Source organism: Salvelinus namaycush, chromosome 26, assembly GCF_016432855.1.
Source record: "Salvelinus namaycush isolate Seneca chromosome 26, SaNama_1.0, whole genome shotgun sequence".
NCBI classification, from domain to species: Eukaryota; Metazoa; Chordata; class Actinopteri; order Salmoniformes; family Salmonidae; genus Salvelinus; species Salvelinus namaycush.
Window position 1 is genome coordinate 24,702,919 of NC_052332.1, and position 72,089 is coordinate 24,775,007.

Here is a 72,089-nt window from a genome sequence, read left to right on the forward strand (position 1 = left end):
TAAAGATTATTATAACCGTTAATGTTCTTTGTGATGGTAGTGATCGTTGTGTGTTTCCTGTGAAGCAAACAGGGAGCCAACGTCAAAAAAGCTACCGCATGATAAAGGAAGTCATACCTGAGAGTCAGTAAGCTGGAAAACATCCTTATAAGCCAGATAGACAAGGAAAGAGTTGACACCTAAGAAAAGAGAGGGCGTGTCAGAGGAAGGTACAGGGAGTGGGAAAGAGAAACAAAGAGAGAGACGAAGACACCAATAACGGTTGTAGAAGAAACAGACTGAGAGACCCAACTAGGCTGAACAAACATACATGTTTAAACCAATCTTTGGGAAATGTAACAACCATACATAAAGAGAAAACACAACTAATCTTAACCTACTATAGGATGTCATATGTACTGGGTGTGGCAATACCGTGGTCCTTGACGAGGGCCTCCATCTCCTCCTGAACTCCCTTGTGCCACTCAGTGATGTCCACATGCAGGGAGTAGTCACAACAGGACTTGCTGTCCGCCCACTCACGCCACTGCTCAAAGGCTGACAGCAGGCTGGCCCCGGGTTCCGGAACCACGTGGTCAACTAGTGGACACAGACACATACAATTACTTAGCGAATTGGTCCTAAAATATTCCTTCGTAATGTTAGGGGTGCTTTCAACTATAATATAAAGTAGCTCAGATTAAACGGCTATATCTGAGTCTTGCATCATTTTTTTTTCTCCATCAGGATGTACTGTACAGCAACTGTAGGGCTGTGAGATGTGTGAACCATTTACATAGCTGGTTCTGACTCTGCAGTGCTGTCAGCAGGAGTCAGCATTCTGCATGATAGGACATAGCTATCTAACTCTCCAGGAGTCTGTGTGACTGCTGAGGAGGGGAGGGGACCTGAACAGATGGCATAGTGCTGAGGCATCTAAACTCTAGGAATGCTTCAGGCAGGACACGCTATTACTGAGTAATTACGAGGAGAGTGGATAAACGACTTGCAAAAGGTTTTGAATGTCTCTCTAGTCTACTTTTCACCGCACTCAGCAGCACCTGGTGGCACGCAAGCCTAACACTGTAAGAATGGGTCTTTATGGGTTCAGGACTTGGCGCTGCCATAGATCAAGCGTGCACTGCACTCTCCAAATGTCTCTCAAGAGGGGGAGGAGAGAGGGTGTAGGTGGTAGTGTACATACTGATCATGGTGGTGCCCCCTGCCAGGGCAGCGCGGGTGCCCTGGTAGAAGTCGTCCACTGAGGTCATGCCCCGGTCAGGCATCTGGAAGCGTGTGTGCACATCGATACCCCCTGGCATAACCATGCGCCCGTGGGCATCGATGATCTTCACCCCACCGGGCACTATCAAGTTCTCGCCAATTTGTCTGAAATCAGAGGATGAGAGATAGAGAGAGAAGGAACAGAAAGAGAGATATAGATAGTTGTAATAGAGTTATCATTGTGACTGCACTTACTCTGTAAACGATTCTGTAAAAGCGAACAACGACCATTGTTAGGTGTAACGCATAATAAAGATGGTTCAGAGATAGTTAACCTCTCGGAGGCATTGGAACCTCAGGAGGTGTTGTTGTGAAACTCACTTGATCTGGCCATCCTCCATGTAGATGTCAGCACAGAAGGACTGGTCATCGTTCACGATCTTCGCCCCTTTGATCAGGAGACGATCGCTCTAGACGATAATAAAAAATATATCACTATTAGTTAGTAAACACATCCATTTCCTCTTCATTCTCACAGAATTAACACAGTGAAGTAAGTGTTCTTTCAGGAAAAGGCTTTAATGCCAGACACCAGAATGTAACACACAAAGAATGGCCTGAGATTTTATATGACCATTTAAAATGAGCTTATGAGGGTGAGTATTGTATTTGGCACCACCGCAGTACAAGCCACTTTCTTTACAGGAAGCGTCGGCTAACACTGTGCTATTAACATATTACATAAAAATATAGGATCTTCATTTGTTTATCCTGTTGCAGGAGAACGTTCCAATGCAATGCAGGAAATGTAAAACTTGTAGTGTATTTGAGGTTTAAAAAAAGCTTCTGAGGTTTGTAATTTCCACATTGAAATTTCAGACATGATTTTCCCTTACAAAAGATGTATCACGACCCTCTATTAGAATCCACATAATAATTTACATTTACTGTAACTGCAGGATGTTTTCAAACGTAAGATCCTACATATGTACAGATCCGTAAAATACCAAAGAAAATATAAAATATTTCACCCCCTCCACATCCCTGCTATCCTATCACCCACACCATGGCCAAAAGATGCAGATGACTGCCTCTCTGCTATATAGTCACTGTCACAGCATTATCTGACGTTTTGCCTTGTTTTGCTCTGTTGCGTCACACTTATATTAGGCTTTGTCCAAGTGAGTTCTGTGTTGATAAGGAACCACGTGTCCTCCCACAATGTTCATGGTTGCACCAACTGGTTGTGTTGAGATGTCACAATTTATGATCTAGGCTTTTGTTGTAAGTCTCAGACAGACAGACAGACAGACAGACAGACAGACAGACAGACAGACAGACAGACAGACAGACAGACAGAGAGACAGAGAGACAGACAGAGAGAGAGACAGAGACACAGAGACACAGAGACACAGAGACAGAGAGAGGGTGAACAGAAAGCAGAGCTGTAAGAATTAATATTTTAGTTCACAGATAGTTTGGAATGAATCAGCACCAAGTCTTGGGTGAAGCTCATTCAACCATTACAGTGTGTGTGTGAGACAGAGTAAGGGACAGAAAGTATGTGTTTGGGATTGTAAGAATAAAGGAGAGCGATAGATAAGAGAGTTAAATAGGAACAAAAGACAGATACACAGCGGGGGGTGGATCGGAGCTCAGCAGCAGCTTTTACAGAGTCTAAAAGAGAAGCAATGCTTCATGCACATCCAGCAAGGGACAAAGTGAATGCAGAAGCAGAACTACAGTGTGCTTATTACAGACAGCTGGATACAGCATGTCGTGACCAGGAACAAAATCCGGAATATACATCTTCTAATGGATAATTTACTAGCTAGGCTGATACCAACATGGCTCCAAATTAGGGTGAGGAATGCACTGATGATACATTGGCAAGCAGCAAAGCCCGCCTGAGGACACGCCCCTCCGGCATCCTCACCCTGACTGGCTGACAGAATAATGGACATAATAAGGGAGCAATCAGGATGCAGACCTGGTAATCAATCATCCACGCCTCTGTCACCAGGCCACTTGTCTCTGTGTGAGACTTAGAGAGGGGGGACCTGACCCCCTGGCACCCCCCTGCGTTGCCCCAGTAGTGATGGGCTCTTCTCCAAAAGGGGAGTGGCACCATTCTGGTCACGAGGCCTTTAGCATCCTCCACAAACAAAGGCTGCTCTGTTTGAGTTTCAGCAGCTAGCTTGTTTCCCTGCTAGAAACCCTGGCCCCAATCAGAACTGCTTTCCAAAGGGGCTCACAATACCTCACCCAAAATGCATTTGGGCTAAAGAATAGAAAACCCCTCTCTGTGACATTAACATCCTTTGGTATATTTTCCCCAATAAAAGTGGTTACTTGTTCCCTGACAGCTAAAAAACATTCTATAAAACACAGACACATACACAGAAACACACTCTCTTTCAAACAAACCCCCAATGAATGTCTTGTTAGAGATGACTATGTCAGGTCTTGGCACATGCATATAAGCAGTTGTCATTTTTGATGACTCATGTGACAGGAGTGATGAACCCAGTCTATTCTCACATCTATTTGGAGCAGAATGCTGTGCTGGAGGGCCTGGCAAGACTCCATCCTGTTTTGGCAACTATTCACTGAACAACTGAGTCATGTGTATGACTATCATTACATCATTTTCTGTCGTGCCATTAGATATGTAAACTGGAAGCCTTTACTGAAATCCATTCATACACACTCTTACAAATATGTGTAAGACAGCCATCATGATATAACAACAATAAATTCAGTTTTAGATACTCATACTTTACCAAAAATGGTAAGAAAAGTTACAGGACAAATGTGGTCCCAAGTAACAACAGTCAAGTGCTTTCAAATTCAATCTGTTGTGGAGTATTTCAGTATATAAATGTGCATGCCTATTCCATGTTTCTTCTTATTTCATCCTACTTAGCGGTTTCTTGTGTTTAACCCCTGTAGGTCTAAGCCCTTAGATCGTAATATCTACTAAGCTAACATATGGAATTGTTTTAAGATGGTCATAAAATGTATTATTTAGCCATTCGATTTTGAATTGTAGGATCTCTGTAGGTATAAAAAATATATACAGTACCAGTCAAAAGTTTGGAAACACCTACTCATTCAAGGGTTTTTCTTTATTTTTACTATTTTCAATTTTTTTTTACTAATATTGAAGACATCAAAACAATGAAATAACACGAACGGAATCAAGTAGTAACCAAAAAACTGTAACAAAATCAAAATATATTTTCTATTTCATCATGTCTTAAAGTAATGATGGACTGTTGTTTCTCTTTGCTTACTTGAGCTGTTATTGCCATAATATGCACTTGGTATTTTACCGAATAGGGCTATCTTCTGTATACCGCCCCTACCTTGTCACAACACAACTGATTGGCTCAAACGTATTAAGGAAAGAAATTCCACAAATGAACTGTTAACAAGGCACACCTGTTAATTGAAATGCATTCCAGGTGACAACCTCATGAAGCTGGTTGAGAGAATGCCAAGAGTGTGCAAAGCTGTCATCAAGGCAAAGGGTGGCTACTTTGAAGAATCTCAAATATAAAATATATTTTGATTTGTTTAACACTTTGTTGGTTACTACATGACTCCATATGTGTTATTTCATAGTTTTGATGTCTTCACTATTAACCTACTATATAGAAAATAGTAAAAATAAAGAAAAACCCTGGAATGAGTAGGTGTGTCCAAATTGTTTCACTGGTACTGTATATTTGAAGATGCATTTGCAGGTCAGAGAAAGTCCCCATTTGCTTGGCCTGTGACAGCCATCAGCATCATGTTGTGGGAGAGCATCTTTTTGATTTTACTGGACCTGAGCCAAACATGACAGTGACATTCCCTGGATAAGAACCAGTTCCAGCCACACACAAAAGAGGATGTGGATAGGGTTTCAACAACAAAAAATTTGCAATTAAACTTAGACAAATAATATGCCTATGGTTGTTGGTCAATGTTCATTAATCATCTCTGACCAACTAATACAGCCCATAAATCTTTGTTAACAAAAATACCCAAATAATAACTGATTCAATTGAGATTTAAGTATAGAATCAGTTTTCAAAATGTCCCTATGCTCAAAATCAGATCTGAACCAATAACAAGCCCAGCAGCAGACTAGAGCCTGGATAGGTTAGACTTACTGTACATCAGAGAGATAGACTGAGTGAGGTAGCATTGATCAGTCCTCTTTCCACAATGTGTGGAAGATCAATCCAGTGTATGATGTGATAGAGGGCTTGGATTAAAACTATACTGATGCCTAAATAAAGCTGTATCAGCAAATCTGAAAATCTAAACCATTAGGCAAAGATGTTCATCTACTGGGCCTGAGCAGCCTTCCTAGATCGAAAACTAATGCTGTCAAATGAGGTAACCAGGCAACAGCATGTGTTGTTCTCTCCCAGCGGAAAACTCCCAGGGAACATGTGCTAGAGCTGGGGTGGAGAAGCATCAAGCATGCCGACTCATCTAAATCACAGATACTGATCCAATTGTTTGTTTCCAGTGGAGGGGAGACCTGGACACCGCCCTCAGACCCCTCCAGGTCTATGTCTCTTGGACCTGGAATTGCCAGTCACCCTGGTCGAAGACTGCAGGAGCTGATGGGTGGCTGTCTGGTTTAAGACACGTAGACTACGACTGTTACTGTACTCTTAATCTCACCGCACAGACGCTCCGATTTAGAAGCATGGATTTTGTTGAGCCAACAATCTGACTAAAGATGTACTGTGTAGCCTGACTAAAGATGTACTGTGTAGCCGGATTCTCTTAAAGAAAAAGGAAACATTGCTTGTCAGGAAGCAATCCCAGGTTGCACTGGAGCACCATAAGGCTGAGGTATGCGTGCATCCCAGTTGCTTTTCTTCCCCTATCTTCCTGTGCCCAGCTGGTGAAGTGGACTTAAATACATGCTACCTCACACTGGAGGGTTTATGAATGGGGATATCCTGGATTATATCTTCCAGCATACAGTGGGGCAAAAAAGTATTTAGTCAGCCACCAATTGTGCAAGTTCTCCCACTTAAAAAGATGAGAGAGGCCTGTAATTTTCATCATAGGTACACTTCAACTATGACAGACAAAATGAGAAAAGAAAATCCAGAAAATCACATTGTAGGATTTTTAATGAATTTATTTGCAAATTATGGTGGAAAATAAGTATTTGGTCACCTACAAACAAGCAAGATTTCTGGCTCTCACAGACCTGTAACTTCTTCTTTAAGAGGCTCCTCTGTCCTCCACTCGTTACCTATATTAATGGCACCTGTTTGAACTTGTTATCAGTATAAAAGACACCTGTCCACAACCTCAAACAGTCACACTCCAAACTCCACCATGGCCAAGACCAAAGAGCTGTCAAAGGACACCAGAAACAAAATTGTAGACCTGCACCAGGCTGGGAAGACTTAATCTGCAATAGGTAAGCAGCTTGGTTTGAAGAAATCAACTGTGGGAGCAATTATTAGGAAATGGAAGACATACAAGACCACTGATAATCTCCCTCGATCTGGGGCTCCACGCAAGATCTCACCCCGTGGGGTCAAAATGATCACAAGAACGGTGAGCAAAAATCCCAGAACCACACGGGGGGACCTAGTGAATGACCTGCAGAGAGCTGGGACCAAAGTAACAAAGCCTACCATCAGTAACACACTACACCGCCAGGGACTCAAATCCTGCAGTGCCAGACGTGTCCCCCTGCTTAAGCCAGTACATGTCCAGGCCCGTCTGAAGTTTGCTAGAGAGCATTTGGATGATCCAGAAGAAGATTGGGAGAATGTCATATGGTCAGATGAAACCAAAATATAACTTTTTGGTAAAAACTCAACTCATTGTGTTTGGAGGACAAAGAATGCTGAGTTGCATCCAAAGAACACCATACCTACTGTGAAGCATGGGGGTGGAAACATCATGCTTTGGGGCTGTTTTTCTGCAAAGGGACCAGGACGACTGATCCGTGTAAAGGAAAGAATGAATGGGGCCATGTATCGTGAGATTTTGAGTGAAAACCTCCTTCCATCAGCAAGGGCATTGAAGATGAAACGTGGCTGGGTCTTTCAGCATGACAATGATCCCAAACACACCGCCCGGGCAACAAAGGAGTGGCTTTGTAAGAAGCATTTCAAGGTCCTGGAGTGGCCTAGCTAGTCTCCAGATCTCAACCCCATAGAAAATCTTTGGAGGGAGTTGAAAGTCTGTGTTGCCCAGCAACAGCCCCAAAACATCACTGCTCTAGAGGAGATCTGCATGGAGGAATGGGCCAAAATACCAGCAACAGTGTGTGAAAACCTTGTGAAGACTTACAGAAAACGTTTGACCTCTGTCATTGCCAACAAAGGGTATATAACAAAGTATTGAGATAAACTTTTGTTATTGACCAAATACTTATTTTCCACCATAATTTGCAAATAAATTCATAAAAAATCCTACATTGTGATTTTCTGGATTTTTTTTTCTCATTTTGTCTGTCATAGTTGAAGTGTACCTATGATGAAAATTACAGGCCTCTCTCATCTTTTTAAGTGGGAGAACTTGCACAATTGGTGGCTGACTAAATACTTTTTTGCCCCACTGTATATGGCAGGTGGCAGGTGGCCCTTAGAACCAAGAGTGTGCTTTGTGTAATGTGTGAACATGGAATGCCCCAGGCCACAGTGCATTGCGGGATTACTGTAGGAAAATGGCGGGCTGGAGATGAGCAGTGCCAGGCTGGACTGTCTTTAGTAAGAGAGACTGATATAACAGGAAGAGACAGGGTCTTCCGGGTAAAAAAGGCATCCACGGCGGCCTGCACTGACTCCTGAACTCTTGACCCCAGAGCCTGGGAACCACAAGAAGACCTCTCTCAGTAAAAGTATTCATGACATGTCAATCCTGCAATAAAGTCCATCATCTTTATACAGGAGCCCTTTCAGTCCTACTCTTGAATAAAAATACATCTAAAAATCTATTTATGTTTCCTTCTTTTTCAACTGTAACTTTGAGTGTGTGTCTGACTGTAAATTAAAATAATCTTATTCATGAGAGAATTGGATGAGTCATCTTTTGAAGGCAGTCCCAGGTGGTGATTTTAGGATGAGATTCATATTTTATGAGGCCCTGAGGTGTGCTGCTCCCCAGTCTGCCTCTCTCTGCAGTCTGCAGCTGACCACTCCAGCTGGTGACGACAGCCTCATACTGCAGCCTGCCTGCTGTCCTTTGTTAGGCCTTTGACTTTCCAATCTCTTCAACTTTGTGTGTGTGTGTGTGTGTGTGTGTGTGCGTCTAAAAACAACGACACAATTGGATTAACTTGCTATACAGAAAGTAGCATTCATCCTTTGTGTGTATCTGTGTGTTTGGTTTTACAGTGAATTGTTTAGTACGTTAGATTTACCCTACTTTGTTCTTACTCTGTCTCTTTCCCTGGTCCAGAGTACACATTCTATATCCGTTTAGAGTTAGCTTGATCACTGTTTGGGCTACTATGGCTCCTAATCCTCTGATTTAACACTTTAACAGTTAGGCTCATCATGGAGTCTACTCCAGAACTGGATGAAGGCAGAGCCCGGAGCAAGAAGATGAGAATGAATGAAAGAGCTTCTCTTTGACTGTGCACACAGCTGATATACAAACGCAAACACATTCATACACATGGTCATCAATCTACCTTGAAACAGTTGATATGACAGTCAATTAGACCCAGTGACACGCCCTGGCCACTGGTCCTGATGGCTATGTTATGGGTAAATTAATGAAATAAACAAGGACAGTGGCGACCTGGATAAACAGGAGATTGTTGGATTATAAGGGGATTGTGTGGTTCCATAAGTGTGTGTGACTGAGGCTGTCTCTAAGACAGACAGACAACACACAGTGTGCTCACTGCTCCCTGCCACAGGGGTGTGGCACATTAACACACACTGCGGCTGTGTGTGTGTGTGTGTGTGTGTGTGTGTGTGTGTGTGTGTGTGTGTGTGTGTGTGTGTGTGTGTGTGTGTGTGTGTGTTTGTGTGTGTGTGTGTGTGTGCGCGTGTGTGTTTAACTATACTTGTGGGGACCAGAAGTCCCCACAAGAATAGTAAACGAACAACAATTTCACCAACTCGGGACATGTTGCTAGTCCCCACAAGATCAAATGCTATTTCTAGGGGGTTTAGGGTTAGGGTGAGGAGTTCGGGTTCGTTTTATGGTTAGGGTTGGGAGCCAGGGTTAGGGTTAAGGTTAGGTTTTCGGGTAACGGTTAGGGTAAGAGTACGGGTTAGGGTTAGGAGTTAGGGAAAATTGGATTTTGAATGGGACTGAATTGTGTCCCCCCACAAGGTTAGTTATACAAGACTGTGTGTGTGTGTGTGTGTGTGTGTGTGTGTGTGTGTGTGTGTGTGTGTGTGTGTGTGTGTGTGTGTGTGTGTGTGTGTGAATAGATCATTAGTGAGTTAGGCCTGGCCTGTTCCCTTCACTGAGTAATGCAGTATCCACATAAGCAGGGTGTAGGATATGGCAGGAGTTTAGGGCAAACCTGCTCCAGTTGTGTCAGACTCATCCAGCCTGACAGCTTGCTGGAGTAACCCACCAGGATGCCAGCCAAAGCCCCTTTCAATGTGCTTTCTTTGTCCACACAAAAGCTCATGCACACACAATGAGGAGAGGTGCACTCTCCCCCAAAAGCTTAGACTGTTAAAGATCTTTCTTTAGGTCATATTTTCGATGAATGGGTAGGTTTTATGACATTTGGGCCTACACATGTTTTATAAGGATGTATTCAGGTATCGAATCATTGCAGTGGAGGTCAGAGGCATGAGGGTCAGTAGTTTATTGTGACCACGAGGAGTTCATAGACCAGTGCGGTTTAGTAGAGACTAAAACCTATGAATGATCCTGTTCGGCGAAATCAATATGGAAAGACAGTAGTCTATAGTTTATGTCTCGTTTTTGCCCCTTTCCCTTCATTACTGTGGACGCTAAGAGACGAGGAAGGAAATTGGAGCTACTGCCGCCCCTCTCCCATTCTTCTTCTCTTTCCATTATCCTATAGGCCTACCGCTATTCTCTCTTCGCCATGATTTCTCCCGGCTCCCGGGGATAATCTGGGGGGAAAGACAGGGATGCTGCCTCACCCAAACCACACAAAATCCGTCAACATTAACGGCCTGCATTCCCTAACCCCGCCTTTGAATAAAACATTTAACCGAATTAACCGAGTTTGCATTGAGCAGAAAAGCGAACCCGACATTGCAGCGGATGGGCGGATGCGAGAAAACTATTGCATTTGCTCCACCCGTTGGCTTGCCGTGATAACCGGCCAGACACCGTTCCCCAACAAAGAACATCGGCGTGGAAATGTAATAACTCGCGACCGCGAAACCTCAGCAGTGCGTTGACTGCCTTTTACGTGTGAAAATGATTCACGGACAACATTGATTTCAATGATAGTTTTACAAGAGCCTTGTGATATAGCTTATTCAAACGTGGACAGTCAACCACAGGCTTACATGTTGTCAAATAAAGACAATTGAAATAATTCCTTGAAATAGATGCTCTGAAAGATCACGTGTGTAGACTCGATTTTATTTATAGGCACCTTATTATTAAAGGCCTATAACCAAGAGCTCGTGCAGAAATGATTTCACAGCTGATGCAAACAGGTCCTTCACCTCTGAGCTGTATGTCTACCCGAGAGAGCATTCAACTACGGACCACAAGCCTAATTTCACATATGCCTGACTGGTGAGTGGCGAATTTTGTAGGTTAATTAGTTACATGCACAATGTTCATTTCGTTCAATGTAATGAATACATGTTTTCCTAACTCACTGTAATGCGGGGAATGTTCTTCTTGCCCTGATAGCCTTGCCCAGACATCTTCGCTGTTATGTTCTTGCTGCACTTAGTGGACCGCTATCAATGGAATGGATGTTCAGAATACTGAGGTTCGCCGGGTGGATAAGGCCGGTGTGGAATCGGCAGAAAAAAATTGCAGCAAAGAGTGGGTACAATTCCAAAAGGAGTCGTGCGTCCTAAAGGGGGAGGCCACCGCTCGCAGAATCTAGGAAAAGAATCGCAGCTCCAGATCACGTCTTCTCTCCTGTTCTCCGCCGATGCACCAAACCTTGCCAGACCGACTCAGACACAGAGGGAGGGAGGGACATATACTCTGGACGAAGCCCAACGTGCATGCGCAGAACCCCGCCCTGATCCATTGAGAAGTCCGGCACTATGCCATTTCCAGTACTAGTAGGCTCCAGCTAGCTACACCACTACTGCCTGCCTTGAATATAAATTCCACGGCATGTGCACGGTCTAGCTGTTGTTGTTTCTCAATGGTATGAGTTCAGATTTCCTTGTGTTATGTTGGTTATGTCATCGTTGAAGAATCTGGCGTAAGAACTTCATCATAACCACACAAAAATCATAGATCAACAATACAAAGAGCTATACTGGGGCGGCAGGTAGCCTAGTGGTTAGGTAGCGTTGGCCAGTAACCGAAAGGATGCTACGTCGAATCCCCGAGCTGACAAGGTAACAATCTGTTGTTCTGCCCCTATACAAGGCAGGTAACCCACTGTTTCTAGGCCGTCATTATAAATAAGAATTTATAATGACGTGCCTGGTTAAATATTTTAAAAAATACTTCTAAAGTATATAAAAAATTATATAAATAATAAAATAAAATGTATGGAAAAGTATCAGATTGTGGGAAATTAGTACATTAGACTACTCAAGAAATGGAAGGTAAATCAGAGGATATTTGTAGAGAGTATTATAGTAATAGATGATCTGTCAGAGGTGTGTGTGTGCGTACGTACGTACATTAGCTTTTTTCTCACCGACCTATAGCCTACACCCATTGCAGAGAGCCCTATGGAACATCAATCTCGGCCAGCTCAGTACAGGAACTACTCCTTCTGATGGCTACTCACCCAGCACAGCACAGGAAGTAATGGCCCATCACAGAGCCTCATGGGGAATGTAGGCAAACTTCACCTGATAATGTCCAGTCCGTTGGAAGGTGATTTGAAGGATATCAGCTGTGTGCTAGCCTTGCTCTGAATTTGCTTTCCCTATAGTCAATAATCCATACCTCAATAACATTAAATAGCCTATGAAACCTTATCCTCTAGGCCTGGTAGGTAATGGCTAAATAACCATGTAATTTTATGCAACTGGTAGTTTATGTTGCAACCCAGTATCCTACAAAATACGGGAGAGGGTGCCGATTCTGAAGGTACCAGATTACGTGTGGACCAGGCGAAATGTGGAAGCTATACCATCTGCAGCGACCAGATCTCGTTTGGAACTGGCGAAATGTATAAACTATACCAGTTGACCATGCGCGGTGCTGTTTCACCCATTTCAACCATTTTGTAGACAGGCCCATTGTTCTGTTTTTAAATTATTAGGTTAAAATAATTCCCTGATCGATTGTAATTGATGATGGTAATAATATAAATAATATAATATTTTGGTCATTTTTACTCTGCTGTTGTCTGAATATTTTTATTAGGCTAGAATTTATTTTTAAATGAGCAGTAAACATGTTGAGGCTTATTCACACTGGGCGATGTATTTTTTAAATATATATTTTGTATCTGCAATTTGGTGTAATATAAATGTATTATTAGCCAGGTTTGTGTCAATTTTTCCTAATTTAGAATAATGGTTGTCACGTTTCGAATGTAATTCAAGAGGTCGGCAGAATTAATTGCACTGGCATTGATTGATTGAGTAAAGGCAATAGCTAAATGGTTTGGAAAGCGACTTGACATTTTTTACCGATTGGGAAGTTTCTAGAGATCCCAGTGAACTCCTTTCTGCATGACTGTGTCGATTTATTTCTGCTTTATCTGTGAGAGCCAGACATACATACATATATAGAAGAAAGAAAGAAATACATTTATTTTATTTCATTTCAACCAGGGTGACATAGCACAAAATCTGTAGCTCTTACCCTGTCATCCAGGTTTTGCAGGGCTGATTTTCCTCTGCTCTCCCGTATCTCGACCCTTGGCTGGGAGATGTCCGTCTGCCTGTCAATGACCTGTCCGTCACTCCTTCTACTGCCCCCCGGCAGTGACTGGAAATCCAACGTCTTGCTGTCGCCAGAACCTTCAACTGGACAGAACATGCCACAGAATTTCTGCCGTGGCATGGGGCTACCCGAGCCCATGTTCTTGAAGAAGGCAGGGACTTCCCCGGTAGTCGACATGATTGCACAGCGGGGTTGATGAGTTCTGATCCTTTGTAGCACTGCTTGCGAATTGCGAACTCGAAGCTTGGACAGCCACCGCCTTGCCGGTTGATAGCGCAGGTGGTCGTCCCTGAACGGTATCAGCGCTGGATGAAAATATTGTTTCTGTCCTCAGTGCGAAAGGGAAGAATATCATACATCATAATTTAATAGGAAAGGTGCGACATTATTTTATCTGTAAAATCGAAAATATCTAATTATTTGCTTCTGCAAATCCAAATATTAGCTTAGCTCATCTCAAGCAATTACACAGAGATGCACCAAATTTTCACTACCTCCTATAATTTTCTATACCCATACGATTTTGAGACCAACTGTAATCTCTTGCACTCACATAATTGCTTTCTCATGTTGATAGAAAATACTATATAACACATAGCCTAAATGCAAAACATGAATAAATGATCCAGTAAGATGCCCAGCCTATTAACCTAATTTCTCCCCATCCTAATGCGCAATGAATGAATGAGGTTGAGATATGCTGAGAAGATTTACCTTTAAGATGCGAGCAAACTCCACAGTGTCTGGTAACTGGTGCTCAGATATAGCTGGAGGATATCAGAGCCGTCTGTCCGGAAGTAATGCCCAAAAATGAACAGTGCACTCACTGGCATAGGACAGACAATGCTTTCTTAATCAAATGTAACTCATCTGTTGCCCCAATCGATTAAGAGTAGTCTACTACTTGGAGGGGTATGACGTCAATCAAAAGCCTCATACACTGGTCTGGTCTTAATGTGATTTGCACCGGAGAGGTAGTGAGAAAACTACGTCAATAAATGTAACTATTGGGTTAAATTGTGGCTAACTGAAAACTTCGAATCTTCAGAATGGGGTCAAAAGGCAGTCAGAGCACCTCTGACTTTTCTATGTCACACCCCGCTCAACAATGAAGGGCGCTGTCCCTTCAGCACCATCCGATCCACATGTGTGACTGGGCAAGTATTCTGCACTAGTGGCGCTGAGAGCTCTGGCAGCAGTTGTTCATGTTCTGAATTCTTTCTCGCTTGCTCACGTGAAAAAAACATGACTCAACTATATTCTGAAAAATAATTGCATTTTAACTTTTATATATTCTCCTCAGTATCACAAAATCAGACTTTTTATATCAATGTCCACTGATATTTCTTATAGAAATGAATGCAGATTGTATAGGCCTATGTTTAGTTACATGATGATCATAAGTTCTCATGGGCATTTATGCATACTTGTACATTTGATGACATTAAATTGTATTTTTTCGATTACATAACATGTTATACATGGTTTCTTGTAACAGCATTAAGACAAAAGCTAGATCAGGCAGTATCACACATGATAATAGCGTTCAGCAGAGTCAGAACACAGTTTGCCCATCTTGGAAGGACACAAGGCCATTTTGTTCTCCTGTCAGACAGACAGAGCCAAGGCCCAGTTTCCATAACAACATAGTACAAACTGGCCTGGCTGCTCTCCAGGGGGGACATCGGGGTCAGTGTCTGGGTGAGCATTCGGGTTGTCTAGGAAAGCGCAGTATGGAAGAGAGGAGTGGATGATTGGATGTCAAAGAGGAGTTTCTATGTCCACATGCAAAAACTAAAAGTATGTCAACACAGCCACACCCAACAATCAAGAGTAGTGAGTAGTGAGCAGCCTGTCACTGTGGTGGCCTTTCATACTGTACAACACTCTGTAATAAAGAGGGAAGAGGGAGGGACTTGAGAGAAAAGTGGTCAGTTTGCCAAAAAGCTGAAGGGGCCCCATGTCTGACCTCTGGCTATTCCATCCGCATATGGAGGGTATGGTCCTGGCATTACGAAAACAGATGGTGTTCAAAGAGTCGTAAATCCATATTTTATACACTGTCGCTTCTGTTACACTGCCACAGATAACACATATCTGAACTTGAAGCACTTGCATCCATCCCCCAATGGATAGAGAATGTGTTTCTGTGTCTGGATTAACAGGTAGTGCACAGCAATGATCACTGTTTTCTTTGGTAACAGACACACACACACACAAATAAACATAATGTTGCTCTCCATTCCTCCTCCTACCCCATCCCATCTCCTCCTCCTACACAATCCCCATATGGAACCTCAGAACACCTGCTTCTGGCCAATCCAGAGGCGGCAAGTTCCCCAGCTCCTCCCATTGCAGCTTGTGGTGTTACCATGGGTTACAGGGTGGTGGCCAGCTCTGTGTGTCCTTTTCTAGTGAAAACACAACACTCTCTATCTCAACAGGCTTTACTGATATAATCTAAAGAAAAAAGGGAGATGGAGGAGGATGTACATATACTGAACAAAAATATAAATGTATCATGCAACAATTTCAAGATTTTACTGAGTTACAGTTCATATAAGGAAATCAGTCAATTTAAATGAATTAGGCCCTAATCTAATTAATTAGGCCCTAATCTATAGATTTCACATGACTGGGCAGGGGCGCAGCCATGGGTTGGCCTGGGAAAGCATAAGCCCACCCACTTACATTTACATTTACATTTACATTTAAGTCATTTAGCAGACGCTCTTATCCAGAGCGACTTACAAATTGGTGCATTCACCTTATGATATCCAGTGGAACAACCACTTTACAATAGTGCATCTAACTCTTTAAGGGGGGGGGGGGGGGGGGTTAGAAGGATTACTTTATCCTATCCTAGGTATTCCTTGAAGAGGTGGGGTTTCAGGTGTCTCCGGAAGGTGGTGATTGACTCCGCTGACCTGGCGTCGTGAGGGAGTTTGTTCCACCATTGGGGTGCCAGAGCAGCGAACAGTTTTGACTGGGCTGAGCGGGAACTGTACTTCCTCAGAGGTAGGGAGGCGAGCAGGCCAGAGGTGGATGAACGCAGTGCCCTTGTTTGGGTGTAGGGCCTGATCAGAGCCTGAAGGTACGGAGGTGCCGTTCCCCTCACAACTCCGTAGGCAAGCACCATGGTCTTGTAGCGGATGCGAGCTTCAACTGGAAGCCAGTGGAGAGAGCGGAGGAGCGGGGTGACGTGGGAGAACTTGGGAAGGTTAAACACCAGACGGGCTGCGGCGTTCTGGATGAGTTGTAGGGGTTTAATGGCACAGGCAGGGAGCCCAGCCAACAGCGAGTTGCAGTAATCCAGACGGGAGATGACAAGTGCCTGGATTAGGACCTGCGCCGCTTCCTGTGTGAGGCAGGGTCGTACTCTGCGAATGTTGTAGAGCATGAACCTACAGGAACGGGTCACCGCCTTGATGAGCCAGGCCCACCCACTGGGAGCCAGGTCCAGCAAATCAGAGTTTTCCCCCACAAAATGTCTTTATTACAGACAGAAATACTCCTCAGTTTCTTCAGCTGTCCAGGTGGCTGGTCTCGAATGATCCCGTAGGTGAAAAAGCAGGATGTCTGGCGTGGTTACACGTGGTCTGCGGTTTTTAGTTCGGTTGGACGTACTGCAAAAGTCTCTAAAATTATATTGGAGGCAGTTTATGGTAGATAAATTAACATGAAATTCTCTGGCAACAGCTCTGGTGGAGATCCCTGTAGTCAGCATATCAATTTCACGGTCCTTCAAAACTTGAGACATCTGTGGCATTGTGTTGTGTGACAAAACTGCACATTTTAGAGTGGCCTCTTTATTGTCCCCAGCACAAGGTGCACCTGTGAAATGATCATGCTGTTTAATCAGCTTCTTGATATGTCACACCTGTCAGGAGGGTGGATTATATTTGCAAATGAGAAACAGGGACATAAACTAATTTGTGCACAACATTTGAGAGAAATAAACTTTTTGTGAGTTTGGAAAATTTTGGGGATCTTTTTTTTCAGCTCATGAAACATGGGACCAACACTTTACATGTTGTGTTTATATTTTTGTTCAGTGTATTATGAAGGTGGAATGATGTCTAGGCATGCCATCCCACTTGTATGCATACATTATTACAAAGGAAGTAGAACTAAATTCTAGGATAATTCCTCTTTGTATCCCCCCCTTCATTGATTACCATTAATTACTGTTCTGCCTCATGTCCCACTTGTTAGAGAAGAATTGGAGTGAGGGTGAATTTTTCTTGGATGCTGCTCAACAGCCTACTGACTCAGCCGATTCAGTAAGCCATACTGACTGTTTATCTGAGTCAACCACTTTGCCACATGCCAGGCTGAGTATCAAAAGGTTCAGTGCAATTGTGTTAAGATCAAGTTACACTTCACTTTAGAGTCTGACTCTCAGTATCTGTGTCATTTCTATTGTCAGAGTGTACGAGTATTGCATAACTTCACCATATTGACACACATATCAGTCATTTCTACTGAACATGAATTTCATATAGGCTACAAACATACAGCGACACACAGGTCCTCAGCCCTCCCTAACACACAAAGCAGAGCCTCGCCTCATACTCATTTTCACCACTAGAGGACAGTATTCTTCATTAGGCACTGAACCAGAAAATGCACTGAGTATACCAAACATTAGGAATTCTTGATAGCAGTCAAGGTTGGTGCCGTTTAAGATGATGGAAGATGATAAAAAAAAATGTTTTATGATCATGGCCTTATTTCTATTACAGCATATTGGATGACTGTCATTCATATTCCATTCAACCAAATCAATCTAACATCAATAGGTTTAGGCTACTACATGATACTTTAATTTCCCCTATACCCATCATGAGGTTGCTACAAACTAGCCTATTAATGAAAGGTTACAACGTAGGTGCACAGGTCGAGAGAAATTTGAGTAATCAAGGTGACAGACTGACACATTCAATATTGTCTTGCACGCTCTTGCATGCATCTAGCTGAATTAGGGTGTAATCTTTACTCCAACAGTTGCAAACGAGAGTTTCTATTGGACAAATTCAGGTATGTTTATTCCTGTTTCATTCTGTTTGCTTCCATTTAAGAATAGTTTTTCAACAGAATCAGCGGAATGAATACACCCCTGATCACATGCAAACACTGTTCACTTTCCTAGCAGCCACATAAAAATGCATGATCCCTTTGATCATTGTATTCCTTCTCGCATCTACACGCTCACCTTCGCTCACCTTTTCCCTTCGCTTGTGGACAACATATCAGCTTTCTGTGACCAGGCAAAAAAAACTTTCCAAGCCAAACCTTCATATCATAACTGCTAACCGCTACACACAGCCTACATCGTTGTCACCATGTTAATGTCATAGTGAACATAGCTACTAGAATTAACGCGTTAGTAAACCCACTAGAATCATGCAGTACCGCAAGCAGTTTAGCAGTTACACCGGCAGGCCCGATGGCAATAAATTAATAAAACGAAAAGCTTATCTGTACAAATTGAAGAAGTGGCAGAAACCAAACTATTGGGAGTGCAGCTAGACAACTGCTTATCATGGTCATCTCAAATAACTAATCTATGTAAAAAATAAAAAAATAAAACAGCATGCATAATCAGAAGGATAGCTAAATATTTACCAGGAAAGATTATTCAGCAAATAACACAAGCATTAATTGAGAGTCAGGTGAACTACTGTTCTGTGGTCTGGGGAAATGCATCATCAAGTGAATTTAGGAGGCTGCAGAATGCACAGAACAAAGCAGCAAGGATTGTTTTAAGGTGGAGATATGGTTCTTCTGTTGCAGTCATGCGCAATGTTCTTGGTTGGTCATCAATCGATAAGATAATTGAAAGGAACATGCTTATTTTATTTCATAATTACATCATTTAAAACGGCCAAGTTCTATTCACAACGGTATTCAGTTGGTAAGAGACAGACATTCCGTAAATACTAGGAATAGATTGTCCACCATCTATGCGTTATCCAGACAGAAAAGAGAAATAGGCAAAAGAACATTTCGATTTAGAGCAATAAAGAAATGAAATAAATTAACTGAGCAAACCAGAAACCTTTCAATATATAAATTTAAACATTTATAAACGATTTAAATATAATACATAGAAATGTTGTGGGACTACAGTAGATGAAGAATCAATATTTTTTTAGATTGAGTATTTATTGGGTGTAATGTTCGTCGTCTGAAGATGAGGAATCATCGGACCAAAGCGCAGCGTGGTAAGTGTTCATGTTAATTTATTAAAACAAAACACTAAACAAAATAACAAATAGAATGAACGAAACAGTTCTGTCAGGTGCAGCAACACAAAGACAGAAAACAACTACCCACAAAACACAGGTGGGAAAAGGCTACCTAAGTTTGGTTCTCAATCAGAGACAACGATAAACATAGAATGCCCACCCCAACTCACGCCCTGACCAAACCAAAATAGAGACATAAAAAGGATCTCTAAGGTCAGGGCGTGACATTGGGTCATTATGTTAGTATATTATGTATGTTTGTAATAGTGTGTTATATGTGGAAATGTGTTCATATTATAAATTGTATTTTAATATTTAAAGACACTTGGAGGATTAGTCCAAATGGGGACTAAAAGAGATCCAAATAAAATAAAATAAAAATAAAATCTTGACTTGAAAGAGTTCCAGTGTTGGATAGACATAGCCAGCTACCTAACATACAAGCCCTCTCTGTTTGACCCTGGTTTTTGAGTAGGCTAAACTAGCTAGCTGCATTCACTAGCTAAGTAAGTGAAAGTGAAAGTGAAAAATAATACAACAAAATATCTCTCTCTCACTCTATTTCTCTCTCTTGCTTCTCCTTTATTTTGGAAGAAATGAATTTGTTCAAAGCTGTTCAACTACTGCCTTTCTCTTTGAGTCAACTACTCACCATATTGTATACACTGCAGTGCTAGCTAGCTGTAACTTATGCTTTCAGTGCTAGATTCATTCTCTGATCCTTTGATTGGGTGGACAACATGTCAGTTCATGCTGCAAGACCTCTGATAGGTTGGAGGATGTTCTCTGGAAGTTGTCATAACTATTGTGTAAGTCTATGGAAGGGTGTGAGAACCATGAGCCTCCTAGGTTTTGTATTGAAGTCGATGTACCCAGAGGAGGACATAAACTAGCTGTCTTCTGGCTACACCATGGTGCTACCCTATAGAATTCTGTTGAGGCTACTGTAGACCTTCATTGCAAAACAGTGTGTTTTAATAAATTATTTGGTGACATGAATATGTTTAGTATAGTTTATATAAAATGGATAACTTTTTAAGTGTTTCACTATTTTTATTTTTATGAAATTCACTGAAGAGAATGCTTCACCCCTTCCTCCTCTGAGGAGCCTCCACTGCTTCATACACATGGGAAACTGTTGAGCATGAAAAACCCAACATTGTTGCAGTTCTTGATACTCAAACCGCTGTGCCTGGCACCTACTACCATAACCTTTTCAAAGGCACTTAAATATTTTGTCTTACCCATTCACCCTCTGAATGGCACACATACACATTCCACATACACAATCCAGCTGCAACATCGAGAGCATCCTGACTGGTTGCATCACTGCCTGGTACGGCAATTGCTAGGCCTCCGACCGCAAGGCACTAAAGAGGGTAGTGCGTACGGCCCAGTACATCACTGGGGCTAAGCTGCCTGCCATCCAGGACCTCTACACCATGCGGTGTCAGAGGAAGGCCCTAAAAATGTTCAAAGACCCCAGCCACCCCAGTCATAGACTGTTCTCTCTACTACCGCATGGTAAGCGGTACCGGAGCACCAAGTCTAGGACAAAAAGGCTTCTCAACAGTTTTTATCCCCAAGCCATAAGACTCATGAACAGGTAATTAAATGGCTACCCAGACTATTTGGATTGTGTGCCCCCCCAACCCCCCCCAATCCCTCTTATACGCTACTACTACTCTCTGTTTATCATATATGCACAGTCACTTTAACTATACATTCATGTACATATGTACATACCACCTCAATTGGCCCGACCAACCAGTGCTCCCGCACACTGGCTAACCTGGCTATCTGCATTGTGTCCCGCCACCCGCCACCCACCAACCCCTCTTTACGCTACTGCTACTCTCTGTTCGTCATATATGCATAGTCACTTTAACCATATCTACATGTACATACTACCTCAATCAACCTGACTAACCGGTGTCTGTATGTAGCCTCGCTACTTTTATAGCCTCGCTACTGTATATAGCCTCGCTACTGTTTTTCACTGTCTTCTTACTGTTGTTTTTTTATTTCTTTACTTACCTATTGTTCACCTAATACCTTTTTTGCACTATTGGTTAGAGCCTGTAAGTAAGCATTTCACTGTAAGGTCTACACCTGTTGTATTCAGCATTTCACTGTAAGGTCTACACCTGTTGTATTCGGCGCACGTGACATATAAACTTTGATTTGATGTCTCAATTGTCTCAAGGCGTCAAAATCCTTCTTTAACCTGTCTCCTCCCTTTCATCTGCACTGATTGAAGTGGATTTAACAGGTTACATGAATAAGGGATCTTAGCTTTCACCTGGTCAGTCTATGGGGCGGCAGGTAACCTAGTGGTTAGAGCGTTGGGCCAGTAACAGGAAGGTTGCTGGATTGAATCCCTGAGCTGACAAGGTAAATAATCTGTCATTCTGCCCATGAGCAAGGCAGTTAACCTACTGTTCCCCAGGCGCTGAAGACGTGGATGTCGATTAAGGCAGCCCCCCGCACCTCTCTGATTCAGAGAGGTTGGGTTAAATGCGGAATACACATTTCAGTTGAACACATTCAGTTGGACAACTGACTAGGCATCTCTCTTTCCCTTTCTATGTCATAGAAAGAGCAGGTGTTGTTCACCAGTGGTTGGTGAGACCTCTACAGTATATCTGTGCTGTGCCTACAGAAAGCCAGAGGCCACTAAAAGGGGTTTCACTGATTGATAATTTGAACCTAATCAGTTTAGTAACAGGATGTGCGTGCATGTGAAAGAGAGACAGAGAGGTGGGTGGTTACCTTCCAGTTGAGGAGCTTAAAAATAGATCCAAAATCATGTTAGAAGCAACAACACAGTGTTATGTCAGTGTTGACTCCATGCACTTACATAAAGACAGCGATATGAGAAACAACATGAGAGGGACAATGTCCAGGAAGAGGCAAAGGTGCCAGTCAGCAGAACCAGGCCTGTGGCCTCCCTAGAGACATTCAGGGAGAGACATGACGAGCTCCATTGCATGACAAATGACTGTGCAGGTGCGCACTCTGCTAAACATTTGGTGTTGTGTATGCCTGACCAGTTCCAAATGAAGGCTCTGGAATATGACAACAGACTGAGTGTTATAGGCTGAGGTATGAGGACTGGCTAGCAGCCATATCACCCTGCCTCTACCTGCTGGCTTGTATCTGAAGCAAAGCAGGAATGGGCTCTGGCTGGTACCTGGGTAGGAGACCAGATGCAGCTGAAAGGGGTGTCCCTCCAATGCATTCCCCAAATGTCCTTCTGAGCACAATAGCTGTTTAGGAAAATACCAAAACCATGACAATAGTGAGATGGTGCATTTAAGTTTGTGTGTATTTCTAAACTGAACAAAAAATATAAACGCAACAAGTGTTGATCCGATGTTTCATGAGCTGAAATATAAGATCCCAGACATTTTCCATATGCACACAACGCTTATTTCTCTCAAATGTTGTGCACAAATTGGTTTACATCCCTGTTAGTGAACATTTCTCCTTTGCCAAGATAATCCATCCACCTGACAGGTGTGGCATATCAAAAAGCTGATTAAACAGCATGATCATTACACAGGTGCACCTTGTGCTGGGGACAATAAAATACCACTCAAAAAGGTGCAGTTTTGTCACACAACACAATGCCAAAGATGTCTCAACTTTTGAGGGAGCATGCAATTGGCATGCTGACTGCAGGAATGTCCACCAGAGCTGTTGCCAGATTATTGAGTGGTTCATTTCTCTACCATAAGCCGCCTCCTACATAATTTTAGAGAATTTGGCAGTACGTCCAACCGGCCTCACAACCACAGACCACGTGTAACCACGCCAGCCTAGGACCTCCACATCCAGCTTTTTCACCTGCAGGATCGTCTGAGACCAGCCACCTGGACAGCTGATGAAACTGAGGAGTATTTCTGTCTGAAATAAAGCCCTTTTGTGGGGAAAAACTAATTCTGATTGGTTGGGCCTGGCTCCCAAGTTGGTGGGCCTATGCCCTTCCAGACTCACCCATGGCCACACCCCTGCAGCTTCATGTGAAATCCATAGATTAGGGCCCATTGAATTTATCAATTGACAGATTTTCTTATATGAACTGTAACTCAGTAAAATCGTTGAAATTGTCGCAATGTTGCGTTTATATTTTTGTTCAGTGTAGTTGATCAGGCACAAAAGAATCCTTAGCAACAATTCAGCTTGATTCAGGGAATTTTATTGACAAATAATTTTTACATTTTCCAATGAGGGGAAAAAACATCAAATGAAATCAAAAGGATGTGTATGATAATAACTATTGTTGCCATAGCAGTCTGAGGGGAACCATTTCTACACATTCCTTTTCCTTTTCACTTTGGGCCTTGCAAGGTGTCTATCTAACATCCTCATTTCAGACTGAAAACATAATCTTCATTAAATCCCTGTAGGTTCGTCTCATCATAGCTATACCTCATGCTCTGTCTGTTCAGACTCCAATGTCATAACAATACAGACAATAAAACTCATTGAGAGAAAAAACAACACCCCAAAAACATGCCATAGAGTAGCTTCTCAATGTCTGATCACAGGCAGTGAGACCAACAGAACCACAATGGAGGCTTGGGAACAGAGGTGAGGCACGTGGTTACTCAGAACAGTTGAGTTTCAAGGTGGACCTCAGTTCCTTTTGGCAGTTGTGTAGAGGGAGATAAAAATAAGATACTGTATACAAGAGGTTGATCTCAGCAAGGTCCAATGGTGGAGTTAGTACAAACAGCACATTGTGTCAACTTTGAAATACTGCTGTCCATCTTGGAGCACTGTGACATAGGTCGCCGTGACAGTCAGAGCATGCTTAAGTTTGGACATGGGGTTGTGCCTCTCAAACTATTCTGCATCTGGACTCCATTCCAGCTCCTGCTATCAGTGTGGTGAAACATCAGGGTTTATCTCTCTCCAGCTGGACTAACAACCCACATGAGCTTGTTCTTAAGTGTATGCATGTATGTTGTACAGGTGTGTAAGGTGGGAAGTTGACCTGTCACAGTTGTGCAGGCATATCAGAGGTCTACCCAGTGAACCAGGCCTAAATAACTAGGCCCGTGATATGTTGTAGAGAACTCAAAACAGACAAACAAGAGAATGACACACACCAGAACAAACACACCACCTCAGTGTGGCTACCCAACTTCCACCCACAAAACAACTGTGTCAGTTTACATTTAATAGGAGGAATATATCCATCATTTTCCAGTCATTCATGTCAGTTTTGAAAATAGTTTCAAATGCATTTGAAATGACATACATTTTTATAATGATTAACAACTGGATACATGTGTAATATGATATTTTCCATCAAGGTGTAGATATATTCCTGATACCATAGGTCTTGTAGACATCTCATCTGGCAGGCCAAGCAGATTCCCTCCAGTGCACAGCATCAGGTGGTTGTGGGTTTGAGATGGCCACTATGGTAACACCCTTCATAATCAAAACCCAGGCTTCATTATCAATACACCACTTGTGGTAAAATACATTTATACGAAAATACCATAACAACTATAGTAAATTGTGTTTCTACTTCTGAACAAAATGATTACTTTCAAAGGCATGCTCACATCTTCAGGTTAGCTTCTTTTTTCTGAATTTGGTTGGACCTTTTCAGGGTTTGAGAGTTACACCCAACCACTGTTGTAGGTGGCACGATCTTGGGGTACTTCTATCTTCAAAATCTGTAGGGCAGACAGCTCTCTCTCGTACAACCAGGCAATTACAGAGTGCTGGAGCTAGTGTGTAGAAGAGTTAGGTTTGGTTTTACGCTCTGCCGCTTTCCAAAATACCCACCCAAACAGGAGCAAAAGGGAATATGGCCTTACTCTGGAAGCAGTCAGAAAATGACTGATAGAAAGGGGGGCAGGGGGTAAAATAAGAGAAAGGGCAACGCATCTGTCCTGAGAACAGCACATCTCAGGTCTGCGCAGGATACAGGAAGAGGAAATGCTTTGACAGGTGGGAAAAAGCACAGAGAGAGAGAGAAAGAGGGGTAACGGAGAGAAAGAAAGTTTGAGGAGAGATGGGCATTCTTCGTAAAACAGCAACATTTCCCCCCCCAAAAATTACAGCCATTCGTCAGGCACTTTTTTAGTTTCCCGCTCAGAAAGAGCTTGTAGGGGGCGTAGTCAACCTCTTCCCAATGTACACCCTGAAGGGGGAGAGAGGGAGAGGGCAGTTATACCCTGAGTCATTAACTAGTAGGTTGATAAGTGACAGATGAAGTGTGTCCCTGTCATGAAATGTATAATGTATGCTGTCATAAAGTGTGTGTTAAGGGTGTGGTGCAGGTGTATATCCATGTCAGCAGCAGCTGTTTTACCAGCCAGACACAGACATAAACAGGGCTGGAGCATTGCAGTTTCCCACTGTCTGCTGCCGCCACACACCCTCTGCTGGTCTATACAGAAAACTGCATGGAAGTGTTTGTGTGTGTGTGTGTGTGTGTGTGTGTGTGTGTGTGTGTGTGTGTGTGTGTGTGTGTGTGTGTGTGTGTGTGTGTGTGTGTGTGTGTGTGTGTGTGTGTATGTGAGCAGGTATGAGTCAGAGTTCATAATATATTGTTTCATAATTTTCTGTACATGCAGTTCTGTTCTAGGGGTATCTGATTTCCAGTAAACAAAACAGTCCTCTCAATTTTCCTAACCACATTCTATATTGGATCGGATTGGGGTTTTCTAATTTTATGTTAACTGTAAACAAAAGGAAATTAAAAGCTGTTCATGAGATTCCATTTAGGAATTGCTGTGTGTGTCTACATTCATCTATGAATAGAGTGTTTACTTAGCCAGTTAAAGGCTAAATAATGGAAAATGTTATTCTGAAGGCAGACCCATTGATGGGTTAAAACAAACATTCCATAATGTTTGTTTCAACCCATCAATGGGTTTGCCTGCATAAAAAAAGTGACATCACATTTATCACAGAAATGATTGCAGAGCTGAGGTTGATGGCCAAATAGTGTCCTATGTTTTCTCTTACCCCAGCCCCAGAACCAGGATGTGTGACAGTAACAGCGAGGGGATGAACACTTTGAGGAACTCTGAAGAGAAGACGCCTCCTTTCTTCATCGCCCCTGTATTTCTCATGCTGAGTGTATCTGAACGCCGGGGGTGGCGGAAATGGAACTCCCTACAGGCAAGAACACATTATAGTTACCATACAGTAACGTCAACATTATCATCATCATCATCATCCAGTTTACCATTCACTCTTCAACGAAAAACCAAAGTTGTCAATAACAGTATAATTCATCTTCTCTTCATCATGTCAAAATGTTCAGTCTAAGTAGTATAATGCAAACACACTAGGATTTACCAAGGAGACCAGATACACTAAGACTTGTACGTTTTAGGAGCAATGGGCTGTGTACATCACTCACTTAGGAGGAATGTTCTCGGGCCGACTGGACCAGTCTGCTACCCAGTCGGAGTCCTTCATGAGGATATCCATGTCCCTCTCCTTCTCCAGGGCATCCTCCTCTGACTGCACAGGAACACACGCAGAGCATTAGGACACTGATTTAAGTAAAATCAACAAGCCCATCCAACTCATCCTAGGTCGAGCCACTAAGACTATATGGCCGATCGCCCATACAGTACAGACCTTACAATAAACCCTGTGTGTGAGGCTGCCATGGTTACAGTCACATAGAGTCAAGTCTCCATTCATCAACAGACAAGAGTGTGGCTTTGCCATGTCATCCACCGACAGTGTGTGTGTGTGTGTGTGTGTGTGTGTGTGTGTGTGTGTGTGTGTGTGTGTGTGTGTGTGTGTGTGTGTGTGTGTGTGTGTGTGTGTGTGTGTGTGTGTGTGTGTGTGTAACTACAATGGAACCTGAAGCTATGGCTACTGCCATGCCCATGGATTCAAACCCACTGGGGTTTCCTGCCGCCATCACCATAGTAACAAATGCTATGGTTGTCATTCACAATGATACAGAGAGTGAGGGAAGCAGCAGGTTATATTGCCATGGAAACAGACAAGTGACGTAGGCAGCTCAGGCAGACTGAGCAATAACTCTTACTTGGCTGTCTCTTCTGCTGCTCACGTCCACATCAAATATGATCTGTCCATCATGATCATCCTCCTGGGGACTATGAGGCCGGGGAGGACTGTAGGGAGGATCAAACAACAAAATAACAAACTGTTACAAGTCTTTTCTCCCTTGGTGAATGAGAATGTACTCTTGTAGGCAGAAATCAGGTTGAAGTTTTGGGGCATGTTCAAATTCCCAATATATTAATCAAGCGATTTTATCTCTAATGGCTAAATGTGCATGCAGATCTTGCCTCTATTATGATCTCACTTTGCCTCTCAGCCTGCAACCTCAAAGTGGATGGATGAGTCTGTCTATCTGTGAGCTTCTGCAGATAGTAAGCTGTTGTAGAAACACCCCTGGTAAACATTGTCAGGTGACTCATTGACAGCTGACTGAATCTGGGCGATCAGATAAGCCTGGGTTTATGGCAGGCATCCTCATGGGTCAGAAATGGAACGCACACAGTGTGAGTGAATGTCAGTTTGGTGGGGGACTTCACCCTGCGCACACACAGCTGATGAGGATGTTGTTTCCTATTGTAAATCGATTCTATTTACATCGCCATCACAGCACATTTCATACTATATGAATTCAAATCTACATTAATTGTGGGCTAGTACGTGACCTCACCAGGGAAATCAAAAGATTTTTAACCCTCCTGCTGTGTCGAATTGGACCGATTTACAAGTTCTCTCTGAAAAATGTAGTTAATTTAATCTGATTGTCATAAGGTTCCATGACTTTGTCCACACAGGGCATCTGAACACACAAAATACATTTTGATGACTTTCATAACATTTTGACTGTTTTATTTAACTTTTGTACACCTGTGGTGTTCCCGGTCAAAAATGACCGGTCATTAGAAATGAATGGGTGAGACTACAATTAGTGTATAAAATTGAGTTCAGGCACATGCCCATTCATCAGATGGACACACTTCATCTCCCAGACCCCCACATGCATGTGTGTTTGAGCACACATACACACACACACCTCACTTCCCACTTCCCTTCTTGGCTTCCATGGCAACCCCCACGGGAACCTTTCCCCAATATAATCTTTCCCCCACAGGAACCACATCTGTTGGCATTCTCACAAACAATCGCAACATTGTTTCAACAATATATAGAACTTTTCTTGCAGCTCTGGAATATAAAGCTTTTTTGAGGCCTTGCTCACAATTCATTCTGTGGCAGCACAATGACCAAACGATATACTGTATGTGAGGCTCTTGATCATATCTTTGATCATGACACTGGAGAGGAGGAGAGATTCCTTGTTAAACTTTGACACAAAGTAGTCTGTGATAAATAACACAATATGTTTCATTTTAGTATTTGTTATTGTCAAAATAATCCATACATGATGCTTTTTTTACTCAAAAACGAGTTGTATGAGCTCAGGTCAATGAGGCCTACAGGCCATAAATAGCAAATAGAAGTTCAAAACTTGTAATGTTCACAAGAACTTAAGTTGATAAAAAGATCTAACACAACATTAGGTGATAATATATGTATTATTATGGATTTATTCATTTTGAACCGGGAACACAGAATTAATTAACATGAAAGGAACACAACAGGAGGGTTAATTATCTTTCCCTAGTTTTCCAAGGCCAAGATTCGAACTGTACTCTGCCCCCTACCTGTCACAGGAAGAGTTGCTGTGGCTGGACTCATGCTGAGCATCCAGTAGAATCCTCTCCATGTCTCCATTATGGATGGAGGATGAGGAGGGCACGTGCTCCAGTCCCCCCACCATGGCCTCCACCTCCTCCTCCACCTGAGGCAGGGGGAGCAGCCACAGGGCCTGGCCTACGGCAGAGGCAGACTGGGACAACCCCGCTGCAGTCGTGGCCGCAGCTCTGTTCATCTCCAACTCCACCCAGGACCCTGAGGACAAGCACACATGGGACACATGACGTTGGTTACATTCCAAAGTAAGGGGAGAATAAGCAAATGTATCCCTATTGAGCTCTAGAGAGAAACTTTGGTATCTTTTTGTATCTCATTGTTGATGTTATTACTATGGTTTCTGTTAGAGCAGACCTTGGGACATTGTGCCTGTATGCTGAACTAAAAATTATAAGAAAAACATAGTTTTTTTTCCTGATAAAAAAAAAAACTTTCAAAGGACATGAATGTGAAGGGGTTAACTCTCCCTAAGCCGGTCTTGCATCTATTTACTGCATGGTGAAAGGGCAGTAAATACCTCTATGTGATGTCAGTTTTTACAGTCCCTGCTGTGATATACAAGCCAGCTGATCATGCTCCTACATGAGCACAGGCAGGGACTGGCTACAGGGGAGAGTGCCAATAACAGCTAGGATACAAACTATTCGGAGTCACACTGACACAAGTTTTGATTTGGCAATTTGAAATACATAAAGAAGCCACATCAGGCAACCAATACATGTACCAAAATTGCCGAAGATTATACACACAAAAAGTCAGACTTGTTTTCATTGTGGTCCTCTATTGCAGAGGTTCCCAAACTTTTGCACCCGGGCCCCCCTTCCAGCATTGGGGAACATCCCGCCCCCCCCCCCCCCCCCCGAGCGTATCTATTTCTATGGGCACAGACACTGTCCATGACACAAACTGGTTTTGCAGGTTTAAAGCTTATTTCCTGCAATTCTACACATTTTGTCATGGGGTGCAGAGAAAATTTTGCAGTTTTAAAGATAATTTTCTTGCAATTCTATACATTTTGACATGTCTAATGTGTATTCATGTAATATTTGGATAACTCAAACATTATAACAAAAATCTATGGGCAAAAAAACTTAGCTAAAAAACGTTAGCTGACATGGGCTAGTTGATTTGGACATTTCTGACAAGTTATAAATAGCTCTCTAAGGTATGCATCTGACTAACATGACAAGAGGAACTGATGATGCAATACCCAATTTCAAAATTGCACCTTGTGCATCTACTATTACAACTTTTCAAGAGTAAGTTGAAAGAGAGAGAGAGAATTCCAAGAGTGTACAAAGCTGTCAAAGGCAAAGGGTGGCTAATTTGATTTGTTTAAGACTTTGATTACTACATGATACTATATGTGTTATTTCATAGTTTTGATGTCTTCCCTTGTATTCTACAATGTAGATAATAGTACAAATAAAGAAAAACTCTGGAATGAGTAGGTGTGTCCAAACTTTGGCGGGAAACCACTGCTAAATTGGTAGGCAAGTGGCTGCAGGGCATGAGACATCCAGTATCTCAATTGAATTCAAATGGCTTTATTGGCATGGGAAACATATGTTTACATTGCCAATGCAAGTGAAATAGATAACAAACAAAAGTGAAATAAACAATAAAAAATGAACAGTAAATATTACACACACAAGTTTCAAAGGAAGAGACATTTCAAATCTCTCTCTCATTTTCCATCACACATCCTGCCAGAAACGAGGAAGCTAGAGCTCACAAGCAGAGCACATGATCTCATAGCCGAGAGAGTAAACAATCTGGTCATGTGACAGTTAGCCTAACCGATTTAGCCTCTCAGTCAGTATCACTGGGTTGTCACTAGTTACCACAGCCACAAAGTCATAACCCCACCTATTTCTACAATTTCTCTTCTTAAAATGTTATTATAAACCTAACCTTAACCACACTGCTAACCGTACACCTAATCCTAACCTTAAAACAAAAAAATGATCTTGACATATGATCTAGACATTTTTTTTACTTTGTGGCTATGGTAACTAGCGGAAACTGTTTTTGCTGGCCAGGCATTGGATGATAGCAGTCCCCATCCCCCTGCCCCAAGGCCGACTCAGCACCCAGGTTCATCCCGAGGATGACACAGTGGCATGAGCCGAGCCACTATCTACAGCTATTGTCTATGCTCTATCGCCTAAACAAGGTTTCCATGGTGCCGGTAGTGAGCTGAATGTTCTGGCTGCTCCTCTCTCTGTCGTGTAGCCATTATCAGCTGTTGTAGGAGGTCACAGAGAAGCCCAGGAAGCCTAGTGTTATGACCTGACCACCATCCACAACCCCTTGACAAGCTGGCTTGAACCCCACAGGAACAAAGCCCACCAAAACCCCATGAAGCTCCTGGAGACCTGGCTTACTTGATGTGGGGGATCCATGAAACAGCATAAAAACTTGGTAGACACCCTGAAAAGATTCAAACAAACAGGGTAGAGAAACATAGATCCTGGTTCGTTCTTACCATAAAATATATAGCCTAACCAATGGCTCCAAAGACTCACAAAAGAAGAGTAAAGTCAACTGAATTTCTAGTGTGTGGATGGGAGTGAGATGGGCAATTCCACGCTAACAGAGTGATGCTGAGACTAATTTTTCACCTTAAAATGTGTCAAACAAAAACCAATGATTGCAAAGTTAAACAAACCATACAACTCTATGCACAATGACTACTTTTAACAAACTACTCTTTAAAAAAACACATTTACTTGAAGAACAGTGCAGATGCAGAGTTTGGTACCAAAGTTTTTTATCTGACAATGACACTTCAGTGGACAGGAAGCTTTACTCAATTCTGAGAATTACACAGCAAAAATGAGTGTCCACTTATTTATAGGCAGAGTGAGTAAGCTGTCTCTAGCAATAACAAACCTGTTCCCCCCTGACCCTCACAGCAGCTAGCACGTAACTGACACGAGTTGTACTCTCAAACTTCAGAACGAAAAGCTTCTGATCCCCAGCCTCACCACGCCCCACTTTTGTACTCCACCCCTCCTTGCCCCGGTGTGTCCTAAAAAACATTCTCCACTTTCCACATATCCAGAACGTCTGTCCCCGCTCCACTGTGTCCATAAATAAATCAGCGCGCCAAGTCAACGAGCCCCCCTGGTTAAGGGCTTGGTAATGCTCCACCACATCCAAACCCAGCCCCATAAAGGCAGGTTAACACAGAGCTGACTGTGTAATTACTCCAGAGGCATGGTATGTGTGACACTCTGATAAACATGTCCCTCAGTCCATTCCAGTCTGATCACATAGTCCATCAATATGTGATAACAGGACATATCCATATAGACACACTCATAATGACAAACACAGTTGAGTAGAAGACTCTGACAAAGGAAGATCACAATGCAATATTAAGATTAAATTGTGTTAAATGTATGTTTGGGGTTGATATAGTGAATACACCTGTAATAAAGCATATGATATATGACATAGATCATTATAGACTGATCATATTGTATTATTATTTTCCATTAGGTATCAGGCTGTATACAAATTGACCAGACTCTAGAGTGCAGCAATCCCACATTGACAGGTGTGTTGAGGTAGGTGTAGCAGACACTCTTTGCTGGTCTAAATATAAATTCACACTCGCAGATTATCCTGGTCATGGCTAGAAGGGATGCAGCTAATGTCAAATTGACGTCAAAAGTCGCATGTTCCGAGTCGCGTCGGGGAGATTTGTTCGCATTTAAACTAACCCTAATCCCTTTCCTAATTAACCTAATTATCCTAACCTGCTACAAAAAGTCACTTCTGTCTGACATTAGCTGGATCCCATCTAGTCAAAACCAGATTAAATAGCCCAGTAGGCTATGTGTATTGTTTACATCGACGACAAGTAACGTTAGCTATTACACTATTACACAATGCAAAATTAGCTGATTGTGCATAAAAATGAAGTAATATTTCAAAGTAGATTTCGTTAGGTTTTCGGAATGTTTTTTCCTCAGCCCTTGGGTATGTGAACTATTACAACATTTTTAAATTCCGAACATTTGGCCAAACCCAATTTTGGATTTTTCAGACCTCTTTCTTCTTCTTCTTCTTCCATCGCGTCTTGTTGCATAGAGATTTATAGAAGCCTCTAATGGCCAAAATTATATTTTACATTGGCAGCGCCATTGAGGGCATCCGCCATTTGAAAGTAGTCATAGTAGTCCACCACTGGGTGGAGGTTCCTGTGGGTTGTAGCCTCAATGGCGCTGCCCATGCTGTCATAGAAACTATAACGGCATAGATAAAGAAGAGTCCTCCATTTATCTCTATGTCTTATTGCCATCAAAATTGCAGCGCCTATTCAGCACCACGTGCATCAACGATTGGTTTACTGCAGGTCAATCAAACAGTTTACACCGCCTCTTAAAATCCCATTGGTCCATCTATACAGAAATATCACACCGTTCACGATGTTAGCCCTCCAACAATCCTTTTCCATGTCTACATAGAAAATCAACCCAAAGCTCAGTAGATTGTTCATCTCTCAAAACCAGATAGTAAAGTATCAAAATACACCGTTTTAAATTACCTGACAAGTTTTCTAATAAACAATTAGAATGACAATGAAATATAACCAAGCATTTCGAAGACACCTACCATTTAGTCCGTTATTCTCTGATACAGCAGCAGCTTCGGACATCTTGCCTGTGTGCAGGGTGGCTTGCATAAGACTGTCAATGGAACACGTGCACTCCCTCCACACATTCGGACGTGCGCGCATTCGCGTACCAAAACTGACCCGGGTCCCCTTTAATTTATTGCAGAGTAGCCACACAGTCACAGTATTTGTGTTTCGTTAGCTGATCTGGAACCAGTAGGTGGAACAGCAATATTCCTAGAACTCTGATGACGTCAGATAAGCCAGTTGTTGATAACGAAGGCAGTCGAGCAGGGCAGACAAACATGATGTAACTGCTGGAAATGGTTCACCACCATGTGAGAAAATATCAAATGGGCGTTCACTACTTTCACAATTACTGGCATTTGTATATTTCCAAGAACTGAAATACCTTTTTAATTGGAGAATGTGCACATATGCATGTACCCAAGGTGCACAAATACAAGTCCCTGTATAAGAATGTCATGTACCTGGGGAATAGTCAGTACTCCTATTTCCACGTGGGGGGTTATCCTCAGACTATGGCAGGAATACGGTCTATTCTGAAGCAGAATGTAATGACCAGGGCATGACACATTAGTAAAAAAAAAAAGGTATTTACTTTATTCCTGTCATTGTAGATTTACAACAGTTGGAGTTGGATTGTATTTGTAATTATTGTCAAACATCATCATGATTTCAACCTTCAAATTTCACTGGTGTAGACACAGGCTTGATGAGCAAGATCATGGTAATGGGCACTCAGATTCAGGATTTTCCTTGAACCTAGCCACTAGTATGGTGGCAGTTCTTCATGAAATGCAGGCTTAAAACGCTACACACATCTATAGCGTTTCAATATGTCATTTGCGTTATACTAATGGAGTACAATGATACAGATCAAGTATGATACCTATAGCACTTCTTTGACAACAGAAAACCGTCAACAGGAAAAAAAGAACGACAAGACACAGCAAGAACTCTGGTTCCCAGACTCAGTCAATTCTCTCCCAAGCCTTAGCCTGCTGGTCCACTCACAGCAAAAGCAAGGAGTCCTCACTGGGCCAGACAGACTGGTTGTGCATCTAGTAGTGTGTGCAGAAAGGACCAGTCACACTACATACATACAACATGCTCTCAGTACATGTTTTAAAGTGTTCCTCTGAGGTGCAGCAGTCCACCAACAGCAGCAACAGCTTTGAGAGAGAGCTAGGCTCTTTAATAAGTGTGAGTTTGTTTCTGATTGGGTTTGTGTATGCATTAATTGTTTGTGCGTGCACATGTGAAGAAATATGTGATATGACGAAGGCCGAAACGTTCATCTTTTAACCTTGCTTAAATAAAACAAATAATTTAACGGTGAGCAAGCATTGCACCTTTTCCTTTCCAACTATGAAGAATAATAAAATTAAAATAAAAACTCCAGTTCTTGCAATTGAATTAAAAACAAAAAATGAACAGCTTGGCAGTTGACTAATAAAAAAACATGACTATGGCACCAGACAATGAAAGGAGTTGAACAGGTGTAGGGATGGTTCTAGGTGTGTTTTGATTTTTCTAACCATCAGCAAAAAAAGTGTGCTTGTCAGACATACATATAAAATGGTGCTCTTTACCCATGTTGCCCTGAGGCTGGGCTGGGTGGGGCGATACTTGGCGGGCGGCACACAGATTGGCACAACATCACCGAAACAATAAGTTGAGCGACGTGTCACTGTGCCACAGAGGCTGATGGTGGGCAAGAATGAGGTTTCAGTTTTCCACACCTGGAAACATGGCATAGTCTGTTTTGTCCAATGACAGGTTTTTTGTTTTTGACTGTGATGTTGTTGTCACTCAATCACTGTCCTGGACTAAAATTAGAGGCTGAAGATAGTGGATGTCATGTCTGCCTTCACGTGCACATCTAGTTCACTTTGTCCTGAAATATGTATAGGTTGTTGGTGGTTGCCACAGCAATGATGTTGTCCTGGGGGTGCCAGGCAGTGTGGAGGATTTTCTTGTTGAAGTCCAGGCTGTCTACGCTGATCTCGTCCTTCTTCCGCTTCCCGCCGGCACACACCTTGCGGGGCTTCAGGACCTGCCGTGGCTTACTGCTCTCCCGGGACGCTTCCAGGGTCACGTCCCACCGCTGGCCCCGGTCAAACATCCGGAAGAAGTTGTTGTACGAGCCTGTCATCACCACACTGTAGAGGGAAATGAGGGAGAGGATTAAAACAAGAAATTAAGAACCTAGGACTTGTTATTGTCATTTATGAATACAATGTGAACTTGGCAATGCTAACCTGTCATTTCCATTCCAGCAGCACTCAAACTTGTCAAAGATGCAGTCGTTCTCATAGAGCGAGCACAGCTTACTCCTGAGGTACTCGTGAACCTGCCGTGGAGGGAGACAGACAGGTCAAAGGTCTTCAACATAGAGTCACATACTCTAACCTCAGCTCAGAGTTCACCACAGGGGTCAACTCTGGGTATTTAGGAGGGTCATTTTGATTCGAATGTGCAGCTCCAGATGATTGAAATGGCTAACACCATTAAATAAGTTCAAAGTAAAACTCATTGTTTGGGTTCTAATTCTTTCAAGGTGCGATAGTGCAGCAGTCCGGCAAGAACATAATCTTAGAGAACCCTCTAGTGGACATTGTCTGAAACAGCATTAAAAAAATGAGGTGGGTCAGTCCTTGATAAAAACCTACTCTGATAAAAAAAAAAATTCTACCATATATAATAATATGTCGGGTGTCAACCCACTCTGCCCAGAGTGGGTGAAAATACGCTTTGGTGATTAAATTAGACTTCCTTAGGTTATAAAATGCATATTTACCCAGACAAATATGATTATTCATGTTCTGAATTGTTCAGTGGGGTCTCGCTCTAACATTTCATTAACAGTGTATCCATAGTTGGATTTTGTAACCTAATAAATCCGATAAAAAGCACAGAGCTCTGCAGATTTCTCGAAGCAGCTTGAGGATTTGACATGTTTCAGTGCTCCGTTGACATTTCACAGAGATACGCTTGTTTTTGTGAGAAATCTTCACATTAATATGAAAAGTGTATACTAACATATGAAAATACTACATATCACGTCTCAAAATCAATATCCATATTACCTCGATATTGTTTTATGTCATGCGGATTCGAGAACAAAAATGAGTTCAATGGGAGCCTGTCTGGTAGCTTAATTCTCGCACAGCATCCAGCCTAGCTGACGCGGTGCAATTTTCCTAATTTTTGACTGGGTTATTATAGAGGGGTGAGGTTTGGACCATTGGTTTTCTTAGAGAATTATCTACATAATTAACATATTTTACCCACTGGTCCCAATTTTTTTTTTGATTGACACCCTATAATATGCCATTTAGCAGACAGATTTATTCAAAGTGACTTACAGTCATGCATGCACACAAACTACCAAGTCTGTTGACTTTCCCCAACCTCAAACCCCCACACACACACTCCCTCTGCCAGTCCCACCTGGTACGCCCCCCCCTCTCTGCCAGTCCCACCTGGTATGCCCCACACTCCCTCTACCAGTCTCACCTGGAAAGTCTCCACAGGCCTGGTCTCCATGTTCAGGTCCCAGATCTTGACAGACAGGTAGTCCCTGGTCATCATGTAGCGTCCGTTGTGGCTGAACTTGACATCTGAGATGGATGAAATGATCTCAGAGAAGAAGGAGCGGTTACTGGGGTCCTCTGGCTCCTCGAACACTGGATGGGGAGATGAGGTAACGTTCATTTATAAACTGCTATTAGCAATAAGTGCATGTTGCTGTCCTAGCTAGGCTTTTCTAAGATATTCCCACACCTGTCCTCAGCAGCGATGTGAATTCATTCAAGCCATTGGTCAAATGTGGTCAAATGTGTAAGCCCCTAATATAGAGGTTGATGCTGAAGCCTCTAAGTGACTGGTGATCATAGGTACTCACGTTTGGAGTGCTTGTCACATAGCGCTGATGCCCTCATGTCACAGAGGCGGATGGAGCCCTTACTGCTGCTGTAGACAAAGGTGTTGCACTGGTTAGGATGGAACTCAGCTGCTGTGATCACCTCGGTCAGCTCCTCCATGTTGACTGGCTTTATATCCACAATGTCTTGGAGGGGCTAGAGTCAAGGGGGACTATCAACTACTGAGAAGGTATTCGGGATAAACTGGTGGCACACACACACACACAATAATTAACAGCTGGTTGAGGATACTGAAGCTGCGGTCAGTGATCTCCTGGTGCCAGAGGTTGATGCGCAGGTCGTCTGCGGATAGATATGTCTCATGGTCACTGTTAATTGAGATGGAGTTGATGTGGTAGGTGTGGGCGTTGGCAAACACCCTTCGAGGGCTCGCCTCCACCATAAGGTCCATAGGTCTAAACACGGGCACCTGCAAGGGCACAGAGGGAAGAGTTACCGGGTGAGGGTCTATGAGTATGGGCAACGCCCACACAGTGACAACAAGTGTCTCTCTATACTATAGCCCCTGGAATGTAATCAGCTAGCTAAGCAGATACCCGAAGTGCAGTGACAGTGTTGGGGTCGATGCAGCGTCCATCCTCCTCTTTCAGGTTGTAGCCCTCCAGTCTCTTGTCTCGTTCACTGATCTTCCACAACTTTATAGTTTTGTCTGCCAATCAGAACAGACAAGTAGATAAATATATTTAACAGCCAAACAAAGCGCGGTGATGTGATGTCATCCATGTACAAAGGTTCACCAGAGTGAACTGGCTGGCTGTAGGTGAAGGTAACTGACTAACCGTTAGTTGACAACAGGAACTGAGCTGCGTTCTTCTGGGGCAGCCAGCGGATTTTATTGATCTTCTCCTCAATCTCCAAACTTTTCAAGTAGTCAAACTCGGGCTCATGGCTCTGGAAAGTGCTGTAAACATTGTACTCACTGCGGCACTGTGGCTGACTCTTATTCTGTTAGGAGGAAAAGAGGATATGGAGTAAGGGATGGAGAAAGGCAAAGGAAAGGCTGGAAAATGTTAGCTTTTGTTTTCCTCATCACCTCCTTTTCATTCAAACGCAACTAGAATTAATAATGCAGATTTTGAATTCAAACTAAACTTCCAGACAGGCAGCCATACCTCTATTTCCTGCTGAAAGATGACGACCCTGCCACCCTTGTCTCCTGTGGCGAGCAGCTCTCCTGAGTGGTTGAACTCCACAGTAGATATGATGTCGGCTGAACAACGTCAGGAAAACAAGAAATTAGGCCACTATCATTTTCTATCCAACACTTAAGGAATTTCAGGTGATTGTATCCATGCAAGGGCAGGTAGCATGTCAGCATTACAGGCATTGGATTAGAGATCGGGAGTCTGTCTGATGTCTAGGAGCTGGAGTCTTAGGCCTGGATGAGTTGAGGCAGGCCATAGTATTCTACTGAGGATGTGAACGCATCCAAAGCAGACACACAATGATCGGTAACCTAGTTTCTACAGGCCGCAGCACACATTACACCAACAGCAGTATGGAGGCTTTTTAGACAGAGGCTGACACACACACGCTTTGTTGCCTATTGGAGCAGAATGACAATGCCGAGAAAGGTTGCAGCAGGAGGCCATTGTCTGGGCTGAACACCCTGGGGCCGAGGGTGGGGGTATGTGGGTGAGTGTTTGTATCGCGTGTAAGGATGGGGGAGGCTGAATGCCACGTTGTCAATACCCTGACTGACACCCCACCCCCCCATTTACCACACATACATATGCCTAGTGCCAGTCTACAGAGTAACACACACACTAAATCCTTACGAGATTGACATACGACCAGGAGCAGTGCACACAGTGAATCAGTTCACCTTCTGTGCAGGTTTAGACTGATCTAGGATCCAGACCTACCACTTCAGCCCAGAGGCGGACCACGACACCCACACTGCTCAAATCACAGGCAAATGCACCTTTATTAGCCCAATAATGTTGTTGGCAGAATACTTGCTCAGTAGGAATAGTAGACTATAGACTTACGGACACTTGGTAATCTGCTGCTCTTCAGCAGCAAACCAGAAATATGTTTCATTGTACAATCAGGGCTCTCCCTAGGATTGGGTGGTGGTGATGTAGCCCTGAGGTTGGGTACGGGGGAGGTCGAGCATTTAGCATTTTTCAAAAACCTGTAACTGCGATTTTCTGAAACCTAGAGTCTTACATTATAGCAAACACTGTAGCCAACACAGTAGTAGAGTGTTTGATCCTAACTTAAATTAAGATGGTCTCAATGACACATTTTTCTAGATTAAACTTAGGGGGTATTCGAATTAAAAGTAGGGCTGTGACATACCAGTACTGCAATATTTTTTTTCATTGCAAAAATGAACACATAAGGCTATATCAAGAGGTCAGATCAAGAACTGATTAATTAACATAGGCCTACTAATCTAACAGCCTGACATTACTTTCTCTGAAGAGCGATATTAGTGGAACAGCTCTCTGCCGTGTCTGTTTTCTACCACGTAGCAACACACACTGAACTACCACAACAACACGCACTTCCTTGCTAGTCAATGCGCTTCCTCCTACTATGGTTGCGGGGATCAAAGCATGTGCCGGCAAGAAACTGTTCGCCTAGTTTACTAAATGCTGTAGCTAACTACCTTCGTCATAAAGACGCCTTACCTAAGGAGATAAGCACATAACTACAAAATAGTGGTTGATTAACTTCTTCTTAATAGGGGGCGCTATTTTCACTTTGGGAAAAAATCGTGCCCAATTTAAACGGCCTCGTACTCTATTCTAGATCATACAATATGCATATTATTATTACTATTGGATAGAAAACACTCAAGTTTCTAAAACTGTTTGAATTATATCTGTGAGTAAAACAGAACTCATTTGGCAGCAAACTTCCAGACAGGAAGTGAAAAATCTGAAAACGAGGCTCTGTTTCAGGGCCTGCCTATTGAATTGCCTTATATTTATGGATATGCATGCACTGCATACGCCTTCCACTAGATGTCAACAGGCAGTGGAAGGTGGAATGGGGTGTCTAGCTTGATCTGAGGTCGAACAAGAGCTTTTGGAATGACGTGTCCAGAATTTCCTTTCTCTACATAGGCGCGGGAAGCACCTCCATATTGTCTTATGATAAGCGTCCGGTATACACGGCTAATATCGCCGGCTATGATTTTATTTGATACATGTGATAATAACATCGTAAAGAATGCTTTTTCAACCGAGTTTTATCAGATTATTTAACGTTTATTGGGACTTGGAGTTTTCCGTTCTCTGCGGCGAGAGAAATTGGGAACGTCATCAACATTGGCTAGCATTGTGGCACGAATTCGACAGGAGAAAAGGACATTCTAAAACCAAACAACGATTTATTCTTGACCAAGGACTCCTTGTACAAGATTCTGATGGAAGCTCAGCAAAAGTAAGAACAATTGTTTTAGTAAAGTTTATGATGAGTTCTTTGGTCAGATTAGGTGAGTGTCCAAAATAGCTCCGGACATTCTGGTGAATCGATGCTACATATTCACAATGTATAACCACGGTTTGCAGCTCTAAATATGCACATTTTCGAACAAAACATAAGTGTATTGTATAACCTGATGTTATAAGACTGTCATCTGATGAAGTTGGTCAAGGTTAGTGATTAATTTTATATCTTTTGCTGGTTTTTGCGATCGCTACCTTTTGCTGCTAATAAATGCATTTGTGTTTTCGCTGTAAAACACTTAAAAAAAATCGGAAATATTGGCTGGATTCACAAGATGTTTATCTTTCATTTGCTGTACACCATGTATTTTTCATAAATGTTTTATGATGAGTATTTAGGTATTTCACGTTGCTCTCTGTAATTATTGGCTGGCTGCTTTGGTGATATTTTTGATGGTAGCTGCAATGTAAAACTATGATTTATACCTCAAATATGCACATTTTCGAACAAAACATAAATTTATTGTATAACATGTTACAAGACTGTCATCTGATGAAGTTGTTTCTTGGTTAGTGACTAATTATATCTCTATTTGGTCGGTTTTGTGATAGCTACCTATGCGGTAGAAAAATGGTGAAAATATGCAGATGAGTCTTTTGCTATTGTGGTTAGCTAATAGAAATACATAGTGTTTTCGCTGTAAAACATTTTAAAAATCGGAAATGATGGCTGGATTCACAAGATGTTTATCTTTCATTTGCTGTATTGGACTTGTGATTTCATGAAAATTATATTATATGATATCCCTGTCGCGTTAGGCTAGGCTATGCTAGTCAGCTTTTTTGATGAGGAGGATCCCGGATCCGGGAGAGAGAAGCGGTAGAGGTTTTAACACATACAATGTTGGAAAATGTTTATTGCTACCATTTTCCTCACACATCATTGGTGTCAACGGGGACGAAGTGGAGGGCTGCCATCCAGCATGAGGGAGGAAAATAATAATATGACTCCGGGGGGTGGGCCCAAGGAAGGCCAGAGCAGAGATTTAAGAGTTTTTTTCGTCCTCGCCCAAGTCCTCTGATTGGCTCAGTTCCAACTTCAGACTGTTGTCAAAAAACAAAAATGTGCCAAGTCGAAGCCTATTTGCGTATTTTATGGTATTTTTCATACCAGGGTACTAGGACCTCAAATTACAGCCATGGTACGCAAAACGCGTGCAGGTTGGCGACTTGCTGGAGAGGATAGAATTGCTTGGCAACTCGGCGTACAGTGTACATTTGCTGGATGTTCAGACAGACTGTCAGCATGAGAGGCCACAGGACAAAAGCCAACAAGAGAAAGCAGCAAGCAAGCCACTGTCAGAAATCAACTTCGCAGCCACTCTTGCACAGACTGTTTGCAAGGATAGCAGTGTAATATTTAGGGAGATTAGGAGACATGGGTGACCGCAAAGGAATGCAAGATAAGTGGATGAGCGTGTCTCATTGACTAGGATTTATCCAGCACAATAGTTTACAATAAATTACTATGATTAACAACTACTAGGGCTCCATGATGATTCTGCAACAAGTACTGCCATTGTACAGTACTACTGTTGCTATGACCAATGTGAGTAAGGGCTCTTACCTTCGGCCACGTCATCATCGATGGCACCCTTCACCTGTGAGAAGCACCACTGCACGTCATTGCTCCCACCTCCAGTTCCTGAAATGGCAGAATGACAGTTACGGATCAAGATATCGCATGACGGTTTACGTTACAAATCTGACAGGAAGAGGAGTTTAGAAGAGAGGGCGGAGCCTGTATCCTGACCATTGCAGTGAGAAAATGTGTAGACAGTCTCAGAAGGTCATTCTGTGTCTGTCTTGGTCTGATCTCGTGCAATAAGCCAATTTGTCTTTAATAACATTATACTTCATGGACAGACAATACAGTAAAATTTAACAGCAATGGCCTAGGACTGTACTTCCACAGCCTATTGACAATACACTAGGAGATACAACTCGCAGGTACTGAGGCACAGCTCAAGATCAACAGCTGTTAATGTCAAAAGGTCCAACAACATACACTAACTAGGTCAAGGCAGGGGGAATACTACAGTACGATATTTCTATAATACAGTGCATTTGGAAAGTATTCAGACCCCTTGACCTTTTCCCAAATGTTACGTTAGCCCAAATCTTTTCCCCCCTCAATCTACACACAATACCCCATAATGACAAAGCAAAAACAGGTTTTTAGAAATGTTTGCAAATGTATAAAAATAAACAGCAATACCTTATTTACATAAGTATTAAGTCCCTTTGCTATGAGACTCGAAATTGAGCTCAGGTGCATCCTGTTTCCATTGATCATCCTTGAGATGTTTCTACAACTTGATTGGAGTCCACCTGTGCTAGATTCAATTGATTGGACAGGATTTGGAAAGGCAGAACATCTGTCTAAGTTCCCACAGTTGACAGTGCATGTCAGAGCAAAAACCAAGCCATGAGGTCAAAGGAATTGTCCATAGAGCTCCGAGACAGGATTGTGTCGAGGCACATATCTGGAGAAGGGTACCAAAAAAACCTCTGCAGCATAGAAGGTCCCCAAGAACACAGTGGCCTCCATTATTCTTAAATGGAAGAAGTTTGGAACCACCAAGACTTCCTAGAGCTGGCCGCTCGGCCAAACTGAGCAATCGGGGGAGAAGTGGCCAGACGGAAGCCACTCCTCAGTAAAAGACACATAACAGCCCGCTTGGGAGTTTGCCAATAGGCACCTAAAAAACTCAGACCATGAGAATCAAGATTCTCTGGTCTGATGAAATCAAGATTGAACTCTTTGGCCTGAATGCCAAGATTCACATCGAGAGGAAACCTGGCACTGTTCCTACAGTGAAGCATGGTGGTGGCAGAATCATGCTGTGGGGATGTTTTTCTGCAGCAAGGACTGGGAGACTAGTAAGGATCGAGGGAAAGATGAACGGCGCAAAGTACAGAGAGATCCTTGATGAAAACCTGCTCCAGAGTGCTCAGGACCTTAGACTGGGGCAAAGGTTCACCTTCCAACAGGACAACAACCCTAAGCACACAGCCAAGACAATGCAGGAGTGACTTTGGGACAAGTCTCTGAATGTCCTTGAGTGGCCCAGTCAGAGCCAGGACTTGAACCCGATTTAACATCTCCGGAGACCTGAAAATAGCTGTGCAGCGACCCACCCCATCCAACCTGACAGAGCTTGAGGATCTGCAGAGAAGAATGGGAGTAACCCAAATACAGTGCCACGCTTGTAGCGTCATACCCAAGAAGACTCAAGGTTGTAATGCTGCCAAAGGTGTTTCAACAAAGTACTGAGTAAAGGGTCTGAATACTTATGTAAATGTGATATTGCAGTTAGTATTTATTTCTAATATTGTTTTCTTTCTTTGAAAAACCTATTTTTGTCATTATGGGGTATTGTGTGTAGATTGATGAGGATTTTTTTTTTTTAATCCATTTTAGAATAATGCTGTAACGTAACAAAATGTGGAAAAAGTCAAGGGTCTGAATACTTTCCGAATGCACTGTAGATCAGAAATATAACTTTCCCCAAAGAGATTTGTGCACAGCCAGCCTCAAATGTGTCAATATCAAAATCTCTCTCTCTTGCTGGGTTAATACAGGTACAGTATAACTAGTCCTGACAGGTACTTGATTGAAAACTGGCATTGCACAATGAAACAGGTTGAGTTGTACATTTCCACATGTAATCATTTATTTCATTGCACAATGGAACTGGTTAGATTTGTCCATACAAATATACGTTTGGGGTGTAGATTGGTTGGGTGTGTGATAACTGCAGGAGGAGCGGTTATGACAATGAGGTTCTCAATGCAGAGGGTGAAGCCTAATGTCCTATCGATAAAAGGCAATGGGACTGGTTTATTCTGGTGAACTACAGAACCCTCAAACATATAGCATGTTACTAGGCTGACTACAAGTGATCACAATTGTAATTGTGGTTAGTATGCTAAATTAGGTTGTCATCTGCCTCTGCAGAAAAGCGTGATACAAGCACCATAGAGCCATTTGTCAACAAGTAATAACTTATTCCATCTAGGGCTGGGCGATATGGCCTAGAAACCATATCTAGATTATTCCAAATTTATGGGCAATAAAAAAAAGAAGCTTTGTTGTACAATTAAAAGGTCAAATACACTGCATTTCACAGTCAGCAATAATCTAATGAATTCAGAGCATGTGAAATTAGGGTAAATATAAACTTTTTTGTTGTTGCAATAATCACTCATCTGGCATTCATGTCTGTCCATGAAAATGCCCTTTTTGTTACAAATTTAACCAGAACCATGCATTATGCATTTTCACTAATAATTACTAACCTCTTGTAGCACGCTTTATAGAAAATCAACACAGGTTTCACACAACTTCAAGCACAATCCCACGTGCTAGTGAATAGCCAGATAATCTTTATTTCAAGTTGCCAACTACGTGCTATTTAAAAAAAGGCATAACAGTTGAATTGTTATGAACACACCCTTCTGTCCATCTGAAAAGGATGTTTGCCTTTCCACTTTGTTCCAATTTTGAAATCAAGTAGCCTACCTTATTTTGCAGAATGAGAACAAGCTGCCAATTCCTTATAAAATAGTGTTGGATGCTTATTGCACATTTATAAAACACAGACTAGACAGTATAAGTCTTTGGCTAAAATGACGCTAGCGCTACATGGTAACGCAATGCAACACGCAATCAATTGCGCATTCATTTTCCAGAATCAATGTTCAATGATACTCCTGTTTTAGTAGGGTCTTCTCTGAACGCAATTTGAGTAGTTGGAACATAAAAATGTATCGTTAGAAAGGTCAACTTCCTCTATTTCAGTAAAATAATTTCTCAGTGTGCTTTGATGTTAATATGACTGATTCTATTGGACCAAACCTCAAAAGCAAATAGCGAGTTGAAACCGCTTGTCAGAGAAGTAGAAATCTCTCAACTTCAATGGTGTGAGTGGCAGGGGCTTGGTTTCTATGTGTGTGTGTGTGTGTGTGTGTGTGTGTGTGTGTGTGTGTGTGTGTGTGTGTGTGTGTGTGTAAACAGAGAGGAAGAGGCAAAGCGAGAGGTTTCACTATTGCCAAAATCTGTCCAAAATAAGCCCAAAGCGTTTATATGGGTTTATTTTGGACCTAAGCTTGGTCTCCAGCCTTCCAGGCTTTGGGACAACGACTCCGATTGTTAGGGCAGAGACATGAGTATCTCCTCATTATATTCAGATCTCCGGTGTAAATGGGAAGGTGCACACAGCACAGAAGGAGCGAAGGAGATGAGACCAAAAAGACAAGAGGACATAATCGCGCATAAAAACAAAAAATACAAAACCTTGATTCTTGTGATACAGGCATTTGGAATATTGCGCAAAACATGAACCCGAATGAATTCAATATAAATCGACCAGCCCTAATTCCATCATTAAAGAGGCATTGCAAAGGCCTATTTAGCTGGCTAACTTACAATACATGCTGGAAGGCAGACAGGTCTATATTTAGAGCCCTGCCTATTTTGTCACACTGAATAGGGAAGTCGAATGAATGGGCTGCTGCACAGTCACTATGGGGAGTTATTTCTAGAGTGCACAGTTAGTTAAACTGTGCATAAGAGGATTTCTTTCTTTCTAAAATGGTTAAACTAGTGAGAAATATGTGACTGTAAAAATCTGTGAATTTGCTTCATTTACCATCCTAAATTAAAACTGAATTATTTTGGCATATCTAATTAATGTACGTTGCTCTACTTTCCATGATGTGGACAGTACGTATTACTACATCACAAAAGTGGATGCTTTGACCAGATCGAATTACACATCCTTTTTACCTCAGATTGGTGACGATGACAAGATCAGTTGCTTAAAACAGATCAACATATTTTGTACTATTGATTTTGTCATACGCGCTGGGCCACCATCCAATACACTGATTTGACAGTCAAACTATGACTTAAAAGCAGACAACCGTTGATATTCACTGTTGATATTCTATGGCGGGTTGTGATTTTTTGAGGTTAACAGAAAAAGTGATTGGTTCCATTTTCCGTGATGGCAGTCTCCCGAAATCAACATCCACCATTCCAAAATATAGAAATGAGCCTTCTACAAGTTCTCATCTAACCAACCATGTATAGGTTATTCCAAGTTTCCATGTGGCCTTTGAATAGTGTTATTTTAAACTGAGCTACACCGCAAACGTTTGCTCCCGGTTCTATTGATTTCACCCTGATATCCATGGAACTGATAAACAAAAAAAAAAGTGTTGCGTTAGTTACCGCGTGGGCAACACTTCAAAATGTAGCTAGCTCTCTTCTAGAAATTGTCCATCAACCAGTAATGTACACAGTATTCCCAGATTTTTTTTTTTTTTTGCTGTGTTGATTTTAACAGGATGCGCAACCTCATCTACCTCTCGCACAATTTATTTCAACATGATAATCGATGAGTGATTGAAAAAAAAGTGTTGTGGTGATCTTTCTGTTTTGGTGAACCTGTATCATTCCAAAACGTAGCCGACTGTGTTCTGCAGTTTGTCATCAAACCAGTGAGGTAAAAATATTTTGAGTTGGTTTTTGAGTTGTGGTAGTTTCAACAGCGCATGACTGAAACATTGTTGCATTTAAACCTTAGACCACCGGTTAGTGTGAGGAACGTAATAAAATATACAGTTGAAGTCGGAAGTTCACATACACCGTAGCCAAACACATTTAAACTCAGTTTTTCACAATTCCTGAAATGTAATCCTAGTAACAATTTCTTAGGTCAGTTAGGATCACCACTTTATTTTAAGAATGTGAAATGTCAGAATAATAGTGGAGAGAATGATTTATTTCAGCTATTATATCTTTCATCACATTCCCAGTGGGTCAGAAGTTAACATACACTCAATTAGTATTTGGTAGCATTGCCATCAAATTGTTTAACTTGGGTCAAACATTTCAGGTAGCCTTCCACAAGCTTCCCACAATAAGTTGGGTGAATTTTGGCCCATTCCTCCTGACAGAGCTGGTGTAACCGAGTCAGGTTTGTAGGGCTCCTTGCACACCCACGCTTTTTCAATTCTGCCCACAAATTTTCTATAGGATTGAGGACAGGGCTTTGTGATGGCCACTCCAATAGCTTGACATTGTTGTCCTTAAGCCATTTTGCCACAACTTTGGAAGTATGCTTGGGGTCATTGTCCATTTAAGTGAAATAATCTGTCTGTAAACAATTGCTGGAAAAATTACTTGTCATGCAAGTAGATGTCCTAACAAACTTGCCAAAACTATAGTTTGTTAATAATTAACAAGAAATTTGTGGAGTGGTTCAAAAACTAGTTTTAATGACTCCAATCTAAGTGTAAGTGTATGTAAACTTCCGACTTCAACTGTATTTGCAATGGGAAGTAATAGCTAGTTTGTTAATTTCATTTTGGACATGAGATAGTTGTGCTTTTGTATTGTTATAGTTTCATGGGACCTACTAGAGTGAATGGGCTGCTTATTCTTTAAAAATGTTTTAATGCTGTGTGTGACTGCTGCAGCCGGTCTATCAGTCGTGTCTATGTGTTTGATCAAAATTAGCTCTCCTTCAGTGCACAGGTATTATGGTCACGGTTCTTTCAGCACCATTAGTCTGTCACCTTTGATGTGACACGGTTGTCCCTTTTGGTGATGGTGTTATAGTGGTATTGGCTATCATGAGTTGTGTAAACAGTGCATTATTTTTATGCTGTGTGTCACGTTGTGTCTATGCCGGTTCTGTCTTTGTGTGTGCGGCAGCCCGAAGCACGGCCAGGGCTGTTTGATTCATTCAAAAAGTATTGCTCCTCCTTCAATAGAACTAGAATGGTCCAACTACAGCAGATATGTTGGGCGCATTAAGTAAAGCTATGTTTTTTATTTTCTTGATTTTTTTTGTTAGATACAATGTATTGGAAGATTTTTGGTCCCTCTGAAGGCCTAGGTCCTATAGTCACGGTTCGCCACTGCAGAAATCACCAAAACGGGTTTTCCCAGCCTACACTGAATCTCATGCTTAATCTGAGTCATAGCTAGATGCATTCTGCATTAGATTGATTTCAGCCAGGTCTTTATCATCACACCTAGCAATCCACCTGAGGGAAATGGCAGTTATATTGTGTTGATAATCTCCATTTTCAAGCACACGTAAATATTAAATCAAATCCCACATCCAGTTGAATTACATCCAGCTGTAAAACTCAACTGTGACTCATGGCTTAATCCATGATGGTGGGGCATTAAAGGTGGACTGTTCAGATGAAGCCAGTCATCATCCACTCATCTTTCACATCATAACTCCCGCTCAACTCGCCAGTCAGGCTGCGGCGACTGGCGAACCTGCTAAATGTGATAAGATAGCCTTCCATTGCAAGACATCATATAGAAATGGTGGTTCGAGAACGTGAACTAACCAGTAGCCTTGCTATCCCACAATGCAGGACAGAGGAAACTCAAATGCCACCGGTGTCTCCCTCAAAGTTCAGGTTAGCTTGCAGCGCACAGGCCTAGCAAGCTACCAGTAGCTAGTTAGCTAACGCGATAGTACCATCACATTATGGATAATTTAGCAAGCTAGCTAGTTTGACTAACACTAATTGGTCGCCTGGCTAACTCACCTTATCTTAGACAGTTAGCTATATTATATATTATAGCCACAATGGTAAAGTGAAGTATAGTCTTTGGTAGAGCTGTGGCTAGCAACAGTATAATACTAACGGTTAGCTTGAAATGACAGCGATGCATATTAGCTAGTAATGATGTGTGAGAGGAACGTGGAGCTAGGACCCCAATGAAGATGATTGGTTCAGGGCCAGTGATATTTCATGAGTTACCTTACTTAGTTAACGTTAGTTAGCTTTAGCAATTAGTTAAGTTAGCTAGACTTGCAGATACGTCTAAATACAGTATTGTTTATATATAACGTCATTACCGCCGGTATATTTCCTAGCTAACGTTAGCAGCTATATATATATTACAATGCTATATTTAGACTTCTCTAGCTAGCTACAGTTCCGTTATTACCACCAGTAGCTATCTAGATGTCTTATCAGTTAGCTAGCTAACATTACCTGCCATGGCGAGTGGGATTCTAGCCGCGCGCTTGATTCCCGGGCTTGTATGTCCGGGTATGGACTCGTGCAAGCGGTCTTTCTCAAATGATGGCGCTATATAGTGGGACAGACGTTGCGGGCCACCCTCCTGCTTGACTTTCTTTCCTCCCTCTCCCGGCTTGTTCAATCACTCGCGCACCCTCCCCGACAAGTCCTTCCAACACCAGCCATTCGCAGACAGTTCAAAATGGCGCTACCGCGTCTGGTCTTTTTCCACTATGGTCCATGCTATCTTGGATCCTTGGGACGTCCCAACTCTGACGTTACTCTTGTTCTTCTTTGTGCGGGGCTTTCGGGTAGACTAGACGCTATGTTTCGTATTGCTGCCTTTCACAGTTTGGAAAGTGCATAGCACATTTGTTCACGAGAAAAGGAAATTGCACCGCCATCTAACCCTATACACCACTATCCTCACCACCCCCTCCCACTACTTTGGCCCAAACATAACCTACTCCAGGCCATAGGGCTGGGAGGCTGCAACCCCTTCTCAAACCCCCCTGTAGTTATTCTGCACTAAAATCTCTGATAACCAAAAACTTCTCTGCGGCTGCTACTACCTGGAAACTTCAACCTGTCTCACTAGCACAGGACATTTCTGATCCCCAGCAACATGACCACCCACACAATTGAAACACTCCTCTTTTTCAACTGAAACTACACATTATTTTGTTCCATGCCCTCCTCCACACTTCTCACACCTCAGAATCTACCTCCTACATACTGCTGCAACATAATAATAATAATAATAATTTATTACATTTCTATAGCGCTTTTCATTGAATCTCAAACTGCTTGAAGAGCAAAAAAAAAAAAAAAGCTATATATTATGAAAGGTCAGCCAGTAGAGGCCAATAATTTGAAAGCTGCATCCTCTGAAGATGGAGAAGATCAGTTCATGGCTTGAACAGAGAGAGCTGGTCAGAGGATGGTAGACAATGGTGATGAAGCCTGCTGATGATCTTGTAGAGGGCAAGACTGGGAACCAGACTGAGTCTTACAGCCACTGGACTTCTCTTCCACTCTGTGTAGCACCCACTTGGGTGATGCCTCAGCAGCTCTGGGCGCCAGAAAACTCACCACACAAAGTTCAGAATAGTAACCAGTCATCCTCATTACGAACCCTCTGCCTCAGCACTGCTGTATTTCTGTATCTCCCATTCCTATCACGCTTCAGACGACTCCTCATATTATGTTCTCAAAAGATCTTGAATTGGCAGCCAGATGAAACAAAAAAGATGGTACTGTGTCCAGATGCATTTTTCAAACAAAAGCTAGCTGGCCAAGCCAAAAAGCGTTAACCTGTCAGTCAATCTGAAAATCCGTGGCTCAAAAAACGCCAGATATATGCAATAAAAACTTGATGATATCAAATACAAAAGAGCTCATTAAAAAACAACAATTAAAAAGTAAAAAAACGAAACATGTACACATTTATAGGAGCTCTGTGCTAAGGCTGCTATTAGGGCGCCATGGTGACTATAACGTGACCATAAATATGTTATCAGGCTACTGCTTTCGTCCTGAGTCTTGAAACGAGCAGCTGAGCAGCAGACACACAAAACATCTAAACAAGTCCATCTGACGTTACACTATTGAAGTTGTAAATGTTCTAGGGTCTTCTTCTTGTGAATTTCCCGGCGGATTAGACGCTTTTCGTGTATTGCTGCCTTTCTCAGTTGGGGATGTGCATTCCACATTGTAACAAAACAAAACATTTAAGGAAAAGGGGAAATGGGAAAAACTTAAATTGCACCACCATCTAACCCTGCACCTAAACACTATAACCCAAAACCCACCACCCCATCCCATTACTTGGCCCTAAACGATCCTACACCAGGCCGTAGGCTGGTGGATGGAACCCTTTCTCTCAAAACTTCCTGTAGATCTTCTGCACTAAAATCTCTCACACTCAAATCTTTCCCTCCTGCAACTACCACATCCATCTTCTGTGATTTCCGCTCCATCAGTACACTACGTTGATCACCATGGCTATAAACGCAAGAAATCCAACCTTACTAAAACAGCCTCTCTGGGTCTCTCTCTTCAGGCCAACTCAATGAGGGGCTGCCAGTCAACTCACTCACCCTTTGGCTATCTTCTATACTCTTCACCGCTTCACCACTCAAACTCTGGCAATCTCAACCTGTCTCTCTCTCACATGGCACTTCGGAACCCAGCTACATGGGCACCCCCACAGTTGACACACAGTGCTTTCTTTATTCCACCTGTACACTCTCTCTGACTATGCCCTCCTGCATATTTCTCACATCGTGGGATCTCTATTTTACATACTGCTGCAACATGTCCTAATCCTTGGCACCTAAAGCACCGAAGCAGGTTCGGAACATAGGCCCTCACAGAATAGCAAATATAACCTAACCTGACCATATCAGAACAAACTATGTGTCAAAGCTCAAGACAGACAGATTCTTTGTTAACTGCTCAACACAGAATAGCCGCATGTGCGCACTTCCTTTGAAATCGTTTGGAGAATATCCTTTCTATTTTATTAAGCTTTGTTCAACTGTATTCTTCATACTATAAAATAAGAAAAAAATAATGCCACAGAATTCTAAGCACATATTGTCTGCTAAATGAACTAATATAGCCCACAGCCATATGACATAGCCATATCAGGGCCTAACATAAGGACAAGTCAGAGTATGCTATTCTGTTATTCTGAAAAAGACTGTCTAAAATAAATAATGGATTCATTGTGATGGTGTAGGCTATATTAATTGACTTATTATACTTTTAAAAATGTAGATGTTCCAAAGGTCTGCATCAGTGGCTTGTAGGCTATGCGTGGAAGCCAGGAGATGCTAAACATGTTTATGTTAATTAACGGTCAATTACCGTGAGACCGGCAGTTATTTGCTTGACAAAATGTCATAACCGCCACAGCCCTACTCCTACCGGTTCAAAATCATCTCTGGTATGATTCTGAGGGCATACATTGAAAGTCTCCACTACACCCACCACCGCAGGTAGGCCCACTTCAACCTGGACTTGCTCAACCTCAGAGTGCTCACCACTGCTGTCGGACTTCATTTCTCAAGGGAACACGAAGACTTATAAGTCATATTTCTTGGTTTGTAGTCATTGTTAAGTATCTTGCTAGCTGGATCGAATTCTCCGTTAGCTAGCCAGAGAAATGTTAAACAACATTAGCCAACTTAACTGATCAAATAATTGAGTTTATGGTGTGAAAATTAGCTGGCTAATAAAGTCAGACAGCTAACATTAGCTAGCTAACGTTACAACATCAGATGAGCTAACGTTAGTAACCTAACCAATTCGCTATAGTATTAACTGGTATATGACTCCTTGCTGTTACCTCAAGTTATAACGTGTTAGTTGCTTACTGGACCCTGGCAATCTGTGTGAAATGTTAACTAGCTAACAAACTAACTACTATCTGTGAACTAATGGAACACCACACACTTTCCCTCTTTCCCACTTTTTCAATACAGTGGATAAAAAGGGTGTACTCTCTGCCTGAAAAATATCAATTATGCCAACAAAGGGTATCATGCTCTGCTGGTACATTGTAGAACAGATGTCCACAGGCAGAAAGTGTACAATGTAATAATGTGCAGTGTAGCCCAAAGATATTGCTTTTGTTGTATTGAACTTGACAGTAACACTTGTGTGTGAGTGAGGGGGGATTATTACATTGTTTACTCAGTGAATGTTATTTTTGCCCACATGTAGCCTTCCTTGTGCACTTGATCGATGTCTACTATAGTGACCACTATAGAGCAAAAATAGAATGCCTGTTTGTTTTATTCTATTTTTACTTTAAGAAGTTTTTTCCCAAGTGCAATATTTAGATGTGTGTGTTCACAAGCATTCTATTATAAAGGCTGTCATGGCTAACTGCAATATTAGTGTATTGTTTTTTCTCAAGACTTGAGTGTCATTTGCAGTAAAGTCTAGGCAACAAATAACATTGGATTGCTTTCTTTAATTTTTTTTAGCTGTGAGTTAGGTTCACATTAACCACTTTATTTTACACACAGAGACTGATCATGTAGATCATATTCTTTGTTGTTTAATTAGTAAAAACCTGCATTTCCCCCTAGCAGGGATTTTATTTTTAAATGTTCACCTTTTTGGGCCGTCACCAGTTTGCACCCCTGCATATTCATCATCTCCAGCACCACCACAACATCAACATGTGAAAATGGCACCTTTCTATGTTTGAGGAAAAAAACGAGAGTAAGATAAGTGTTTCCAGAAAGAAAGAAAAAAAGTGTTTCCAGTGACATCGGTGTGCATCGTGTGATTTTAACCAATTATGAGTAGGCATTGACTACTAATTGCTTACTAATTGTCTACTAATTGGTTGATTATGTCATTGGAAACACTTCTATCTTTTTTTACTACAAAACATAGAATCAAATCAAATCAAGTTTATTTTATATAGCCCTTCGTACATCAGCTAATATCTCGAAGTGCTGTACAGAAACCCAGCCTAATCCCCAAACAGCAAGCAATGCAGGTGTAGAAGCACGGCGGCTAGCACGGCGGCTTGGAAAAACTCCCTAGAAAGGCCAAAACCTGGGAAGAAACCTAGAGAGGAACCAGGCTATGAGGGGTGGCCAGTCCTCTTCTGGCTGTGCCGGGTGGAGATTATAACAGAACATGGCCAAGATGTTCAAATGTTCATAAATGACCAGCATGGTCAAATAATAGAAACATTCCATTTTCACATATGTTGATGTTGGGGTGGTGCTGGAGATGATGAATATGAAGTTAAACAATTTAGAAATGTCCCTTTAAAGGGTTATGGTTAGGTAAGCGTTATGCTTAAAGTTAGAGTAGGGGTTAAGGTTAGAGTTTAGGGTAGGGATGTCCCAAGGTTTCCTGATAGCACTAACCCTTCCACCATAGCCACAAAGTGAGATTCTACAGTACCAAAATCATATTCCAAAACCATAAACTCAAAATTGGCTACACAAAATCAAGTATGGGTAACTACAGACATGGAGTGTCAAATCACATTTGATTTTATTTGACCTGTTTGAGTGTGTCTGAAAGTGGGTGTTGCAAAAGAAGTGGGTGGATCAACGACGATGGGTGTAACATCAGCGCTTCAATATTGGTTAGACCGGCCATAGCCAGGTGCACCATGGGTCAGCTTAATGTTTACATAGCAGGCTAAGAGAACTCATGTTAGATTAGACTAGATTAGAGAGTTTAATTGTCACATGTACAGGGTTGCAGATGTAATTACAGGGTACAATTAAATTCTTGAGCTCCGAGATCCAACAATGCAGGACAAAGCCAAATATACAATATAGTGTTGGTCCCATGTATCATGAGCTGAAATAAAAGATCCCAGAAATGTTCCATATGCACAAAATTCTTATTTCTTTAAAATGCAAAAATTAGTTTACTTCCCTGTTAGTGACCATTTCTCCTTTGCCAAGATAATCCACCCACCAGACAGGTGTGGCATTTCAAGAAGCTGATTAAACAGCATGATCATTACACAGGTGCATCTTATGCTGGGGCCAATAAAAGGCCACTCTAAAATGTGCAGTTTTGTCACACAACACAATGCCACAAATGTCTCAAGTTTTGAGGGTGCAATTGGCATGGTGACTTCAGGAATGTCCATCAGAACTGTTGCCAGAGAATTGAATGTTAGTTTCTCGACCATAAGCAACCTCCAACGTTGTTTTAGAGAATTTGGCAGTACATCCAACCGGGCACACAACTGCAGACCATGTGTATGGTGTCGTGTGGGCAAGCGGTTTGCTGAAGTTAACGATGTCAACAGAGTGCCCCATGGTGTCGGTGGGGTTATGGTTTGGGCAGGCATATACTACGGACAATGAACACAATTGCATTTTATCGAATGGCAATTTGAATGCACAAAAATACAGTGACAAGATCCTGAGGCCAATTGTGAGGCCCATTTCTTTTAAGGTATCTGTGACCAGCATATGCATATCTGTATTCCAAGTCATGTGAAATCAATAGATTAGAGCCTAATCAATTTACTTCAAATGACTGATTTCACCTTTGCTGTGCTGCTATAATAGCCTCCACTCTTCTGAGAAGGCTTTCCACTAGAGCATTAGTGAGGTCGTGCACTGATGTTGGGCGATTAGGCCTGGCTCGCAGTCGGTGTTCCAATTCAACCCAAAGGTGTTCGATGGAGTTGAGGTCAGGGCTCTATTAAGGCCAGTCAAGTTCTTCCACACCAATCTCGACAAACCGTTCTGTATGGACCTCGCTTTATCCACGGGGGCATTGTCATGTTGAAACAGGAAAGGGCCTTCCCCAAACAGTTGTCACAAAGTTGGAAGCACAGAACCGTCTAGAATGTCATTGTATGCTGTAGCGTTAAGATTCCCCTTTAATGGAGCAAATGGGATTAGCCCTAGGCATTGAAAAACAGCCCCAGATAATTCTTCCTCCTCCACCAAACTTTACAGTTGGCACTATGTATTGGGGCAGGTAGCGTTCTCCTGGCATTTGTCAAACCCAGATTCGTCTGTCGGACTGCCAGATGGTGAAGCGTGATTCATCACTCCAGGGAACACGTTTCCACTGCTTCAGAGTCCAGTGGCAGCGAGCTTTACACCACTCCAACTGACACTTGGCATTGCGCATGGTGATCTTAGGCTTGTGTGTGGCTGCTCGGCCATGGAAACACATTTCTTGAAGCTCCCGACGAACAGTTCTTGTGCTGATGTTGCTTCGAGAAGCAGCCGTCACGCACCACGCCGTCAGAGTGCCTACCTCCTCCCTGTAGGCCGTCAGCCTACTACTGTTGTGTGGTCAGCGAACTTGATGATGCACTTGGAACTGTGCGAGGCCACGCAGTCATGGGGAAGACAAGGAGTACAGGAGGGAACTGAGGATGCACCTGTGTTGAGAATCAGTGTCGATGAGGTGATGTTTCCTACCTTCACCACCTGGGGGCGGCCCATCAGGAAGTCCAGGACCCAGTTGCATAGGGAGGAGTTCAGTCCCAGGGCTGTAAGCTTTGTGGTGAGCTTAGAGGGCACTAAGGTATTAATGGCCAAGATGTTGTTGATGAACAGCATCTTCACATATGCATTCCTTTTGTCCAGGTGGGTGAGGGCAGTGTGCAGTGCAGTGGCGATTGCTTTGTCCGTGAATCTGTCAGGGCTGTAGGTGAATTGGATAGGGTTGAGTGTATCGGGAGGGAGGAGGTGATGTGGGCTTTGACCAGGGCTGGGTAGGTTACTTTCTAAATGTAATCCATTACAGTTAATAGTTACCTGTCCAAAATTTTAATCAGTACTTACTTTCCCCTTAAAAGAAGACAAAAATGCATGTTACCAATTAAACAACATCTATTGCAGGATAAATCAATGTTAAAGTTTACATATATGGATGTTACATTTTACTTTATAGGTTGGTTATGTAGGCTTCTTCTAATCCACCGCTTTCTACTACATATAGTAATACAATTAAATTATATATTTTAATTAAAAACAAAGTCTATCAGAATTCCAGTCATTCCAATTAATCTTATGCTCCTTTATCTTCAAGAATAGGACTTGGAAATATGGAAGTATGACCCCAAAACTAAGGATTTATTAGCCAGCCCTACTCTGTTGTTTATGATTTTGTTGTCATAGAGGACTGATTGGGCTCATTGATTCGAGTTGAAAAATAAATGCTGCGATTATGAAAAATGGAATGCCATATTCTGCATTTGCTATAGCCCTATTGTTGACCTTTTTGTTGGTGACACTTTGATATCTTCATAATATGCAGCTGTTTAAAGGGCAAATCCACAGATGAAACAATAACAAAATGGACACCCCGCATCTGGTTTGGTAAAAGCTGAGGGATGGGCCTGGAGAAATGTAACCACTCTCAGATTAATAGACAGAGCTATGGATGCAAGGACTGACCATCCATGATATAACAATTCTTGTTTTAACCATGATATATAGAGTGTTTGTTTACATTTACAATGTTTAAAAACATTGGAGTAAAACAAGCTTATCTTTTGGGTTCTCATGGAGTATGACAGTTGAACTAAGCTCATGGCATTTATTTATTTGTGAGATATATTCTTCAAGAATCAATGGATATATATATACATAATTTCTAAGACCCAAAATGGATGTAGCAACTACAGATTGCCCCTTTAAGTCTATCAAAAGTTTGAGCATGTGTCCATCAGGCCTATGGATTTTTTTTCATCAGCATGAATTATATTGAGCAATAAAAGTCCCACTTTTATTCCATAGGTTGGGATCCGCACTGTAAAGCTGTTGCAAGAGTGCATTTTCCACTGGCTGTCCACCGATTTCAAAAACAATGATTGATAGGCAGCTTAAACTTCTTGAATTCAACCATTATTGGGTTCAAATACACATTTAGATTTGTGAATAGCCATCCACAACAACCACAATCTGTAAGGCGCAAGTAGCTAAATGAGAGAACAGCAGTGTGATTCGCATCAATGCGCAATGTAGATATCACTGCTGTCATCCTTACCTCAAAGCGTTTATTCAAGTTGAATAATCTTTGGATGCCGACAGCAGTCCCACCATTGGAAGAGATAGATTGGACTGTAGCCTACAAAAGCCTATTCCTGCTCTTTTCTCACGATCAATCAAACACATTTGGTGTGTCATCATAGTGGTCTTTGATTTGTGGTCAGACTCGCTCAGGTGGAACAAATTTAAACTTGCACCTTTCTTCAATGTTGATTTGAATGTCATTGAGAGAATAGAGAAGTGTAAAAAAAAAAAAAAAAAATCCTTTCCGAATTTAAAAGTAATCCTCTAGTTTTTCAAAAGTATCTGTAATTCAATTACAATATTTTGGATGGTAACGTAACGAATTACAGTTACTGTTTTTTTGTAATCCCTTATATGTTATGGATTACATGTAATCCGTTACTCCTCAACCCTGTCTTTGACTAGTCTCTCGAAGCACTTCATGATGATGGAAGTGAGTGCTACGGGTCGTAGTCATTCAGTTCAGTCACTTTCCCTTTCTGGGGCACCTGGATGATAGGTGGACATCTTGAAGCAGGAGGGGGGTAGCGGCCTGACCTAGAGAGCGATTGAAAATGTCAGAAAACACAATAGCCAGCTGGTCTGCAAACGCTCTGAGGGAGCGGCTAGGGATGCCATCTGGGCCTGTAGCCTTGCGAGGGTTAACACGTTTGAATGATTTACAGATGTTCTCAGTGGAGACCGTAAGTACGTAACCCTCATCCTCATGGGTTCTCCTCGTCTGCTCAGAGTCATCATTGTGCTCGAAGCATGAGAATAACGTTTTTTAGGTCATCTGGTAGAGCGGCGTTCGTGTCCTTGACGTGGCTGGCTTTCTGTTTGTAATCCGTGATTGTTAGGAGCCCCTGCCACGCCACGTGTCTGACCCACTGAATTGCTCCTCCACATTGTCTCTATACATGTTTTGCCATCTTGATGAATCTGCATAGGTCGTATTTGTTTGTTTAACCATACTATTGTCCCTGGTCACCTTACCATGTTTATAAGCAGCATCTCTTTACTTCTACAAGGCTGCCATCCATCCACGGTTTTTGATTCGGGTAAGTTTTGATAGACACTAATCGGTATCACATCATCTATGTATTTTTTTATGAATCCTTTGCCTGAGTCGGTCTATTCGTTGATGTTATCCCCAGAGGCGACCCGGAATGTAGCAGGTTAAGAGAATTAACTTAGCAGGTCAGGATAATTAACGTGGCAGGTTAGGAGAATGAGGTTAAGGATAGGAAAAGGGTTAGGTTTCGGCTTAGCTAAAATGGGTAGGAGGTTAGGATAATTAACATGGCAAGTTAGGATAAGGAAAAGGGTTAAAATGCTACAGTTGTCAACAATTGAGTTGTATTGCAGCCCAATCAGCCACGCAAAATAGTTTTGAATGGCAACAAATCTGCCCAATTATCTGATTCTCTTTCCATACACCCACTTCCCTTGTACATCACGCTTCTGTTGACACGCCCACTTTCAGACACACTCCATGTATGTAGTTACACATGACCCCCCCCCCCCAAAAAAACTTTTGGTCTTAATTTAAGGTTAGGTTTAGGCATAAAGTTAACAATGTGTTTAGGGTTAAGGCTAGGTTTAAAATACAATTTTAAGAAAATAAATTGTGGAAATGGGCTGGATTTATGACCTTGTGGCTATAGACGCTAGTGACTACTGGGTGGAAGTGGTGAGGCGAGAGGTTTTACCCTGCCCAAAATCTGTCCATGAAAATAAGCCCATGAAGTGACGAATTTTTGTATGGAGGTCAACAAAAAATGAAATTGCTAATTTGCTACGTGAGGCTTATTAGATCGAATAGAAGTGTCGTAGTGGTTAACTTGTTACGAATACACTGATATAAGTGGATGCACGTGGCATTTCGGCAACTTTGAAAAAGAGTTGCCATGGACGTTGCCATTGAGGGCTTTTTAAAGTAGTCAACTGGGTGGGGATTCCAATGAGTTGAGAGCAATCAGCCAATGAAGAACAAGAAAATTGACCACTTTAAAATGGAGATAGCCTCAATGGCACTGCCCATGCTGTTACAGATGCTATAATGGCACTGATATACAAAGATGGGTCCGATATCTATCTCTATGCCCTATGCCCTATCTGCCCTCTCAGTGGCTAGAATGGTCCCACCTTATCTTGCCTCCTCCATCCTGCCTTCCATCTTTCAGGACATGTATTTCCATTGTTAGGGTGGTCACTTGACTATCTTGTCAATATAATTGACAATCTTTAGTGACGACATGTCTGGTCCCACATGACTTCTTCTTCTTCAGTGGGGTTTTTCTGCGGTTGGCATCCAATGTCATTGCTGCATTACTATCACCTACTGTGGGCCACAGACAGTGAGGAACTACCGTAAAACTTCAATTAACAGGCCAGGCATTTATTTGCTTCAATCACTGAACACAATAGCCAGGCGTCTATTTCCTTAATGCACACAGTTTATGCTCCAAATGTTGAAAAGACTACCACACTATTTATTGTGACCAGTATAAACATTATAATAACAAATCCATCGCAGATCAGACTTGCAAAGACTAGGCTGCCTATCATACACCCTTGATTTCGCGCTTCAGAGCTGTATCCATGGTAACCTCATAAATAATTAATTTAGACCCAGCATTAATATCAAACAGACCATTGAGGTATAATAAGAACTGGAGACTGTGTCCAAGATATCCGCCCGTTGTTTTCAAGGTAATCTACTGATGTTCGCATACGCCAATTCATTGACCGTCTATATCCGGTTTGAATCTAGTTTATGTTGACCAACATCACATGTGCGCTAGCACTTACTGCACACAAGGAGCACCAAAAACATGGCAGACATTGGATGAATATAAAATGTTAATATCTTCGGCTGTGTGTGATGATTTTTATTTTATTTTGTATAATTCAATGCATGTTTTGTGCACAAAGGTGATGACTAAAGTGTCTTATTAGGAATTTTCAAATCTGACTTATTTGTATGGCATTGTAAGGAAATTGTCTTTCTGTGCCGGGTGTCAGTTAAACTGCAGTACGGAAGAAAAACTGTAGGAGCAGTCGAAACTTTGCTTCTGCCCTTAGTGTATCTATTCCACTGCTCCTGTTGACTTTTGCCTCTGCCTTGTTCATTGAAACTTCAACATCCACCTTAGCCATGGGAAGTAGGGGTGCTGCAGCAAACCCTGATAAATCCCAATGAAAAAAATGTAAAAATTAAATATTTGTTCTTCTTCACCAAATTAGTGCACTAGGCCTTTATTCCTGTATGAACGGAGAAAAATACTTGTCAGCAGAGCTGGGAGAAAAGTGTACTGATGGTGTTCTGAGTGATGGTTTATGACACCTGTGGTGTATGTGTAGCAATGGCGGATTAACATTAAAACTCGTTATCTATGATTGATGGTGCTGGTAGTCCTTGCTCGCTGTAACAAAGTAATACATGGTACCAGGAGTGGAAGTTGTGTTTTTTCTGTGAATGTTGGAGTTTATGGAAGTGCAATGGATGTAATCAAGCCACCAGAGGCTTTGAGCCTGGAAGGGAATGTGGATACGAATTGGAAAACATTTCGGCAGCGGTTGTTGCTGTATATGTCTGCCATTGGAGTTACAAAGGAGTCGGATGAATGTAAAGTTGCTCTCTTACTATAGCGGGAACACAGGCAATCGATATATTCAAAACCTTCACGTTTGCAAATGAGGATAAAGACCAGTTTGCGGAGTTACTGGATCAGTTTGATGCATATTGTTCACCTAAGAAGAACGAGACATATGAACGTTATGTGTGAAACGTCTTTCTTACTGATTTGAGATTAAATTACACGTCTATGCTTTTTGTAGACCTAACCTCATCTATGCTTCGAGATCAGATTGTGTTTGGTATAAATTATTCCAGAGTTAGATTGCCACAGGAAAGTGAGTTGCAGTAAGCTGGCACAATTGCCTTTTAAAACCTTTAGCTCCACACCGGCAAACACTGCTATGGAGGTGGAAAGCGCATCAATGGATTTTGTAGATTAGGACACAAGGGAGCGCTATGAGCAAAGGAGCCACAAACAATATGACTGATCAAAGGATTCACAAACAATATGATTGTGACAGGTGGGGCACAACACCAGGCACCAGACCAGGAAGTGTCCTGCCTTTGGGAAATGTTACTACAAGTGCAAGAGAGAAAATCATTTTGGAAAAATGTGTTTTACAAAGGACAAGTATGGGAGACAAAATGTTCACACCATTGAAATGGAGAATGAATAAAGTGATTTGTTTGTGGGCACTGTGGAATGCGTGGAGGATGGGCAAGAACCATCACAGGTCCATACTGTAGTTAGTGACCATTGGGTTGTACAATGATACAATTTTGACCTTAAAGCTGGATTCAGGAGCTAAAGCCAAACTTAATCAATATGAGGATTTTTCATGAGTTAAAGCACAAACCAGTCGTCATGCAAAAGGCTGTGGCTCTCAAAGCTTACAATGCCCAAGCAATTGAGACAAAGGGTTTGTGTCGGTTAACTGTAAAGGGGAAAACAAGAAGCCACACACTTATGTTTGTGATTGTACCAGAGGGGCATGATTCTCTTTTTGGGGATACAGCATGTGAGTCGTTGGGACTGGTTAAGTGAGTGTACACCATTAATGACTTTGACTGGCTGCACAATGTTCAACGGGTGACAAGTAATCAAAATGGTGAGGAGATTACTCAAATATATTTGGATGTGTTCACAGGATTTGGAGCATTGCCTCTCATTCACTCTATTACCCTCAGAGAATGCCAAGCCAGTGATTCATGCACCATGCAGAGTTCCGGTGCCACTACGGAAGGCTCTAAAGAAGGAGTTGGGAAGAATGGGGAATCTCGATGTGCTCGTGAAAACAGAGGAGCCAACAGACTGGGTCAATTCCATAGTGTGTGTCCGGAAAAGGAATGGAGATCTTAAAGTCTGTATGTACCCCAAGGACCTTAATACATGTATCATAAGGGAGCATTTTCAGATTCCCAAAAGGAAGGAGATAGTGTGCGAAATGGCTGGCGCACATTATTTCTCCAAGTTGGATTCTGGTAGGTGAGGTCGGATGCAGCCAGCACCAAACTGTCAATACCCCCTTTTGAAGATATTCCTTTAAGAGGTTACCTTTTGGCATAAGCTGCCCCTGAGCTCTTTCACAAGACCATGGAAAGTGTCATTGAGGGGTTAGAGAGGGAGTTTGTGTGTATGTGGATGATGGATGATTTTGTGTTCTGGGTGTTCTGGGGGTCCATTATTCAGGCACACAATGAGCGGTTGGAAAAGACTGCAGAGGGTTCAGAAGCATGGTTTGAAGCTAAATCAGGCTAAATATCAATACTGTGAAGGAAATCACAGTTCTTGGGGATAGGCTATCCTCGGAGGGTGTGCAGCCTGATCATGCCATGGTCAACGCGGTGAGGGAGATGGCTAATCCCACAGATAGGAAAGGCATTCAGTGGGTTTTGGGTATGGTCAATTATTTGGGGAAGTTTGTACCAAATCTGTCAGCTAAAACAGTGAAATTAAGAACACTCCTTCAGGACAAGACTGAGTTCTCGTGGAACAGAGAACATGAAAGAGAGTGGAACAATATAAAGAATATTTTGGCTGAAGCCAGTGCTAACTTTTTTCGAACCTGAGAGGCCTACTAAGGTGTCCACGGACGCCTCCAAAGATGGCACTGGAGCAGTGCTGCTTCAGGAGCATCAAGGTGTGTGGAAGCCTGTGGCTTATGCAGCCCGTTCTTTGACCGATGCTGAGAAGCGTTATGCTCAAATAGAAAAGGTGTGCCTAGGGTTGGTCGTTGGTTGTGAGAAGTTTCACTGTTACATTTATCACCAAAGGTGATTCTAGAAACAGACCATAAACCCCTTATTCCAATCTCTCTAAATCTGAATGACTTGCCTCTTCGTCTTCAAAGGATGATGATGAAGTTGCAACGCTATGATTTTGTTCTAAACTATGTGCCTGTGTCAACTTTAGTGGTAGCAGATGCCCTCTCAAGAGCTCCACCAGCAGTGGCACAAATCAGCCTCAGTCAGGAGTCAATGGAGGAGGAGGAGGTTGCCCTGCATGTGGATATGGTCATGGAGTCACTTCCTGTTTCTGAGCAGCAACTAAGAAAAATAGCTGAAGAGACCACAACGGATCCCATTCTTTGCAAGGTGATTCAAAATCTGGAAAATGGCTGGCAAAAAGGCTCTTGTAAGCAGTACTTCCCACTAAGCGCAGAGCTGTCAATGGTGTGCTGTTGAAGAACAATAGAATGGTGATACCGACTTCAATGCGACAGGAGATGTTACAGAGAGTACATGAAGGACATCTGGGTGCTGAGAAATGTAAGAGAAGGGCTAGAGAGTCCCTTTAATGGGCAAATATAAATGCTCACATTGAGCAAATGGTGGGCAATTGTAACACGTCTCAAATGTCATTATAGACAGCCCAAGGGGCCCATGGTTATGGGAGAGGTACCCACCTCAGCCTGGGAGAAGGTTGGAGTCGACTTGTTTCACTGCAATGGTAAGGACTATTTGTTGACTATCGACTACTTGTCAAATTACCCTGAAATTGCACTCTTGTCCAGCACAACAGCAAAGACTGTCATTTTGCACTTGAAATGTTTTGCTAGGCATGGGATTCCCCTAGTGGTGGCTTCTGATAATGCATGTCAGTTTGAGATGTTTGCAGAGCATTATGAGTCCAGACATATAACCTCTACTCCGCTATATCCTAAAAGTAACGGAAAGGTTGAAAAGGTGTGCAAATCTTGAAGAGACTCTTAAAAAAGGCAGCACACAGTGGGACTTATCCATACTTGGCTTTATTGTCTTACAGAGCAGCTCCCTTGGAATGTGGCCGGTCACCTGCGGAACTCTTAATGGCCGCAATAGACAAAACCTTTTGAGAGGAGACGTTTGAAAACGCTCAGGACACCAGCATACTGCCACTGGAAACACAGAAAAAAGAAAGGAGAACAAGTGGGGATGTGACTAGGAGTAGAACAGAAGCTTCGGACACAGTGCCTCAGACCCTGCGCTTCCCACCTCCGTACTGCTAAGGGCCTGTTTGGCCAGTACATCAGCTGCCTTGATCCCCACCAGTCCCACATGGACTGGGATCCAAGTAAATCTTATCTGTATACCCATCTGTCTCACCCTGCCATGGGTTTGTAGTACTTCATACAGCAGGTCTTGTCTACTACGTGAGCTAGAGGACTGCAGACTCACCAATACTCTCCCACATGATATTATCATAACCTGCCAGGTACTGGAAGAAAGGAAAGGGGCTGAAGCTACTCCAGATGTGGAGGTATGCCTCACTTCTCACCAATTCTGAAATTAAATATTGGTTTGCAGGTCAGAAGTGTCCGATTAGCCTTTTCCCTCTTAGAATCACTGTGGTGGAGGTAGCTTGATGTTCGATAGGCCTAGGTTTGACTTTCGCATCTAGCTAATGTTCATAACTATGAATGCCAGCATGCAGATCTAATGATGTATATACACCTGGTATAAACCCTAGAAGACTGACGGGACGCTGTTTTGAAGCCACTGTGCAGCCATGTTTGTACTCCACCATTTGTACAAAATATTTTGGAATATATAGAAATGCATTTACTAATGGCAACCACAGGAGGTTGGTGGCACCTTAATTGGGGAGGACAGGCCCGTGGTAATGGTTGGAGCGGAGTAAGTAGAATGGTATCAAATACATCAAACACATCATTTCCATGTGTTTGATGCCATACCATTCGCTCAGTTCCAGCCATTATTATGAGCCGTCCTCCCCTCCGTAGCCGCCACTGATGTCAACATTAGTTCTTGACAATATATACTCGATTACAGACACCTTAATGCATACTCAACATAAAAAAAAAACATAAAATAAAAAATATCAAAACATTTTACTCACTGGAATATAATGGGGCCACTGTGCCTATTGGCTATGGCTCTATAATTGGGTGATGGCCTGTGCTGGGGCGCATTCATTTTGTTATAGGCTGCTGTACATGAACAAGTGCACCGGGTTAGCAGAACTGCATTTGTTTTGTAACCGGGCGGCCTCCCAGGAATGAGTCCATACACACGTGCACAAATCATTTTGTTTTGGCCACATTCTTCGCTAGCTGTAATGTGCCTCTGACGAGGTAGGACTACTTAATTCCATTTTGTAGAGTGTGCTGACACATTATGTAGTGCTCCCAGCACCCATCAAAAGGTAGGCATAGTTCTCCCACCTGCTGGCTGTGGTATGTAGGCTAGGCATTCTGACAACCTTTCATCTCATTGTCAGAAGTCACAACCCGTATGTGCCTGTGTTTATGTGTGTTCCCCCTCACAGTCCCCGCCGTTCCATGAGTTGCTGTTTAATCCATTTTCTAAAGGTTATTTTGCTGTTTGCTTGAGTAACTGGAGATGGAAGGGAGTTCCATGTGATCATGGCTCTGTATAATACTGTGCATTGCTGTCAATTTGTTTTGGACTTGGTGGCATGTCTTGTGGGGTATGTAATGGGTCTCTGAGCTGAATCTTATTTGATTATGCAGACAATTTTCATCACAGTAATATTTCTCATAACTAGATGAGAAGCAGTTAGTCTCTCATCAACCCTCAACCAGGAAGTACTGGCATGCATGTTGTTGATGTTAGTTCTGTGTATTTAGTTAAGGGCAACCAGTGCTGCACTGTTTTGAGCAAGCTGCAGCTTTGCTACTGTAGGTCTTTCTTTGCTGCACTTGACTATATTAGCGGACAGTAATCAAGATGGGAAAAGACCAGAGCCTGAACAAGTAGTACAGTTGATTTGTGTCAAAAACGCAGAACAACAATTTGTGATGACAAATCCCTCCCCATCTTCTCTGTGTGTGCGTGCGTGTGTGTGTGTGAGAGAAAGAGATTACGTGAAAAGGCATTGAATAAGAGTGTGTATGTCGGAGGAATGAGTCAAAATAGGAGAGATTTGGTGAGAAGGAGACAGACAAAGGGAAGGTGCTGATGGAGCCACTGTGTGGGAGCATGGAGGGTGACCTCTGCTCTGAGTCCTGCTTTCAGGTGGAGCTGAGTGAGTGAGCTGCTGTTTAGCGATCAGATACGAAAGGAACAACTCTGATAGTCTGACAAAGACAGAGAGATGGGGGGGGGAGGTAGATTTAGAAAGAGTATTGCAGCTACAGTAATAACAAGAAAAAGCTACACAATTGTACCGTTTAGGCTAATTGCAGACTTATTAAGTAAGTGGCTTGTATTGTATGAGGAAAAACAGCAATGTACAGCAAATATTCCATAAAATATGTGAATTACATCCATGTTTAGTTTGTTGCAACAATATGTTTCTGTTGCACAATATGTCTACAGGCATTGAAACATGATCCATGATGACAGTTATTGTGTAGCTATCGAACACAAGCAGAGACATTAAATAGGGTTATTATTTGAAATGATTGCCCACTTTTTAAGTCAAATTTTGGTGCAGCAGATGGCACTGTTGTCCTACTGTACTGATGCCATATCTCAGAGAGAATAGCTCAGAAACAAACAGAGAATACTGAAGATAGTAGATGGCAGTCTTCCTCCATGACACCTTTCGCCCCCACCAAACTAAAGACCTCAGGGACTGCAGCACGGAGGGGGGATGGACTGACACTGACAGGAGAGAGGAAAGAAGGAAACTAATGTTATGACTAGAGAGGGCAGTCTTGCCCAACTATACCGGATAGGGAAAAAGAAAGAGAGAAATGAATGAAGCTGGGCTGGAGGGGTGAAGGGGCAGAGGAGGAGAGATGGGGAAGTTGGGTTTGGGGGTGTGTCAGAGAGGAGATGAGGCAGTGGGGCCAAGTGTGGGAACGACAGAGATTGAGGGGGTTGGAAGAGGAGAGCAATTGGGGAAGAGAGCTGGAGAGAAGAGAAGAAGAGGATGCAACATAGTGAGGCTGGTTGAGGGAGGGAATGTTGGTCTGGCACCCATGTGATCTCTTGGACAGCTTCCCTAGTCGACAGGCTTTCGATGACAGCCTTTTAATTACACTATGAGAGTCACCCGGTGGTGTGGTAGCTAATGGTGTTGTTATCCCTGCCGCTTGACTCTAACAACAGTTTAGCCAAGTATCCAACTTTGTTATTTATCAAAAGCAGCTCAGTTGATGTGAAGATACATTGCATAAGTCCCTTACTACTTTCCCTTCCACACCCATTGTACAGGAATAACATCTATTTCAGAGCTTTAGTGTTATGCCAATGGACATTTTGTCATGTACATTAGTTTAACCCATTTTTTTAGGCTCTGAACTACTTCCATATACTTCCAAACATTATTTTAACTGCTACCGGGCTACCTTCAGACGAGTCTTGTGAGACTTGGGGGCATCATGTATGTGTTCGTGAGAGTCTCATCTTTCCACAGAGGGGTCATATTAGTGTGTAGCCCAAACTGTCTGGCCTCTACAGACAGAAGTTGGCAGATCTGCGGTACCAACTTAAGCCTAGTCCCGTGATGCTTGTGGGGGTCGTAGAGCAAAACAGAGAGTCGTGAGAGTAAAAATTTTCCATAATAGTTTGTAGACCAAACCGTTTGGACGGTAAAGACGTTTTCGGGAGAAGTCTCATGGCCTGACAACACCGCTGTAGATATGACACTTTTCACTACAGATATGGAAGGCCGACATCGGTAGATACGGTTGATTGAGACGCAGACCATGCCTTAGATTTTTATGGGGGATTTTTTTATTATGCTCATTTGATTTCCGTGGGGGCACGGGCATCGACTCTAGAGGTCATAATACAGAAATTAAGACAAAGAGGAGACAGAAAACAAAGGGATAAAAGCAATAAGAATTTGTCGTGCTTTTGCTTTTGTATTTTGCTCATATGTATTACCGTTCCCCTGGCACCCATTCAATCCAAGGATAAGATTTATTGGCAGTATTGTTGCTAAATTAAGTCACAATTAACCAAATTACCCTCTTATCATGCCATTTTTCAGTCTATTTATGTATGAAGGCAATAATCAAATTTGATCATAGCACTCACTCTGGCGGATCGTCCAATGCAAAATATGATAATGGAAAACCAATGAAGTGTAGGAGATGCCCTTATTGTCTCTACTGCAGTCATATTAAAGAGAGCCCTTCTTCAGCATACTGTGGTACAATTGAAAACGGGCCCAGGACATTCACATACAGTATATGGATGAATGGTTTATTTAAAGTAAAACTAAAAAAGGAAAGCAAGAACAGTATGCCTATAGTAGCTACTTTTTCATTCCCCTGTGTTTCCAAAGTAATCTGATCATTCTATTTGTTGTTGGCCTAATTCCGTTGAATGTCAAAAAGGGATTACTTAAACATGAAAACAAGATGAAAGAACCCTACTAAACACATACAGTAGTGATGGAGAGAGTCTCTTCCTTCCTAGTGTGTAGTCTTTCAGCCCTCCATTTCTTTTCACTAAGTGCTGTGAGTAAGGACCATTACCCAGGCTAGAGGATAATCACCTCCCCAGAGTGGTGACCCGTTTATGGCATTGGACGGGGTTAACGAAAACAGCCCACCCAGATGTACAGAACAGCATGCACAACACAATAGGCATTCTGGAAACAACCCACTTTAGATGTACTGACCATAGAAATAAACGGTACAGACACAACACACACACAATACGCATTCTAGAACAGGCAGCTAACCTTGTAGTCTCAAGAGCATATGAAGAGTTCAAACAGTTCACCGCCATGTAGTAGATCACACAACACATAATCAGCAGTTTACTGTTAACACAGAAGCACTCTTTGTGTTCTCTCTTTACTCTTGCTTATGTACACATACTGTAAGAAGGTAAGATGAAGACATGACTGTATAAACATCTTATTCGAAAGGGTCTATATATACCCAAATGGGCATCTCAGTCTTGGTTAAGAAGACTTTTCGTATGCATGATCACATAAACATGCAGGAAAAGCTAATAGAGCTTTTCCTGTGAGGATCTTTTCCCATAGTAAATAGTGATTAGAGTAATAGGCTAGTTGACTGTCAGGATCTAGGGGGTTACAGAGAATATTCTGTGGAGCGGATTTGTGGGATTAGGATCATGTATTTTTGGCTCTATAAAGTCTATGGGATTAGGCACTGTCTATGACATGCATCTCCAGTCCTTTGTGAGGCTTAGACATACCTCATCATTCAATGCTGTGAATCAGCTACAGTATATAGCTTATTTCTTCATCATCTATTCTACATGTATTTCAGTGTCCAAACCTATATGTGAGGGAGCAGCTGTCTATTGGTGTGACACAGATGAAGAGTCATATATCAATATATATATATGAATGTTTCAGCCATCTCTGAGCCCACTCTGTACCTGTCCTTTGTTGAATTCTGGCCTAAGGACACCAGACAGAGAAAGAACAAGCCTTGATGGTTTCATCCTCTGAGGGTCTTTCTGCAAATAACATCCTACCCCTGCTGCTTGTTTCTCAGGCAGCGATGTGCATTCTGCAGGGGAAGAGTGTATGGAAGAGGCCTATTAGATGGTAACCCCCTGCTCTATATGCCATTATAGGCTTTCCTGCAGAGATCCTATAGAGTCACTGATCCAATGTTCTGATGTTGAAGAGCTCACTGTGCCATCATAAGCTCTGTGCTTATTCATTTGATCTCATTTATTGCAACATACCCAAAGTGTTACCCTAAAGAACACTGGACATTCAAGTTGGACATTATGGTTTAAATGGTGTTTCACTTAAAACAAGATAAGGAAAATCACATAAAAGAGGATAGCCAGTTTAGCCATATGCTACAAAATAATGTGCAACACTGGTAGAGATTCAGCACACTATTTGACTAGACAATTCCTAATTGCTTCAAATAAATCTACAGTAGTTGTATATTTTATGCATTGTTGTTTTTTGCACTTAATGTTGTTCAGTAGATATTGCAGATGTAATGCTTGTTTTCCCCGCTCAAAACTGCATTTATTATAAACTGCATAATTTGTCTAAATTGAACATTGTGCTGCACATTTGTTAAATTATACAGTTGCAAGGGGCTTTGAATTACAGATGCAGAAACTAGACTGATTATTGAAGATTTGTGTCTTGCCTTCTGGACATACATTTGAAGGCGCACAAAGTGTGTGTGTGTTACTTGTGTGTTTGCTTGATGGTAAACAAACATACACAATGCAGTGACAGTGGCTTCCTTATACTGTAGATATCAGAAAT

General features: G+C 42.2%; 3 protein-coding genes across 3 annotated transcripts in view; all 3 read right to left on the bottom strand.

The window, feature by feature from the left end:
• Positions 1-11,325, bottom strand: part of LOC120021758 (dihydropyrimidinase-related protein 2) — a 17,764-nt gene extending 6,439 nt beyond the window's left edge. Inside the window, exons 1-5 of the mRNA XM_038965604.1 lie at positions 11,016-11,325; positions 1,585-1,673; positions 1,184-1,368; positions 415-579; positions 118-179 (exon numbers count right to left, since the gene is read on the bottom strand). Of these exons, the coding sequence (XP_038821532.1) occupies positions 118-179; positions 415-579; positions 1,184-1,368; positions 1,585-1,673; positions 11,016-11,063 (549 nt within the window). The 5' untranslated portion in view covers positions 11,064-11,325. The remainder of the gene's footprint in view (positions 1-117; positions 180-414; positions 580-1,183; positions 1,369-1,584; positions 1,674-11,015) is intronic.
• Positions 11,326-23,660: 12,335 nt separating this feature from the next.
• Positions 23,661-33,987, bottom strand: LOC120021285 (BCL2/adenovirus E1B 19 kDa protein-interacting protein 3-like). The gene is made up of 6 exons (XM_038964974.1): positions 33,858-33,987; positions 29,183-29,429; positions 27,523-27,610; positions 26,878-26,981; positions 26,478-26,627; positions 23,661-25,647 (listed from the first exon to the last, which is right to left on the bottom strand). Exons 1-6 carry the CDS (start codon positions 33,979-33,981, stop codon positions 25,599-25,601), a joined length of 762 nt encoding a protein of 253 aa, XP_038820902.1. The 5' UTR covers positions 33,982-33,987; the 3' UTR covers positions 23,661-25,598.
• A 472-nt stretch (positions 33,988-34,459) lies between these two features.
• Positions 34,460-50,573, bottom strand: LOC120021484 (serine/threonine-protein phosphatase 2A 55 kDa regulatory subunit B alpha isoform-like). The gene is made up of 10 exons (XM_038965261.1): positions 50,327-50,573; positions 42,858-42,935; positions 38,942-39,039; positions 38,609-38,774; positions 38,366-38,478; positions 38,061-38,238; positions 37,790-37,954; positions 37,402-37,571; positions 36,144-36,235; positions 34,460-36,044 (listed from the first exon to the last, which is right to left on the bottom strand). Exons 1-10 carry the CDS (start codon positions 50,331-50,333, stop codon positions 35,765-35,767), a joined length of 1,347 nt encoding a protein of 448 aa, XP_038821189.1. The 5' UTR covers positions 50,334-50,573; the 3' UTR covers positions 34,460-35,764.
• Positions 50,574-72,089: the final 21,516 nt, after the last annotated feature.

Excerpts from the sequence above, each read along its gene's own strand:
- LOC120021285 (XM_038964974.1), bottom strand. The coding sequence starts at position 33,981 with ATGCGCGCACGTCCGAATGTGTGGAGGGAGTGCACGTGTTCCATTGAC. Across the intron at positions 26,982-27,522 it reads GCAGCAGAAGAGACAGCCAA|TCAGAGGAGGATGCCCTGGA; the intron begins GTAAGAGTTATT and ends GTTCCTGTGCAG. Across the intron at positions 25,648-26,477 it reads ATCCTGGTTCTGGGGCTGGG|GGTGTACATTGGGAAGAGGT; the intron begins GTAAGAGAAAAC and ends CTCCCCCTTCAG.
- LOC120021484 (XM_038965261.1), bottom strand. Across the intron at positions 38,479-38,608 it reads GTTCCTGTTGTCAACTAACG|ACAAAACTATAAAGTTGTGG; the intron begins GTTAGTCAGTTA and ends TCTGATTGGCAG. Across the intron at positions 36,045-36,143 it reads TGCTGGAATGGAAATGACAG|TGTGGTGATGACAGGCTCGT; the intron begins GTTAGCATTGCC and ends TTCCCTCTACAG.